This window comes from Littorina saxatilis, linkage group LG17 (genome assembly GCF_037325665.1).
Source record: "Littorina saxatilis isolate snail1 linkage group LG17, US_GU_Lsax_2.0, whole genome shotgun sequence".
NCBI lineage: Eukaryota > Metazoa > Mollusca > Gastropoda > Littorinimorpha > Littorinidae > Littorina > Littorina saxatilis.
In genome coordinates, this window is record NC_090261.1 from 4,711,018 (window position 1) to 4,771,965 (window position 60,948).

Sequence of the window (60,948 nt, forward strand, 5' to 3'; positions counted from 1 at the left end):
CAAAAGAAGAAACAGAATCCGTTAGTTGCCTCTTACGACATGCTGGGGAGCATCGGGTAAATTGTTCCCCCTAACCCGCGGGGGGTGGAGGAAGTCTTACATTGGGGAGTCTTAAAGGGGGTTTCACTGTATTAAAACACACAACCTTTGCCCACAGACAGTAACAACTAACCAGGAAACAACACTTACACTGTGATCCTCCACATTATCAAAGGCAACTTTTATCTGCTGGTGAAGTTGAGGGCAAAAGTCTCGAACCCGCTCGTTTTCTGACAGAAGCCGCAGGGTTGAACGATCAAGCCGCTTGAGAAGTCTGCAAAGAAACCAAACATGTATACACAAATGTGTAATTCACTTAAAATAAAAGTTCATCTTAATTAAACAGAAGAGAAAATCACTCTGCCAGATGTTACTTTCAGTTTCACTTCATTCAACCTTAAAAACAAGCAATTGTCAAACACTAAACTTGTTAAAGGACCTCAAGCCCAAAATGTCTGTGCATTAATCACTCTGCACAACAATCAAGATTTATCCTGTGCTATTAGGTACTTATGACTATTCCAAATACATGTACAACCCATTGGCATACGCTCCCTCCACTTTGACTGCATGTTAGGGTTTTTTTTTACATGAGCAAGTTGCCTTCGTTTCCCCACTGTGCACTTGACGTGGTAGCGGAGAAATGTGGCCACTACTAATATTGTTGAAACCGAATTTTGCAGCAAGCACAAGTTTATTACACATATCAATGAGATATTTATGTCTTGATAAATGGTCACTCCATCAATGTGCAAACATGATTTGACCGAGTTGGGTTTGTCAGTCAATCAATTGATATAACAATTAACATTAAAAGATCACCATGATACTTACTCTGTCTGTTTCTCCAACACACAGACAGCAAAGTAGACAACATTGTGTACTGTCTGGAAGAAGTTTCTGTCCTCAATATCTGAAACATCAAAACAGCATTTGTAAACAGTGATACAGACACATGTGTTTTTAAATCTATGACAACGGATACAATTATATATATGTATAATGTGTGAGGTGAAAATAAAAACGGTACATGTCCATCTTTTTTCATCAGCAGTACTCTCAAAACTTTGTATCCCCGCGTACTGTATGCACTAGAAGCCCAAAAAATGTACTAGAAATGCATGGCTCCCCACAGAGCGCTGATCACCTGCTATTACTGTTAGGATACATTTATGGGTAAAATAAAGTGTGAAGAAAAACAAGAGAGAAAGAATACTGAAAATAGGCACAGACAGTTGTCAACTACATGATGATCATAAAAATCATGACCTAAACAAACAATTGTTACAGATATAAATACAGCCAGTTCAACATTTACATGTGCTACAGTGGAACCCCCCTGTAAAGACCTCGAACATTCTGAGAAAATCAGGTCTTAAAAAGGAGGAAGTCTTAATTAAAATGGCGGTAAATTTACAGAGGTTGTGAACAAAAAGTTTGAGAAAACAGGGTCTTACAAGGGAGGAAGTCTTAAATTGGGGGGGGGGGGGGGGTCTTAAAAGGGGGGTTCCACTATACTTCTGAGCAAACACTGCTTACCATCAGCGAGGTTTTCCTGCTCCAGGGGCAGGTCATCCTCACTGGTCTGTGCTATCAGCAGCTGTGCCAAGAAGTACAACTCCATGGACAGGTTGGGGAAAAGGTGAGCTGGAAACAAAATATAAGTGGTACTTTGGTAAACACAAGAATCAGAAAATAATGCAAGAACAATTAACCACTTACTGTCATCTACATAAACAGATGGGACTAGAACAGTAGAAGTAGTACTACTACTAGTGGTGGTACTGGTACCAGTCGATGGTACAAGAATTAATAGAAGTAAGAACATCAAAAATGAACAATCCTAGCATATATAACCACGTCATGTCCCAAATAGACACAAGTTCTGGCGACAGAAAAACCAAGTTAGCATAGCGAAAATAAAGCTGTTTTATGGCAACACCACAACTCACTAGCAATGGTGTTGACACTCAGTTTATACACTTAAAGCCAATAGCCTTAGCAGGCAACCTCGTTCTTTTTCATGGGCATAATTTTGTTTACTTAAACTTTCCATCTTTTCAGTTGTTAGTTCAGAACAGCGACTACGAGAAGAAGAAACAAGAACACTACCAGTACCACAACCAGCCCAAACTTACCATCAATACATGCAGAGTAGAGGCGAACAAAGAGGTGGAGGACTGGCTTGTGGGTGACTTCCAGTAGACTGGCTTTCACCAGTTTAATGACGCTCATGGAACCGTCCAATGCTGGTTTTTCAGGGGTGCAGGGGGACATGAGATTCCCAGCAGACAGCGGCCATGCTGTTCCCCCCTTAGAGGGAGTTTTGAACTGGTCCCCGCAGTCTGGAAGCCTGATTCTGTGCAAAGTCACAACTGAAGTTAAAGCCATATGTACTCGATGACTATACACGCTAATTGCTTTACCAACAGCTGGAGACATGCTAAATTAAGTTCCCTGCAAAATATTGTGGTCTAGGACCCCTTCAATGTTGAGATATGTTAATTTTCATTTTGATCTGGATCGTCCTATTTATAGATTTGCCAACAGAGGTAGCGTTGACGCAAGGGAAATAACTCCGCGTCTTTGTTTACATCCAAAGTTTTTGAGACTCTAAAACAAGCTGTAATGCATGTATATGGTCCGCGCATGGCGACATATCGTCATTACATGGTCTTATGGTGCGTTTGACATCGATTATGGGCAAACTACACTTTGTAAACACGGGAGCGCGTACATATGCCTTTAAGCTTTAATTCAATGAGATGATACTGGCTTATCCTTCCAGTCGTTTATATTTCGCTTAAATAGTGGATTGAAATCTCAACCCTAAAATCAGACTGCATACTCTATGACACAAAATGGCAAATGTGATCACCGAGAGCGAGACGAGAGATTACCCACAAAAGTCAATCTGCGTTAAAATTACTATTCCTGCTTGATAGAAACTAATTTTACGAATAACAATGCAACTAAATTTATGTAAATTGTAATACAGTGGACGCCGCTTAACCCCTTCACTGCCCAGCACATACTAGATACGTGGTCATGTTTGGTTTGTCATACGCCCATACACGTACTAGGTACGTGGCATTTACATCAGCATTTTTCAGGACATTTGTGAAAACTAAATGGGAGGTAACCACTGTCCCACTTCTTGTAGGTGTTTAAACACAGTTCTTTCCCATGGACCGTTCAGATAAGTTAGTACCACATGTTAAAAACATTTTTAGAAGTTTTTTCCGATCTAGAAGATTCAAAATGGCGACCGAAAGTCAGACATCAACTCGTAGACATGTTTTCAAATAATACAGTGTTCTGGAAGCTCCACAAGAAGTGATTTATGGATTACCACACAGAAGAATACTGTTAAAGTGTTATGGGCTGTAATGTGACTGCCTAATGTTTGACACCAGTTTTAGCTGTGTTTTCTGCGGTTTTACGTGCTGCAGTGTGTGTGTGAAAGTTTGGAAACTGTAATTTTTGCCAAAATGGTCATTACATCAATTTTTACTATAACAATCACAAACAAAGTCCAATGATCATGTTAATATTGTTATCAGCTGTACGGGCCAGTGGCTGCGCTGCAGAAGACCACTAATTATATCTCAAGATCTGGACTCCAAGTGTGATCGGCGATCGAAAAGAAGAAGAAGATCATGTTATCAGATAATAACCAAGGGTGTAAGCAAACCACACGCCAAAGATCTAAGAGATATCTCAATAAATGATTGAGCAGTGAACAGATGAGTGAACCTACCGAAGAAAGCAAAATTTGCCCTCGGGCACAGCAATACCAAAATGCTGTTATACTGTGGCAGTGAAGGGGTTAAAACACTGCGGTTAATAGAGCCAGCCGCTTATAAAAGCCGATTTCAGAAGGTCCGGATTTATCACTATATCTTATGTATTAGAAAAAGCTGGTTAATAAAACCAACCCGCCGCTCATTAAAGCCAGTTTTCTCAGAGAAATCACATAGTTTGTGACCAAAACTCACATTATCTTGTTCTTGTAATCGCTCAAGTCATAGGCCTATTTATGTCCACGCTCACGCGTATCACGAAGTAACCGAGTTCAGAAAAGAATGTCAGTCAATAAAAACCGCACGTGTTGAGTTCATAAATTGTGTAGCTTTGATCGCGTGTTGTGTTCATGACTAAATTAAATCAGTTTACTGTTTTTTATCGGATTGGCAACAAGAGGGATTGAATCAACCATGCCGAAAAGAAAACGCCAGGATTTGACAACAGACGAGAATCTGGAAATTTACAAGAAATTTAAAGATCTTCCTGCATGCAGCTTGAGGGAAGGTGCAGCAAACCTGGGGGTGTCCAGGACTTTGCTAACGAACATTTTGAAGAACGAAGAAAGGCTAAAACATGAAAGCGCCGAAAAAGATTCTCCAATGAGAAAACGACAGCGGTTTGGTAAAGACAGAAGTTGAGGAGGGTCTTCTCAGATGGTTTCGGCAAATGAGAGCCAAAGGAGCCCCTCTTCATGGACCGCTGCTCTGTGATAAAGCTGAAGAATTGGCAAAAGCGTTGGATCATCATGAATTTAAAGCGACAGATGGATGGTTCACTAGATGGAAGCAGAGGAATGGATTGCTTTTCCACAAAGTGCATGGAGAGGCTAAGGACCCGCCTTCGATCTGGTCTGGAAAGTCGTGGTTACTGCATGGAAGAATTTAAACCATTCGCAGACTCAGTGAGAGAACTGATGTGGAAGACGACCAACAAACAAACACTCATAAAATCGTTCTTCTCTGCCGAGTAATGATTCGTGACGGTGACAGTGAAATTATTGATGTACCGAAGTGATCAAAGTACACGTACATGTACATAATTAAAACAAAAGTTCAACATCCTTCGTGAAGTTTTGTTTACATTCAAACAAGTGTAAATGACGAAAGTGACTGAGTGACGTAAACAAAAGAGAAGATTTTTTTCTTTCTTTCGAAAATGACGTATTCCTGGACCGCCGGTTAATAAATCCGCCGCTTATTAAAGCCATTTTTTGTCGGTCCAGAAGTGGCTTTATTAAGCGGCGACCACTGTACTGAAAAAAACACAAGGCAACACCCACTTCAAATATATTGCTGTCAAATCATTCCTAACCATAGTAAATTTCACAAGAACTATAAATGTCAGTTTTAGACTATCAAACCATACAGATAATACAGAATGTAGTACAGTGGAACCCCCTTTTTAAATTTAAGACCTCCAAAAGTCTGACAAAATCAGGTCTTTAAAAGGAGGGAGTTTTAACCCCTTGACTGCCTTAGGACGGGTATACCTGTCCTGCACTTGTGCATTATTTCCATGATTAGATACTAAAAACAGATTCTTGGTTGAATTTCTTTTAAAAATAACATAGGTTTTACTTTTCTACCTACTGCCAGTTTGGAGCTAGAATTTTTTGTGAATTATTACACCCCGAACTCCAATATTCCCTGGCAGTCAGGAAGTTTTGATTGGCAATGAAAGGGTTAATATGGGGGTAAGTGTATGTACAGCTCTAGGTAATGAATATGAATAGAAAGTCGTAAGTTAAAATGGGGGGTTCCACTGTTAATAGTGTTATACAAACCTTTTAATTGGAGACACAGTTCTTTCCGGTACTTCAGCATTAGACATGGATGTTGCATTAGCACTGCTCTCTTGTTCTTCATGGTTTCTGCCTCCGTTCATATACCCATGAGGTAATGATGACAGCTCCACACCGCTTGAAACCCTAGTAGTAGTAGTAGTAGCCCATACACTGGTAGTGGTATTCCACACAGTGTCAACAGGTTTTGGAGAGAACACCAGATCCGCTTCCAACTTGTGCACAGAATTCAAACTAAGCTTGCGAATGGTTAGGTTTGAGCTTGGCCCAGTGGAATCCCGTTTGCCACTAGGCAGTGGGGCAGTGTCCAAACGAGTGTTGATGACATTGTCCAAAGTTTTTTGTTCATTTTTACTGTAAGAATTACCAGCTGACTGCTTTTCATGGCTGACAGCTGTGTCAATGTTCTCCTTCTCTGAGTCTGTGTTCCCACCCTTGTTATGAAATGCGGGAAAGTCTTGTGGGGAAGAATTGTTGAGCGCCGGGCCAGCTTTCTTCCCCCATGCGTGGACAGTGTCTCCAGGCGAGTCATCGCCTTGTTGCTCAGCAACTACGTTTACCATCTCTGTCTGAGCCACAGCGGTATTCCTATCAGATGTGAAGTCAAGTGCAGCGATGGAATTTCCCGTAGCCCCTGGTCGTCTGGAAGCCTGTCCAGCAGATGAAGAGTTGGGGATGCCTACCCTTGCCCTGATCTCATTGTAGACAGGAGAAACTAGTGTGTTCTGTGACATGATTGATGAGGGTTTTCTCAGGTCTGCTACTGCAACCGGGCTAGAATGAGAAAAAGATCAAAGAAGAGATTCAACATTCAATGTGTGATAATAATAACAGAAAACAAATTGCTCTCAGTCTCATACTCACAGGTACAAGAATATTTTATGCTTGAACTGAGTGATACCTGGTTCATTCTACGTGAAAGAGTTATTTGTTTACCATACAAATAAAGTTTAAAAAAAGAAATATTTTCAAAAACAAATTAAATTTTAAATAATGAGGCAGAGTGCTGAGAAACAAAGGGAAGTAAACCTTCTAAATGCATACATGTGTAATACTAATAGAGTAATTGAGAGTTATGCGTAACCAATCTCCTGGCAGTGGCATCTGAGAGAACAAAAAACATTGAAATGAACAAGCAACATTCATCCTCAAATAAATGAAAGACTAACAAACAAACAAAATATGATGTGTACACAAAACCACATCTGGTAAGTCCTACGAGTATGCTAAAGTAGGTGTGAATACATATCTTCCAAGTTCAATAAAACTATATGTCTTTGCCCAGATATAGATGTACCCAAACAGACGTTAATGAAACATGTGGGACAAGTGTGTGAGCAGTTTTACCTGACAGGAGGAAAGTCGTCAAAACTGGCAACACTGTAGCTCTGAGAACTTTCACTGGCGTCATTCTGCAACCAACTCCTCTGCTTCTTTTTCTTCTTCTTGCTTCCCTTGCAGTTTCCTGCTGGTGCTCCTTGAACTGCGGAGAAGTCTGAGGATGTGTCCGTGGTACTGTCATGTCTGCGCCCCTGCAGAAAGTCGCCCAAGTGGAGAGCTTGACTGGGAGTTGGGCGGCCGCTGCTCCTGCGCCTGTCTGGTGTAGAATGGGCGTTTGGAGACAGAAAGTGCTTTGGGTTCTTGGCGCCCCCTCTGCTGTCATTTCCAGAATGATGCCTAGGGTGATAACTGTTTGAATCATGGTGTGATGCCGATGACAGACTACTACCTGAGACGGAGTCAGCATAGGTGGAATCTCTAGGTCTAAGCTCTGAGCCATTGCCATGATTGCAGCTGTAGAAACTGGAATCTGAACTACCTGCTACAACTGAATCATCCATTGACGAGGGGTAAGACAAAAGTGCTGCACTCTGCTGTTTAACATTTTCTGGGTCATGGGAAAAATGTCTACTGTGTGAATTGTGCACCTCACTGCTGTCCAGTTCCCTCACACTGGAATCAGCACACTGTGTCAGTAGTGATCTATGCAGCTCTGGGCTGTTATCAACAGTGCTGAAGCTAGCATTGTCACTGGCACTCTTTGGCTTAGATGTAGAGTCAGACGCTGTGTCTTGTTCCAGGGAATCCTTGGGTGTAGGTCTGCCTCTATTATCTCCTCTTGAATTTGGTTTCCCAGCAGGGGAGAATAAGTTACTGCGCCTCGCCTTCCGGTTGCCATCCCCAGGTCTGTCTCTAGGCCGGTGCTGTTTTGCAGGCACCATGGACTGAGGCGTTTTGACAGGGGACTGTGCCACGCCATTCTCCAGTATTGGCACGGTGTCTTCACGCAGTTTGTTTAAAAACTCTGGTACAAAGTCATGCTTCAAGCTGGAATATGGATCCAGCTTTTCCTTGACAGATTCCTGAATCAGAAAGAAGGGATCTTTATTGCAATTTTACATGGGTAAACAATGCTATAAAGAGCAGACCTTTCAGTTATTCATTATAATTTACTTATCTGTTTATTTTAGGGTTTGTGGGTATGTGTACGTACCATGATAAACTGCCCATTATTACAGGATATATACAATTATAACAAAAATATGTTTGGGGGTAAAATATTATAAACACATTATTCACAGATCTATATTGAGTGTCAAAATTAGCTCCATTAACAATCAACATCTCGTACTTACCTCCCTTGAGCACAACACTGCAACAGCAGGTTGATTGCTCAAAATTTTATTTTTATAACTCACATTAACCGACAAACCGCACCAGTTTTAAATACAATAGAGGTCGTTTGAATATCTATAACTCATGAAATAATGTACTGTGCAACAACACAACCGCATGTAAAATTGAAAGGATCGCATTCGCAAACAATGACACTGCTGACGAGTCTTACTCTTACTGTCTTAGGTGGAAAAGTTGCTGCACTGAAGTTAACTTGTTAAGTTGCAAAAACAAGTATCACAACTAGCATATTTTTGTTCCGATCATTAATATAAAAAATATACAAGATTATTCTAAGTTTTGCAGAAAGCACATTGCAATGATGATTAGTTTCTGTCCACAGTGTACACCGTGACTGTAACATTTTCATGAAGTTTTGATCCAGCTGTGCCAACGTGAAAGTTCAACCACAATCCAATCAGCTATCAAACCTTATGATTTAAAGTCAAGGTCCACATTTATACACAAATCTAATACTCACGTCTACGGTCTCTCGGCATAGCCATTTCACCAAATCTTCAGGTGATACGATTTCGGTCAGCGCCAGTGCTCGCAAGGTAGCCATCTTGGTCTGTTTTGAGTGCTCCCGCTTAGTCTCGGTCTCGCAAACCTAAACAGAGGTTGGACCGTGGATGGGCTGGCCGAGACCAACGCCGCGCGTGCAGAAAAACGTGTTTGACTGTTTGTGTGTACGTTTTGCACTTTTGTAGTATTTGAGTCGGTACTGTGCATATTAAACCTAATTTTGGGGGGGTTAAATAACCGCAACGACTATTTATAATATTGTGCATGATTTATAATATTGTGCATGACTGACAGTAAGTCAGTGTTTTGCTCAAGATCAAATCCACAGGCACATGAGTCATGACACGAGTTTGAAAGCAACCCCGGAATAACCGAATGGGGGTTCGACCATCCCTTTACACCTACTGCCCCTGGCCGATCAGTATTGGTGATTTGGGTCCACTAGAACGTCCATGTGTTGTCAAGACTCGGCGAATCCCCTTAATTGAAGTTCGATCTATTTCCAGTCACTGAACTTGGGCCGTGGGCACACCGACTGACACAACTGCCGAACCGCCGTGCACACACACACCACACACACACACACACACACACACACAATGTGACACACACTGACATACCGACAGAGAGAGGGAGACGGGTTGAGGGGAGGGGCTGGTGCTATGACACTACTGGGGCTGATCACATCCTTTTAAGGGGGGGGGGGGGGGGGGGGTCCAAGTTTTTTTTAGGGACAATTCGACGACGTCGGCGAAGCGATTAGTTGAGGGCGTGAAGCGTTCGAACCTCCTAGGGTCTGGGGGCATACCCCCCCCCCCCCCCCCGGTTAATGTTGATAAAAACGAGGAAAATGGAGCAATCTGAGCCAAGAAACGTCCCCAAATACACCTTCCAAAAAGGTAAATTAAGAAGACAAATTTGGATCTAAACAAGGCCAGTTGACCTAGCCAACAAATTGCCAAAGCACTTTCCAAAACCGTCACTTGGAAGGCAAGGCCGGCTCCAAGGGGGGTTCGGGGGCATGCCCCCCCCCCCCCCCCGGAATATGTTGATAAAATCAAGGAAAATGGAGCAATCTGGTGCAATCTGAACCATCAGTTTTTCTTTATTTTAATTTTATTTTTCTCTTTCATTTTTTTGTCTCTTGTTATTTTTTTTAATTATTTTAGACTAGGGGGGGGGGAGAGTCCGAAAACCCCGGACCCCCCCCCCCCCCCCCTGGATCCGCCCCATGCACTAGGTCGAGTCAGGTTTGACAGACACAGTCCATAGATCTATACAGACGTCTTTTATATCTATGCACAGTCACACTCATGCAGGTTCAAAGACAAAACAGAGTCAGCAAAGGCACATGCTATATATATAAGCACACAGTCAAGATTTATCGGCGTACAAGAAAATTGATTTTACAAAACTCAAACAAACAAACGAATTCAGAAGAAAATGCTGTCCTCAGAACCACCAAAAGGGAGTGTCTCGGTTTCAGCGGCTTTTAGTCTCTCAGACTGGCGACACGGCTCTGATCCATGACGTGGAGAACACAGGGCGTTTGCACGCTGCCTCTGTTTCCTGGCTCGAGACCTACACAAGTTCAATCTCCGTTTTACGTCACGTTTTTCTGTGAGTCCCGGTGACGTAGGTGCCCTTGATGACGTCACTGATGACAAAGGAAGGGAAGCTGTGGTGGGCACTGGAGTTGCTGGAACAATCTGTTCAACTCTAGTCGTAGACACTGAAAAATGAAATAAGTATGTGTCCATACTTGAAGTGTTGTGCTAAGCTTACGGGGATGGGGCGAGGGGGAAGGTCCGGCGGCTGGATTCCGGAAGCGCCCCCCCCCCCCCCCCCCTACAATGTAATTGTTCTTTTTCAGTTTCTCAAGGGCAAAACTAAAAACCCATTCGGCAAATGCTACATTGCAACACCATCAGGGGGGGGGGGGGGGGGGCAAGGCCCCCAAGACCAGTGCTGGCCAGTCCTTGTACCACTGCCTAATTGTGGAAGTCCTTCCCGCTCAACCACTAGGTCCAGCCCTGAGTAACAGACACGCAGGCCTACTGACAAGCATTCATAAACACTCCAGAAGAGCGGGAATAGTATGTGTGTCCACTCAGAGCATACCAGTGCGGCAGCCATCTACGAAACTGCTGATGGGATTCATTTCAGTTAGAGAAAACTGGTATCTGAAGCTGACTGCCTCAGAAGGTATTGCATACTGTTAGGCTTTCCAGTGGTATGACAAACACAACAAAGTAAAATAGAATAAATAAAAGGGGAAAATGAACGTAACCTAGCAAATGATGAGCCTACCATTTGCAGGATGAGGGCTCTCCATAACATCATGTAAGATCAATCGTTCCCCAAACATAATTTCTGCTCCGCGACGACGATTATCGACGTAATGGTTTGGTGAAGTGCTGTTTCCTAAACTTCCATCACGTTCAGTGTGTAGAGGACTGGACATCACAAGACCACCATCTGCTGAAGAAAAGATCCTGTTTGAACGTTAAAAAAACTGAAGGCCGTGCTTATCAGCTGGAACTTAGCCCATACCGTTACATTTGGCAGAGAGATAACAAGTCGCGTAAGGCGAAATTACTACATTTAGTCAAGCTGTGGAACACACAGAATGAAACTGAACGTAGTCCGCCGCTAGTGCAAAAGGCAGTGAAAGTGACGAGCCTGTTTGGCGCGGTAGCGGTTGCGCTGTGCTTCATAGCACGCTTTACTGTACCTCTCTTCGTTTTAACTTTCTGGGCGTGTTTTTAATTCAAACATATCATATCTATATGCTTTTGGAATCAGGAACCGACAAGGAATAAGATGAAATAGTTTTTAAAACGATTTCTGAAAATTAATTTTAATCATAATTTGTATATTTTTAATTTTCAGAGCTTCTTTTTAATCTAAATATAACATACTTATATGTTTTTGGAATCAGAAAATGATGAAGAATAAGATTAACGTAAATTTGGATCGTTTTTAAAAACATTTTTAATGACCAGTCATTAATTAATTTTTAAGCCACCAAACTGAAATGCAATACCAAAGTCCGGCCTTCGTCGAAGATTGCTTGGCCAAAATTTCAATCAATTTGATTGAAAAATGAGGGTGTGACAGTGCCGCCTCAACTTTTACAAAAAGCCGGATATGACGTCATCAAAGACATTTATCGAAAAAAAGAAAAAAAGTCCGGGGATATCATTCCCTGGAACTCTCATGTCAAATTTCATAAAGATCGGTCCAGTAGTTTAGTCTGAATCGCTCTACACACACACACAGACAGACAGACAGACAGACAGACAGACAGACAGACAGACAGACAGACACACACACACACACACACACACACACACACACCACGACCCTCGTCTCGATTCCCCCTCTACGTTAAAACATTTAGTCAAAACTTGACTAAATGTAAAAAGCAAGGCAAGACAAGACAACGTCTTTATTATCGAGGGTAAAATTCTTGCAAGAATACATGTTAATACGCTTTTTCACATCCAGCCCTCATACTGCCATAGGGTCAACTGTAACAGAACAAATAATTATGAGAGCAAACTTTACAATTCATAACTGTATGTACAGATATTTAAAACAAGTCGCGCAAGGCGAAATTACAACATTTAGTCAGGCTATCGAACTAACAGAATGAAACTTAACTCACTGCATTGCTTGGCCAAAAGATTGCTTGGCCAAAATTTCAATCAATTTGATTGAAAAATGAGGGTGTGACAGTGCCGCCTCAACTTTTACAAAAAGCCGGATATGACGTCATCAAAGACATTCGAAAAAAAGAAAAAAACGTCCGGGGATATCATTCCCAGGAACTCTCATGTCAAATTTCATAAAGATCGGTCCAGTAGTTTACTCTCAATCGCTCTACACACACACACGCACACACACACACACACATACACCACGACCCTCGTCTCGATTCCCCCCTCTATGTTAAAACATTTAGTCATAACTTGACTAAATGTAAAAAGGCGAAGACTAGATCTACTTCACAGGAACACAACATTTTGATTAAATGGTCAGTACGTGAGAGAGAGAGAGAGAGAGAGAGAGAGAGAGAGAGAGAGAGAGAGAGAGAGAGACAGAGACAGAGACAGAGACAGAGACAGAGAGAGATGATGATCATGATTAGCTTAGTGATGATGACTGATGATTCATGAATCTTATCAGTGATGGTGATGATGGAATTTTATTTTAAAAGGCACTGATGGAGATTTAAGGCTACGCCTTCTCCGTCGAGTCTTCCAACCTGTCCGGCCTTACATTCCATAAACAATTAAGTACAATTAATTAACAGACACTGAAAGAGGCAAACAAACAAAACAAACAACTAGAAAGTTAAAAAGCATCCAGCATCAGTGTAAGCAAAACCTACAAAATGATGCCAGAGAGAGAGAGAGTTTCACGATCTTACAGCGGCTAAACCGGCGTGAAGTCAGGGATAAGGTTAGTGATGATTCTTCAGGGACTTCTGCATCCGGTGATCTGCAAAGCTCTCTGTGACAAGAAGGTGTGCCAGGAACAATGTGGCATGGCGATTCTCCGTAGGACGGGAAAAAGCTGGCCATTTTCTTACAATTTTTTCGATTTTTCTTTGCGCTTTCAAAGTACAGGCGCCCGGAAATACAAGAACCTGCTTCCTCCAAGTTGTCGTCTGCTGAAGTTACTGGGAATAATGATGTCCAATCACGTGCAGCTTTACAGCTGATTTCATCAACAAAAAAGATGGCGGCGCCGTTATCGGGACATGTGTTAGTGAAAGTTAAGTGTTTCTTTGGTCGAATGCAGGCTTTGGTTACGTTTGTTTGTCTCGGTTTCACGTTATATTTAACGATTGCCATAGTTTTGTTGACATTTTCTCACAGTCATAAACAGCAACTTACATTTTACTCACGGTAATCACGGTGGGCGTTATGAGTCAACACAACAGTTCACTCAAAATCACTGATATATAAATACAACTTTTTCAAGTGCAAAGAAGAAAAATGAGAATGATGAATTGACGTCTGCCCGACATGTAACATTTGCCGCCGCCGTGTGTACTCATTTGCGCCATTCCCTCTCTGTTAAAGTCAGTTTTGCTTATTTTTTTAAGTTCATCGCCGAAAGATGTGTCAACACTACTCACTAGCGGAACGGGATAGGGGGTCCGTTATGGAATGGAATGACTTGAGAGTGAGATTGGACCATAACGCTATTCTGATCAGCTGCAACAATTCTTTCATAATCTTCTTCATTTTACAGATCAAAAGTACACAGACGTGATGTCTAATGGATATTCACACAACTCAATCTGTTAAAACGTATGCTCGCCCTTCATGGGCGTACAAGGTAATCCGATCTAACCATGATGATGGTCGTTTTGACAAGATTGCAGAAGAGACAAACAAAGGTAAGTCACATTGTATGCAAGTCTGAAAGTAAGTGAGTTATGTCTTCAAAGGTTATGTGGACATACATTTTAGTTATAACTTATATGTTAATGTGTTCTAAGCAGTTTTCTTGAAAGTGTCTACAAGTACAACAAGAAGAAACAAGAGGAAAGGATTTTTTTTTAAATAATGGATATTTATGTGATCAAGAAAAAAGGCAAAACAAAGAAAGCAGAAAGAATTATGGGAGAAGTAAACACACACACACAGGATTTTAAACTGTCATTTATGTCTGTTAGCTGGTACATGCTAGCTAGCTTGACGAGAAAGAGAACTTATTCAAAGAAATAATTCATTCATTGTGAAAAGAATGTTTCAAATGATTTTCAAACATCAACACTCCTGGAGATTACATTACCTGGTGACATGTTGATTTTTTTATGTGTGATTTAGTCAGCACATTTTTGTTCTCTCTCCTCAGCATTAAATAAAGAAAAGTCCATCAGTGAACACAGACGGTTCTTTACTCACAAAAGGACCTCAGTCAGGTAAGTTTGTGTTTTCCCTGTAGTTCATATGATATCTTTTGTGAGTTAATGGGTTATGGAAGGGTAGGTTTTCCTTTAAAATATTGGGGAACAAACCCGTCTGACAGTGAAGTCAAATAATTGACTGACATCCCAGTGAAAATATGCTCCGAGCTGTTTTCTTCTGCACTGTCTGCTCAATATTATTGTGCATCTTTCATTAAAAAATATGAGCTGACTGTGGATCATGGAGTGCTGATGTTATTGTGTGCCCACACTCGGTAGATCGCTGACCATGTGTGTGTGACACTCCACTCACTACGTTTTTTCCTATTCGTGTGAAAAAAAGGTTGCCAACCACCTGTGTGAGCCAAAATATTTCTGCAATTTGCCTGTTGAGAAAAATTCTAAAATTCATCAGAATTTAATGTAAAAGTAATTGCCAAAGAAAATGCTATTACCAATACTTATAATTGTAGTTTAAACTTAATTTCAATGAGCTTTTGCATTATGAGCATCTATACTTGCAGTTTATCAAACTTTGAACAGTTATCCTATATTTGTTATTCATGTCAAGCCTTTTTGTGTGTGACAGGTCTGCATCAGAACCAAGAAAAACAAGTTCAGCAAGTTTGAGTGGAACAGGAAGTTCTGCTACAAGAAAAAGTCGGAGTCACACTCACAGCCATTCATTTCAACTCTTTGAATCTTCTTCACAAGCTGAAAGTACTTCAGAAGCTGAAATGTCTTCATTCGATTTGGAAAACAGCCCACCCAAGGTTTTACTGGCCTTTATGCATTTACAGAAACAGTTCTTGATTATGGTTTCTGTATCTTGATCATACTTGAGTTCTTTCCAAGAGTGGATACCTTTATGTGTGTGTTTAATTTGTGCAAGTCAAACTTGGTTATTTTGTGGGGTGGTTTACATGATGAAGCACAGCATTACAGTATATAATGATCAAGGTTAAGAGGTTCGGACAGTTTGCTTTACCATCTTGAAAAGTTGTGAACAAGAAGAAGACGAAGGTGAAGATTTAAATCATTCTCTGTGCTTGTTTATTTTGATTTTTCGTGTTTAATTAGATTGCTTGGTCATTGATTGATCAGTGGACTAATTGCTTAAATAATGGATTAGTTAGTTAGTTGAATAATTTGGGGTAGGCTGATTGATTGAGTGGTCCGTGGATGCATGTTCATTGCTTATCTGCTCTTGTTACATTTTCAGCACTCAAGAAAAACTAGCAGGGCTGGAAAGAAAGGGGTGAAGAGGACAGGTTCCAGTACTAGCAGGGCTGGAAAGAAAGGGGTGAAGAGGACAGGTTCCAGTACTAGCAGGGCTGGAAAGAAAGGGGTGAAGAGGACAGGTTCCAGTGCTAGCAGGGCTGGAAAGAAAGGGGTGAAGAGGACAGGTTCCAGTACTAGCAGGGCTGGAAAGAAAGGGGTGAAGAGGACAGGTTCCAGTACTAGCAGGGCTGGAAAGAAAGGGGTGAAGAGGACAGGTTCCAGTACTAGCTTGCACCGTTCTGTGTTGCCGTCAACAAAGAGAGGAATCAAGAGGTTAAAATGTGAGGGCAAGAAAGTGATACGTTTTATTTTACATATATGTTTAGATTTAATTTGTTGTTGGTTGTTTGCAGTATGACCAATGAGATGAGCTATGCAGTTAATGTGAAGTATCTGTAGTGTCGTCTGTCATATGAGCGTTGATGCGTTGAGCTGTCGTTATGCGCCATACATGGCCCAGCTCATCCGGCTTCAGCGTGTTTTTATATCGGAGTGGTCCTTCTCCTAGACTGGTGGCTTTACAGGGCTTTCGAGTCCAGTCTACCCGGCTATTTGGCCATAGCTGGCTGGTTTGTTTATCTGAGGTGACCTTCCCCAGGGCTAGAACTTAAGATGCGGCTCTTGATCGCATGATGCTCCCGTCATTGGAGACCTGGGGTATTTCTTGAGTGTAACAGTGCCACCTGTTACCCCGCCCCATCCTGTTGGAAGCACCGCCAGTTGGTCCGCGACTGCTTATTCGTCCTGGCAAGCCTGGCTTATTTCGCAGCTAACCTCCATATCTGAAGGCCATCACACTATCCGCCACCTGTGAACGCGCCTGGTTGGGGGTGGTCGCCCCTACTGTCCCAGGGTATCTGTAGTGAGAATATGTATATCATTTTGAGTAACAGTGGCTTGCAAACTTCCCGGTTTGTTGTGGTTGTTAGAGTTGGTTGTACAGTTGCTGCCACTATTAGTCTAAGTGTCTGTCTTTCTCTGCCTGTCTATGTCTGTCTGTGAGACTAGATCTGTGTGACAGTACAGGCAGTCTGCAACATTAACAGTTTTAGTGTTATAAATTTTTTTTAAACACAATGTACATTCCCTAGAATGGCGTATGTAATGTTGAAAGTAGTTCATGTTTGTTACAGCTGAGAGGACATCCACACCAAAGTCCATTTCATCAAATTATCCAAGCATAGAAGCCTTCCGAGGTAAGTTTCTCTGCATTTTTTGGAAAATACTCTTTGCTAGCTCTACACTCATTATTTTTCTGTCCTCTAGATTCTTGTACTTGTTTGTATACAATTGTGTGTCTTGTTTTTCTGGTTTTCCATGTGTGCATGCGCACGCGTGCAGGTGTGCGTGCTTGTGTGCGTTTGAGTGTGTGTGTGTGAGTTTCCCTTCTCTTGTCGTTATTCTTTCTTTCCCATTCCTCACCATTTAATTCAGCCAATTTCATGATGACATCGCATCTTCATTCCAAACCTCTACTTCATATCTATATTCCAAAGCTCTACATCACATCCACATTCCAAAGCTCTACATCACCACATTCCAAAGCTCTACATCACATCCACATTCCAAAGCTCTACATCACATCCACATTCCAAAGCTCTACATCACATCCACATTCCAAAGCTCTACATCAAATCCACATTCCAAAGCTCTACATCACCACATTCCAAAGTTCTACATCACATCCACATTCCAAAGCTCTACATCACATCCACATTCCAAAGCTTTACATCACATCCACATTCCAAAGCTCTACATCATATCCACATTCCAAAGCTCTACATCACATCCACATTCCAAAGCTCTACATCACATCCACATTCCAAAGCTCTACATCACATCCACATTCCAAAGCTCTACATCACATCCACATTCCAAAGCTCTACATCACATCCACATTCCAAAGCTCTACATCACATCCACATTCCAAAGCTCTACATCACATCCACATTCCAAAGCTCTTCATCACATCCACATTCCAAACCTCTACATCACATCCACATTCAAAACCTTTACATCACATCCACATTCCAAACCTCTACATCACATCCACATTCCAAAGCTCTACATCGCATCCACATTCCAAACCTCTACATCACATCCACATTCCAAACCTCTACATCACATCTCCATTCCAAACCTCTACATCACATCCACATTCCAAACCTCAACATCGCATCCACATTCCAAAGCTCTACATCACATCCACATTCTAAAGCTCTACATCACATCCACATTCCAAACCTCTACATCACATCTCCATTCCAAAGCTCTACATCACATCCACATTCCAAACCTCTACATCACATCTCCATTCCAAACCTCTACATCACATCTCCATTCCAAACCTCTACATCACATCCACATTCCAAACCTCTACATCACATCCACATTCCAAAGCTCGACATCACATCTCCATTCCAAACCTCTACATCACATCCACATTCCAAACCTCTACATCACATCCACATTCCAAACCTCTATGTCCAGAAATGACATGGCATCTACAATGAAAACCTCTATGTTCAGATGGTAGACACCAGGAGCTGGACTGGAGCTTTGTCCCCCGGCGGCCAGACTCTCCCCACGAGGCTGGGTCCCTGCTGTCGCTGTCCGACATCTGCCCAAAGGCCACGGGGGTCACGCCGGCGCAGGACTCATCAGAGGATGATGACAGGACAGTGCAGCGCTCAGCGTCTTTCCCTCAGACTTGGTCCCCTACTGGCGTGAGGCACAGGTCCTTCGTCAAAATGGCACCTCTTCCTGTGTCTGGTAATGCCTTCGTCTACTTGTACACTATCTCTTGTGTTAGATGTTGACTGTTGTTTGATTTGTAACACTCACCTCTTCCTGTGTCTGGTAATGCCCTCGTCTGCTTGTGCACTATCTCTTGTGTTAGATGTTGACTGTTGTTGGATCTGTTACACTCATGCACCACTTTACACATTTCTGGGCTCTGTTGGACTTTTCTTTTGTGTATGTTTCTGGCTACTCTGTAAATATCCTGTACTATTTTCAGAAATTCATTTTTATTGTACTGTCTGTATTCATTGAGTATGAATGCCTGCAAAGTAACCAAGCAAGCAAGCCGGGATATGGGCCAACTTCACTTACCAGAAACCTGTATCTGCATGGTGTGCTGTTGTAAGACTTATTTTAGTTAGTATTGTGTACATCTTCGTGGTTGAAAACGACGTTAAACTCCAAATAAAGAAAGAAAGAAATTGTGTACAGTAGTCCCTTCCATTTCCGGTCCTTTCGTGGGCGTGAACCTGCCCGGAGCGGCCAGCTTTCCCATGACTAATGAGTTTTCCTTCTATAATTGACTCTTAATGGCCGTTAACCTGTCTGACGCGGTCAACGGTCACTGATTTTTGCCCTAAGGTGCCCCTCTTACTCGACAGGAGCGGCCACTTAACGGCCACTTGTCACTTTCGCGGGCGAGCGCCTGTACATGGTGTGTGTGTGTGTGTGTGTGTGTGTTGTGTGCACAGACGGCACAGCACGAGCAGACGACATGAATACTTACGCATGCGCAAACTGTAAATACAGACATGCGCATACATGTACATTTACGGCAGTCACTTCCGGATCGATCACAGCTGATGTGAGTTTGAAACACTTGTTTATCTGACACTCAAATACATGTGTATATATAATAATCCAAACAACACACATAGAAACATACGAAACAATAGCTTAGCCAGGACGATCGAGTTAAACACGCAAATAATTAAGATGTATAAACGAAAGCAAAACTAACAGAGACAATGAATCGGCGGCTCATGGATGATCGCTTTCTTTTCTTCATGAAAACTTGATCGTGTTTTTGGGGTTTTTTTGGAGGAGGAGGGGGCCTGTAATGAACGGCCACCTGATATTTGCGGTCACCTTTGCAATGACTAATGGGTGACCGGATATGGCAGGTACTACTGTACATACAGATACAATGCATGGCATGGGGAAGGCCTCAGTGTATTGCGAAAATGGTTTTTATTTTTCTTACTTTTTCTTTGTTTTTGTTTGTTTTGTTGTTGTTTTTTCTTCTTTTTTGTGTTTTTATGTGTGGGTTGTTGTTGCTTTTTAAAGAAAAAAATTAAAAGCAACATTTGTCTGGTCTGTTGGTTTGTCCAGGGCTGTATTTCATTAATTAAATTTTCATCCTTCCTGAATTTCTTGTTCTGGTCATTTTTCAGTGGATTGCCCATCAACAGTGACGGCTTCCCAGGCTGTGGCCGATGATGGAGAGGACAGCACTGACAGCAACAGCTACACCTCCATCGGCACCTGGACCACTGCCACTGGAACACACACCGCCACTGGAACGCACACCGCCACAGCACACACAGGTAATATGCATGGCCACTTTGTTATCGGTCCTAATTGGATACACTTGTTAGTGTAGATGTCCCTCCCTCTCAGGTTGGCCACATATTTTGCACAGACAGGTAACATGCATCGTCACTTTGTTATCGCCCCAAAGTGGATACACTTGTTAGTGAGTTAATGAAGATGTCCCTCACGTGTACGTTAGCAACATATTCTGCACGGAACCTTTGTGATAGTGTCCATGACAAGCTTCCTCCCCTCCTTCCTCCCCAAAACATAATTGTCTATAAGCATAGTAATCTTCAGATTTTACAAAATTGGTAGCGGTGTACGATGGCAGCTCAGTTTCCCCATGAAAAAAAGAACTCGAATTTACATAAGAAAACCTGTAAATCAACATGAAGTTACCTTACCTTATCCATTGTTGTTTGCATGGTTAAAGGCCAACATTGGGGGCGCGACAGATGTAGCTCTGTTTTTATGTGCCTGTAATACATCCAGTGTTGCGGACAAATGCTTAATTTATCTCTGTGGCCGTCTACTATAGCAAGGGTTTGTCTCCTGGAGATGGATGTTTGCCTAAGTATGTGAAAGCAGAAATGTCCTGCTCCCCTCCTTCACTGATCCAGATACCCTCCTTCACTGATCCTGATACAGCCATTCTAACATTAGCATTACAGGTAATACGTTGTGTCGGATGTGGAGGTCGTGGGTTCGATCCCCATCCACGGCGAATACAAATACCTGATTTGTCCAAGCGCTCTCTAGTCCACCCAGCTGGAAATTGGTACTTGACCATATTCAGGGCCGGGTAAGACAAAGACAGCAAGGGGAGGAGTGGGCACTGCCCTCATAAAGCTGGCCCCAGAATGTTTGAGATCTCTAACATCTCGCTCCCCTACCACCAACAAATAGTTAAAGGACTACCTTTTTTCTTTACCCCAGATGTGGAGATGAAGCCAAGTGAGGCGACCAAGAGAACAGCTGTGAGGAGGGACAGCAGCTGTGGCTCCCCCACCCTGGTGCTGAGGTCCTACCTGCAGCACAACCTGCACTCCACTGCCATCCGCCCCACACAGGACATCCGCCATCTGCAGACTACGCCACAGCTCTCCCCCATCAAGCTATTGCCAGGTCGGTCCCAACTCGGCACAGTTGTGGCTGTGGACTTTGTCTTTTTGCGATAAAAATTCACTAATCATTAATTGATAGAGAACCAGTTCCATGACATGCAAGCAATATTTAATAGATTTACTAAGGATGTCGCTTTTATGTACTTTCTTCAGCAAATTTGCAGAACTGGCCATAAATGTTTGTCCATTTTCCAAAGTGTTTGATGTTTTTTGGCGTCATCTTTATCCCAATAAGAAAATGGTTTAACAGTTCTGTTGAAGTGACGGCACAGTTTTGTTGTTGACAAAATGAAAGAATTTTTGATGTTTTGCTTACTGCCCACACTAAATGACATCCCTGTTGTACAGACGAGCAGTCAGTCGTTAAGATATGACATAATGAAGATCTAGTTGCATACGTGTATGCAGGCAGGAGAGCAAGTTGATTTGCTTGTTCTAGTGTTCACACACATGTTGTAGACACAGGCTGTCAATCAATCAATCAATATGGCTTATATCGCGCGTATTCCGTGGGTACAGTTCTAAGCGCAGGGATTTTTGTTTTTTTGTTTGTTTATTTTTTTATGCAATTTATATCGCGCACATATTCAAGGCGCAGGGATTTATTTATGCCGTGTGAGATGGAATTTTTTTACACAATACATCACGCATTCACATCGGCCAGCAGATCGCAGCCATTTCGGCGCATATCCTACTTTTCACGGCCTATTATTCCAAGTCACACGGGTATTTTGGTGGACATTTTTATCTATGCCTATACAATTTTGCCAGGAAAGACCCTTTTGTCAATCGTGGGATCTTTAACGTGCACACCCCAATGTAGTGTACACCGAAGGGACCTCGGTTTTTCGTCTCATCCGAAAGACTAGCACTTGAACCCACCACCTAGGTTAGGAAAGGGGGGAGAAAATTGCTAACGCCCTGACCCAGGGTCGAACTCGCTTCCGAGCGCAAGTGCGTTACCACTCGGCCACCCAGTGTCACTGTCACACACCTGATAGCATATGTTGACTCTTTCAGGTGATGCAAGACAGCGCACTCCATCTGTCCCCACGCACAATGTGTCTCCCAGGTAAGTTCTTCTTTCTTCTCCGTTTCACACCTCTGGTAATTATTCTGCTAACTTGGAAAGTTGAACGTTCTGCAGCATCTCTGCTCAAGACAAGCAAAAGAACAAAGCAAACCAAGAAGGTGTAAGGACAGAAGCACAAGGTACAGCACAAGGTACAGCAAGGTACAGCACAAGGTACAGCACAAGGTACAGCACAAGGTACAGCACAAGGTACAGCACAAGGTACAGCACAAGGTACAGCAAGGTAATGCGTGGAATTTGGGAAGTGTTGCCTGTTGTTAATGTGTCCATTGCGGGGTCACACATTATGGGTGGAAGTGGGCCCTTCAAGCTCAGCCCCCTGTAAGTTAAGTGATGAAAAGTATGAGGTGTTTGATTGTGAAGTGCATGAATGTTACGATGCATAGCATGACAGGTGTGTGTGTGTGTGGCAGGGGTCCCCGCAAGAGCCAGAGTTTCCTGAGCATGCCGACCCGCAGCGCTCCAGCCAAGTGTTCCACCATGCTCTTCTCCTCCCCCCTGCCCGACTCTGGCGACGCTCCACTGGACGTGTCCTCCATCAGGATGGCATGTGAGTCCGCGCTGGGTTGATTCAGGCAAATGTTGACTCAGGGCTTGTAGCCATTGGGCAGTGGCCATGATCAAGTCGTAGAGTGATTTTGTTTGGGAAAGTCCAAAACTAAGCATTTCAAGTCTTTACTATAGACAATGTTGAGAAATAATTGTGGCAGGATTTTTAAGCGCAGAATTGCACCCCTGACAGTAAGGCAAACAACCTGCCAACGACACACCTGTTATTGTTTATCACTGAGGTGATTTTCACCCACTGAGCACCGGACGTTGAGGAATACTTAGTCAGAACATAACATTCTTTAAAAATGAATACTTTCAGCTTTCCTTTTATTCTTTATTAACTTCACTCAGTGTGTGTTGTTTGATATTTCAGTGTCAGAGACCTTGAACCTGAGGGAAGCTGCCCACACAGTGAGAGAGAACCAGCCCCATGAAAAAGTGAGTGGGGCATCGGGAGTATTGGGGATGGGGTCGGGAGAGAAGGAGGGGCTGAGACTGGGGAAGAAAGACAATAAGCTATCTCAAAATGAACAAACTTCATCAGGCTGCTGAATGTACAGCTACCAAAAGAGCTCTAAATTGGCGTCTTAGCCGATTCAGTCAAAATTAACGTTGTTACTTCGTGTAATTTAAGCTGCGATTTTGCTTTTGACTAACAGAATCCGATTAAGGATAGGGAAGAAAACTAAGCATGTCAGCATGAGCAGAAAGATATTAACAAGATGAATTAAGAATATGGTTTTGAATGGAAGATGAGTAATAGGATGTCATGGCTGTGCGCAGGTCATACAGGCCAGGCAGGAGGCGGAGAGGAGAGACAGGATGCTGACCAGCACACCACGGGGTGCAGGAGCAAGGAAGTTCATGGTATGTCTGTGGGGCAGGGATGTAGCTCAGTCGGTAGCGCGCTGGATTTGTATCCAGTTGGCCACTGTCAGCGTGAGTTCGTCCTTTACGTTCGGCGAGAGATTTATTTCTCAGAGTCAACTTTGTGTGCAGACTCTCCTCGGTGTCCGAACACCCCCGTGTGTACACGCAAGCACAAGACCAAGTGCGCACGAAAAAGATCCTGTAATCCATGTCAGAGTTCGGTAGATTATAGAAACACGAAAATACCCGGCATGCTTCCTCCGAAAACAGCGTATGGCTGCCTAAATGGCGGGGTAAAAAACGGTCATACACGTAAAATTCCACTCGTGCAAAATAAACAACACACGAGTGTACGTGGGAGTTTCAGCCCACGAACGCAGAAGAAGAAGAAAGGTATGTCTGTCAACTTACAATGTACGCCTTCTCTTCTCACTGTAGTCAATATAACACTTACCTCGACAGTACTATTCTTGCACATTATCTATTATAGGCCGAAAAAATTGGACAAAACGCTGAGTGGGTACAATTATCTCCCATAACCATGCGCCACCGTGGATCCCAAGCACTGTCCGAGTGCTTCCCCCTTACAGGATGTAGGTGGCGCGGCCTCTTTCTTTTTTCGCGCGTGTCAGACCGGCTGTGTTTCTGCTACGCTCCCGGATTATTTTGGACCAAGAGGCTTCTTTTCTGTGTGGACTATCACCTGTTGGATTATTGTGTGTTATTCCACTTCTGGCTTGAGGCTACGTTGTGTTTCCTTCAACTTGTGCCTCCGTTTTTGTGTGGCGGACTCGGCGTGCCTCCCGTCCTACTTCGTGGTGACCGGTCGTCTGCTTCTCGTTTCGCCGCATTCACTTGAGTATTGACCTAAATTTTCTTTGAATTTTGTTAATTCTCGGTCTTTAAGGGTACGTACAGGGCGAGGTAGGATGTCTCGTCCTGTTTTGGGCTCTGGTTCTACGGAACCAGAGTCTGCCGGGGGCAACCCTTCTCCGGGCGCCCAGCGTTATGTTTTACGCACGGAGAAGGGGATCTTTCGGCGCTCCGACTCTCCCTCCCCAAACGCTTTGCGTTTGCGGCGAGGGAGGGCGGAGAAAGCCTGTTTGAGCAAGCTCAATGCGAGCTTGCTCAAACAGGCTGGGCTTGAGCCTGGGACTTCGGGCGGGGCTGCGCCGTCGAAGGTTCGGGGAAGGTCGAGGGGAAAGAAAAAGCTTCTTTCTCCTTCTCCTTCAGTGGAACAGGCTTCCCCCCCTTCGACGCCGTTGTCCGGCCCTCAGTCTCAGGCTTCAGCTCCTCCCGGTTTCAAGCCTGGGGGGAAGGTTTCCTTCTCCTCCCTGGCTCGAATCCGGGGGCAGGTCGATTCCCAACCCTCTTTGGGGGTTGGTGAATCCGATCTAGGGGCTACTGGAGAGACTCAGGTTTTGACAGCCAACGGCCATACCACGTTGAAAACACCGGTTCTCGTCCGACCACCGAAGTTAAGCAACGTCGGGCCCGGTTAGTACTTGGATGGGTGACCGCCTGGGAACACCGGGTGCAGTTGGCATTAAAATCTTCCTTTTCCGGTGCCTCTCCTGTGCCCTCCTCGGTTTCCACCGCTGTGGAAGCCAGGAGGGACATGGGTCCTCTTCTGAACTCCCTCGCTGGGTCGTCTGCTGCTGTTTCGACAGTAGTTTCGGCCTCTTGGGGGGGGGAGATCGGAGGAGATGACGGGGTCTCTGAATTCCCTCCCCGCTGGGGTTGGGATGCGAATTGACCCCGTTCAGGGCGGTCCTGTGGGGGCAGGGGTTTCAGGCTTCGTGCCTACGACCACTGCTACTACGGTTCCCTCTGACGTCCGTGTGACTGGTGGCTGTCCCTCTTGTTAAGACGCTCCGGCCGACTAGTTACTGGACGTGGAGGTGTTCGACAGAACGTGGTACTTCTGTCGAATGGTCAGGGCGACGGGAACATTGTTTCTGTTGCTCAGACCGACACCTCCGACCGGACCGTCTTGACCCCACGCCATTCCTTAGCGTCTGGTGTTCGGGTGACGGATGGTCCGGACCAAGGGTCCGGAACGTTCCAGGCTTACGGGTCGGGATCGAACCGGACCCACGGGTCCCGACTGGACTTGACCTCCGGGTTTGGTCCGGACGGGACCCATGGTACGGGACCGTACCGGACCTTAGGGTCCGGTACGGGACAGTACCTCCGGCCCTTGCCGGACCCCCGGACCTACGGGTCCGGATGGTACGGTACGGGACCAGTGGTTCGGTCGGGACCGGACCACCCGACCACCTCTGTTGGTCTGGGTGGTCTGGCACCGAACCGGAACACACCGGACCACCGGACCTACGGGTCCGGATGGTACGGTACCGGACCAGTGGTCCGGTCGGGGCCGGACCACTCGACCACCTCTGTTGATCCGGGTGGTCTGGCACCGAACCGGACCATGCCGGACCTACGGGTCCGGATGGTACGGTATGTCCACGTCCGACCGAGCCATCCGAACACTTCTGTGGGTACGGATGGTTCGGTACCGAACGGGACCTCCGGATGCTACGGGACCGGACCGAACCTACGGGTTCGGATGGTCCGGTACCGGACCAGTGGTCCGGTCCGAACCGGACCACCCGACCACCTCTGTTGGTCCGGATGGTCTGTCACCGAACCGGACCATACCGGACCACCGGACCTACGGGTCCGGATGGTACGGTAGGTCCACGTCCGGACCGAACCACCCGAACACTTCTGTGGGTACGGATGGTTCGGTGCCGTACGGGACCTCCGGATGGTACGGGACCGGACCACAGGACCGGAACATCGGACCACCCTATCGGATCGGTCCGGACCACCCGACCACCTCTGTTGGTCCGGATGGTCTGGCACCGAACCGGACCTACGGGTCCGGATGGTACGGTATGTCCACGTCCGGACCGAGCCACCCGAACACTTCTGTGGGTACGGGTGGTTCGGTGCCGAACGGGACCTCCGGATGGTACGGGACCGAACCGGACCTACGGGTCTGGATGGTCCGGTGCTGGACCGGTGGTCCGGTCCGGACCGGACCAACCGACCACCTCTGTTGGTCCGGATGGTCTGGCACCGGACCACCGGACTTACGGGTCCGGATGGTGCGGTGTGTCCACGTCCGGACCGAACCACCCGAACACTTCTGTGGGTACGGATGGTTCGGTGCCGAACGGGAACTCCGGATGGTACGGGACCGGACCGGAACACCGGACCGGACCACCCTACCGGACCGGTCCGGACCACCCGACCACCTCTGTTGGTCCGGATGGTCTGGCACCGAACCGGACCTACGGGTCCGGATGGTACGGTACGTCCACGCCCGGACCGAGCCACCCGAACACTTCTGTGCGTACGGATGGTTCGGTGCCGAACAGGACCTCCGGATGGTACCGGACCTACGGGTCCGGACCTACGGGTCCGGATGGCCCGGTGCCGGACCACCCGACCACCTCTGTTGGTCTGGATGGTCTGGCACCGAACCGGACCATACCGGACCACGGGTCCGGATGGTACGGTATGTCCACGTCCGGACCTAACCACCCGAACACTTCTTTGGGTACGATGGTTCGGTGCCGAACGGGACCTCCGGATGGTCCGGCACCGGACCGGAACACCGGACCACCCTATCGGACCGGATCGGCACCCCCGACCGGACCGGACCATTTCTTTTCTGATCAGACCCGATGGGTTCCTGTTCAGTCTATAAATGGCGGGGGTTCGTTGGCTGGGCTGACCCAACAGTCGCAGGGTTGTTGTTTTTCTCCCCCTTCGGCTGCTGGAGACGTTTCGTCTTTGGGGCAGGGGTCTTCGCGGCCTCTTGCTTCTGTGGGCGTTTCTTCACAGCCTGCTTCATCGCTTTCGGCTCTTCCCCCTCAAGCTCCCTACACTCCTGCTTTTGAGGAGTTGTCGGGAAGTGAAGAGGAGAGTGAGTCGGAGGACGATAGGGAGGAGGATCAGGGTCGTCCTGAGGTTAACACTGATCCTCTACCCTTGCCGGTTTCTGATGGAACTTCCGAAGCTATGCTTCGTACTTTCCAACAGTACATGACAGACATCACGCGGCGTCTTGACGTCACGGATGCCTCTCTTAAGCGTCTGTCGTCTAGTGTTGACACACGGGACCTGGACCCGGGGTCTGAGGACGAGAGGCAGGAGGCTCGTCCTCGCACAACTAGAAGGACGTTTGAACAGTTTCAGGACGTCCTTCCCTGAGACGCCCTCTCGTCCTTTGAGTCCGCTTCGGCCCGGGCGCGGGAGGCTCACGCCGCGTCTGCCGGCGGCTCGTTTTATGAGCGATCCGTCCGCCGGCAATTCGCGTTCCACCCTAGTCTTAGTGCCACGGTGGAAGCGGCAGCACATCGCCTGAGGAGTACAGATTCACGTGCTAACGTGACCTATGTTCCTCGGGAGGACGCGGGTTCAGTGCCATGCTTTCCTTCGGGAGGGGCACCTCCACTGTTTCCTCGTGTCCAATCTGTTTCGTCCCTCCCTTTTCCCTTTGACTCTCGAACTCTCCCTTTCCAGACTTCGAGTGTTTAGGGTGGGGCTGACGGTGATGTGTTCGTTGGGGAGGTGCCTTCGGTCAAGAAGGTGGAACTGAGCTCTGCTTCGTTCCACAATCTTGAGGCCACCGTTTCTTCCACAGTCGAGGCCCAATCACAGGCCTTGACATGGATGAGCACGCTGTCCACACTGTTGGACCCTCCCGATCGGGCAGAGTCCGATTCCACTCGGGTCCTTGACACGGTTCGAGTGGATCGGGCTTTGCATGCCGTGCGATCGTGCGTGACGTCTGCGGCAGAATTGGCCATTGGAACACGGGTCCACTTTATTGGCCCTGTTCCGTGATCATTTTCTGCCTACTTCTATAGTGCCTCCGGATATGAGGAAGAGTCTGAGGAACACGTTTCCTCAGCCTTCTTCCCTCTTTCATCCGGACACTGTTCGTTCTGTGGTGGAGTCCACACGCCAGAGGAACACTGATTCTCTGATGGTTGGCCTCGCTGCTTCGGCGACGGCGGCGGGGAGTAAGAGAAGTGCTACAGTCACCTCCAGCTCCCAGCCTCAGAAGAAGAAGAAGAAGCCAGTTTCACTGCCTCCTTCTTCCTCCTCTTAGGCGCCTGTTGCGTTCCCAAGCAAGACGAAGGGTGCTCAGACAGGTAAGGGGAAGCAGCACCACCAGGGGGGGTGGTCGCAAGCCTGCGCCTGCCCGCCAGCAGAATTTTCAGTGAGTCCCGGCCCTACGTTGACGCCCCCTCAAGTTGCCCCTCTTTCGTCCGTCGGTTCCCTTTTTCGGGCCCGCGGCATGTGGGGCAGACTGGTCTCCAACCAGTTTTTCTTGAGGGTGGTGTGGTCGGGGTTTTCTCTACCGCTGTCGTCACAACCTCCATTGTCCGCTCTAACCTGGACGTTCCCCCCTCCTCGAGACCCTGCCAGATGGCAGGCTCTTCAGGACGAGGTGAACTCGTTGGTCGAGAAGAAGGCGGTCTACCCCCTTTCTCAGCCTTCTCCGGGGTTCTGCTCCCGCCTGTTCACCGTCCCCAAAAAGGACGGCCGGTTCAGGCCGGTGTTGGACCTCTCCACCTTGAACTTGTACCTTCACAGGTGCAAGTTCAAGATGGAAACCCCTTCGTCGGTCCGGTTGGCCATCCGGCCAAACGATTGGGCCATGTCTGGGACCTCCAGGATGCTTACTTCCACATCCTGGTGGCCCCGGGGTACCGACATCTGCTCCGGTTCGTTTGGGAGGGCACAGTGTTCGAGTTTCGGGCCCTCCCATTCGGCCTGTCCTTGGCCCCTCTGATTTTCAACGGGGACAACAACACCACATGCTTAGCTTACCTTCGCCACCAGGGGGGCACCAATTCTCGGTCCCTCTCCCTGTTGGCGGAGGAGATTCTGCTCTGGTGCCAGACCAATCAGGTCCGGATGTCAGTCCAGTTCGTTCCGGGGAAACTGAACGCCCTGGCCGACATTCTCAGTCGGGGCGATCAGGTTCTCTCCACAGAATGGACCATCGCTCACAACGTTCTACAGCGTCTGTGGGCAAGGTGGGACCGTCCTCTGATCGATCGGTTCGCAACTCGATTCAGCGCTCGGCTTCCCAGGTACGTCAGCCCCTTTCGAGACATGAATGCGTTCCACTTGGACGCATTCACTCTCTTGTGGAGGCTCCTCGATGCTTACGCCTATCCCCCGACATCTCTGATTCCGAGGGTGCTGGCAAAATATCTGCAGGAACGACCAAGACTGATTTTGGTCGCGCCTTACTGGCCAACAGCTCCGTGGTTTCCAGATCTTCGCGGTCTCACCCACGTAGACCCTCTACCTCTGGATCTGGACGGGGGAGGTCTGCTCCAGCCTCGATCATGCCTCCCTCATCCACGTCCAGAGAGTCTGTGCTTGACCGCGTGGCTCTTGTGCGCTCCAAACTGCTTGCACTAGGATTGCACAAGAGTTCAGTAGAGTTTTCCTTGAACGCTAAGAGGCGATCAACTAATCAGCTCTACGACTTACGCTGGAGAGCTTGGGCCACCTTCGCCTTGTCCAAGGGGATAAAGCCGCTTTATCCCTCAACACAGGACTTGGCCAACTTCCTGGTGGAAGTGTATCAAAAGAAGAGTCTTTCTTCTAAGACTCTTCTTGGATACAGATCTGCCATCGCTTCCACGATTGCGGCCGCTACTGGTCGCAGATCTGAACACTTGATCAGGTCCTCCCTCATCGCTAATGTCCTTTCGGGTATTAGCAATGCAGCGGTGTCTAAACCTCGGGTTTCATTTCCCAAGGGGGATGTCTTTCTGGTCCTCAAACTCCTGCGTAGCAATGAGTTTGAACCCCTGGCAGGCATCAGTATCAAGTTGCTGATTTTTAAGACTAATTGTTCCTCATCGCTTTAGCCACTTGCCGTAGACTCAGTGGTATTCAAGCTTTGAGTGGCCTGGACTTTGACATTGAGTTCACCACACAGCAGTGGTTGCCAGCATGGTCACGTCAGTCTAAGATATGTTTCTTGGGTATATTTTCTTTTACGGTAGTACTGTTCGAAAATTGCCTGGGTATCTTAATCCTTGGATTTAAGTGATTTTGATTAAGGAGTTTAATACTCTACATATCACCCTCACACCACTCTGGTATTCTGTGCAAGAATAGTACTGTCGAGGTAAGTGTTATATTGACTGTAAGGCTTCTTTTTAAGCCTACTGTCTATATGATACTTACCGAGACAGTACTATTAGAGTTTCCCTCCCGCCTCCCCTCTTGATATGTTATGGGCTTTTTGAGGGTCTGCAGCTCATAAAGAAAGAGGACGCGCCACCTACATCCTGTAAGGGGGAAGCACTCGGACAGTGCTTGGGATCCACGGTGGCGCATGGTTATGGGAGATAATTGTACCCACTCAGCGTTTTGTCCAATTTTTTCGGCCTATAATAGATAATGTGCAAGAATAGTACTGTCTCGGTAAGTATCATATAGACAGTAGGCTTAAAAAGAAGCCTTACATTTTGCATCATCTCATTACACCCCCGGTATAGGGGTGTGTATAGGATTCGGTCCATGTGTTTGTTTGTTTGTGTTCGCATATAGATCTCAAGAATGAACGGACCGATCGTCACCAAACTTGGTGAACAGGTTCTATACATTCCTGAGACGGTCCTTACAAAAATTGGGACCAGTCAAACACACGGTTAGGGAGTTATTGGATTCGGTCCATGTGTTTGTTTGTTTGTTTGTGTTCGCATATAGATCTCAAGAATGAACGGACCGATCGTCACCAAACTTGGTGAACAGGTTCTATACATTCCTGAGACGGTCCTTACAAAAATTGGGACCAGTCAAACACACGGTTAGGGAGTTATTGGTGGATTAAAATTATACAAGGACTTATAGAGGGACATCTTAATGGTCAAAGGGAAATAACCATTCTCACTCAGTCACTGCCACCAACTGAGAAGGTTATTTCCCTTTGACGGGGGTGTTTTTCCTACCTCGGAGGAATTTCTTGTTTGAATCTTCTTTGAAATAGCAGGTTCTATGTCACTTTGTCACTTCGGGGGTTAATTTGGGGTCGTGCCTTTGCATGTTGGTTATGAATTTGAATCGGAGTGAAAACGTAGAAATTATTTTACTGTCAACTGAAAGTGCATTCGAACCTGCCCTGGCGACTACCTCTTGACAACAACGACCTGCCCATTACGACCATGAATGTAGATGTAAATGCTTGTATAACTGTGTTTTAATTTTAAATGTGTCAAGCGCAAAGAGCATAATTGTAAAGTTATGATGTTGCGCTATATAGATGCTCATTTATTATTTATTATTATTATTATCTGAAAAGATATCCAACAAATTTGTTTGTATATAATTCACTTTTCCATAGCGACCACCTGTCTATTACAAGCACTTTTGGTCAGTCCCTTAGATGGTCGTTATAGACAGGTTTGACTGTAATGCAAATAAGCTAGGTTCAAACTGATTTAGAACAACTGCTGTGCTGATGGGATATGAACTGATTGTATGTGTACAGTGGAACCTGTCCTCTGTACAAGCCCCCGCTGAGGATGAGGTGGAGTTGGCGCCCCTAGAGACCAGCGGCCACACGGTCAACTCGCAGGAGATTGTGGCCGACAGTTGGAGTGAGAGCTCCATCAACCTGCTGGACGACCAGGTGCTGTTTCAAACCATCCTACAATCAACACCACCAGCTTGCTTATCATATACCCTTGTAGCTGTTCCTTGTAGACTAAAATGGAAGAAAGGTTAATGGCTGTAGCGTTTCATAAAATATAATGAAAACATTCACAAAATCGTCAAGCTACAATCAATCAATCAATATGAAGCTTATATAGCGCGTATTCCGTGGGTACAGTTCTAAGCGCTTGTCGAAGAGTTGTCAACACAGGACTAAGAAAGAAACTAACATCTACAGACGGACACGAACCCTATCACACACTAGCAAACCCTGATAAACATACAACAAACAACTGTTTAACAACAATGTACACATCAATAGCTAGGTCCAAACAAAATAATATTAAACACAAAGAAAACACCTCTCACAGAGCACAGCACAAGAATGTCTTTTGGGGCACAACACATCACATCGAACATGAAAGTCGCAGCCAGCTACGGGAAGAACTGAGTCTTCAACCTACTCTTGAACGCGTCAAGAGAGGGGCTCTGGCGAAGCTCAAGCTGCAGGGAGTTCCAGACGGAGGGGCCCGCGGAGGGAAATGCACGCTGACCAGCAGATGCGAGTTTCGAGCGAGGGATGTGAAGGCAGAGTGGGTCAGCAGCAGAACGAAGGGGACGGTCGGGGGGCTGGGTGTACAGGTCCAGGGAGGATTGAAGGTACTCGGGAGCAGAGTCGTTGAGACACTTGTGGACCAGAGTGGACAGTTTGTAGGAGATTCGGGTGTTGACAGGGAGCCAGTGCAAGGAGCGAAGTTGGGGGGTGATGTGGTCTCGCTTCGTCTTCCTCAACGTCAGCCTGGCAGCAGCGTTCTGGACTCGTTGTAGGCCATGAATGGATGAGGTGGGGAGGCCAGCCAGAAGGGAGTTGCAGTAGTCCAGACGACTGAAGATGAGGGAGACAACCAGCTTGACACAGGCGTCATGGGTGAGGTAGCGACGGATGGAGGCGATGCGTCGTAGGTGGAAAAAGCAGGTCTTGATGATGAAGGAGATGTGTGTCTGCATGGAGAGAGTGGAGTCGAGAAAGACGCCAAGGCTCTTGACAGCAGGGGAGAATGGAACAGTCGCGTCATCCAGCTGGAGGTCGGTCACAGTGAGGGAAGCAATCTTCTGTCGTGTTCCAACGAGAAGGGCCTCCGTCTTCTCACTGTTCAGCTTCAACTTCTACGGGTATTTAAGCAATTACCAGTTAAGGCCATTTGTGTTGAACACTTAAAGTTGTAAACATGTGAAACACTGAAGTTTACATGGTACATTTTTCTTGTGAACAGGACATGGAGGCACCAGAACCTGAGCAGCACACGTTCAGACCTGTAGGCATGGCCCATGCTCCCAGGACAAAGCCAGAGAGTGCAATCCACCGGGACAGCTGTCCTGGCCTTCACAGCAAAGTTCACAGCCATGGAGAACCTAGCGGTCAAGCATTTTCACCCATGGATGTTGAAGAGGTCTCAAGCATCAAGAGAAATAATCCCCCAGCCACTCAACAGCCTGAGGAGGGCGGGCGCTTCAGAGACAGACGGGGGGCTTCAGTACAGGAAGGTGTCCCGGTAGAGGCTGCTCCTGTAGACGGCAGAGGAGACACTTTCAGAAAAGGTCCACAAGAAGAAGATGAAGAATTTGACTCTGAAGCTTCTGGGGGTGAATGTGAAAACTCAGCAGAGAGGGGTCCCACAGATGGGAAGACAGAGACGTCAGACAGCAGCATGTGCTACGAGCTGTCCATCGACGACCACCTTAACATCTACTCCCCCAGCAAGGTGCACAAGAAGAGGAAGGCTCGCTGGCGGCGACGGTTGGTGTCGCAGTTTGACCAGGAAGAAGACGTGTGTCCACTGAGCGCGCTGGTCAGATCCCCCCGGGAGGTGGCCAGTAAGCCGGGCATGCGCATGTGGATAGAGCCACCGGACAGTGGCTTTCTGGACATGGTCAGCGATGCCCCTGATGGTGAGTCCACTCAATTATTGCATGGTGTTCTAGCCTTGTGGTGAAGAATGTCTGATATCTCCCTTTCGCAGCTTTGAGTCCTTGAGATTTGAACACTGGCTGATTGATTCCTTGATTTCTATATTCTGTGATGGATTGATTTTGAAGGTTAATGTGAATTTTGTGCGTACTTTCAGCCGACTTTCAGAAACTTGTGTGGAGAAAAGGTTTGATAAGGAAAATATGAAAACAACTGTAAGGCTTAAGGGATGGGCTAGCAGTGGGCACCACTCTCTCGCCTTCTCTGATTGGTCAATCCTGTCTGGCTTATGAAGTCTCGCGTAAGAAATAGAATATGTCAGATCCGAACGATTTTAATGTTAGCCCACACACAAGGTACTGCACATGAGATTCTTAAGGTGTAACGCAGGTGTGGCTACCTGCATGAGGCAAGTGCGCCCACTTTAAAAAGGAAAACAGTAGGGAGATCTGTGTTTATGCAGAGAACACCAGAACGTGTTGAAAAAATATGAGAAAAGGGTTCACAGAAGGGTTTTTTGCTTGCAGTTAAAAATTAACAAAATGTATTTGACTGCACAATTGCAAATTTACAAGAAATCTTTAAATTTTGCCATAACAAAGTTCTCAATGTGACATCTTTTTTTCAGATATCATAGGACTGGTGTCAAAGAGTGTATCAAAGAGTGCAGCAGAATATGTTACTGCCTCCCCATGAGAGGAGCCACTCAATAGCACAGTCTGTTATGTCTGCAGTCTGGTCGTCTGTGTCAACAGCGTACATCTTCATCACATGGATAGCTTTTGTCATTCCCATAACCATGATGGGGAAATGAACAGGTTTTGAACAAAACTACGAACATGAAGGTAAAAGTCAAAGAAAGAAGAACAAAAGTCAAGAAGAAGAAGGACAAGAACCAAAAGCGCTGTGAAAAGAAAGTGATCCTCCTTGCTTGCAGTTCCTTGTTTCATGTGTAATTAGCTCTGCTATCAGAATTTGCCATCTGATTCTCACTGATTGTTGTCAGCATCATCTGTGTGCACTGAATCAAAGCCTGTTATGATATTATTATTATTATTATGGTGAGCTTATATAGTGCGAACCACAATTAACTGTGCTCTCCGCGCTTTACATACTAATTTCTGCCGTGTGAAATGGAATTTTTTACAGACAGACAGACAAACAAACATTTTTTTTTTTTTTAATTTTTTTACACACATTATATAACGCATTCACATCGACCAGCAAACCTCAAGCCTGTTAGGCGAAACTTTACCTTTCACGGCCTTTATTCCAAGTCACACGGGTATACTGTTTGTTGTCAGCATCATCTGTGTGCATTGAATCAAAGCCTGTAATGACACTGATTGTTGTCAGCATCATCTGTGTGCATTGAATCAAAGCCTGTGATGATAAATTTGCTTTCATTCATGTATTTTTACATTTATCATCTTTTGGATCTTCGTTGTTGTTTCATCGAATGTAATCATCAGTTGCATTATTCTCATCGATCATCATCCATATTCCTGCTGCCTGTGATCATTACATTGTCATTATAATCAGTATCATGATCATCATCTGCCATCAACGTCATACCAGTTCATTATTTGTTGATCACCCTTACTCTTATTGATCAGCAGTGTCTGAACTTAGTAAAATTTGTCAAATGGACGGTGATTGACTTTTGCTGCTATCAGTTGTCAGTGTTGTGTGCCATCTGTGGTTGTAATTATCTCCATTCTCACTTGTTGTTAACTGTCTTTGTTGCGTTAGATCACCAGTGCATTATCATCCCAACTCTAACTGAGCAGCACTCCAGTTCTGATTGTTGTTATAGTCTGTGTGCTGGCATAATTATAGTCCTCGTCATCCCTGTTGGACTTTTGAGTGTCAATGTCATTTCTATTCTGCTTAGCTGTCATTGCACTTATGTTTTGATTTGTCGTCCTCTTGCTAGTCTTCAATGACATTATCATTATGACCATGCCCGTTGCATATTGGTTTCTGTTTTGGTGTGGTTATTGTCTGGCTGCGGCCTTTTCCTTCTTCATCATCCCCTTTACCATTTCTTTTCTCTCTGTACTTTCTGCCACCATTATCATCGTGCTAATACAAAATACCTGTCTCCCATTGTCAGAACTTTCTCACCCTCGCCTTCTCCACATGATCAGTGTCTATCTTTATCACCAACCTCCTCTTTCACATTTTCCTTTTTCTTTCTCATCTTTTTGTTTTGTGTAAATGCCTTTGTCATTTGCTGGTACATGTTAATGACCATTACTGTTGTAAAAAAACTATGCAGTGGATTTTGTGTGTGTAAAGTCATGTGTGTTTTGTGGCCATGATACGTCAAGCAAACATCAAAGACATGGTTTTGTACATTGTTCAGTGATTTTGTTCTTTCAAAATCTTTGCAGTTTAAATTGTTTTTTCGTGCAAACAAGCATTTATTTTCATAAGGCTAGAACAAGTCCTGTTTGTCATATTTAGACACATTTTTCAGTGACAAAGGCTCTCCTATGAGACTTCAATGAAATATTGTTGTGGGTTGTCTTCAATGAAATATTGTTGTGGGTTGTCTTCAATGAAATTTAAAATTTATTTGACATTTTTGTGTCAATTGTTAATGAAGCTGTTTTTGTTCTTCTACCTGCAAATTGGGAGAATATTACCTGAAGCAGTGATTAGACTCTGTGATAAATGACTGCATTCTGTCCGCTGAATGATAGTTCAGGGAACAATTTTTGCTCCCATTATTACTTGATAATGACTGACACTATCAGTCAGTCAGTCCGTGTTTTTGCCTTGTTTGTTTTGTTCTTGTGCATTTTGGCATTTTGCATAATTTGGAATATATTGTCACTTGTCCTGTCTTTGCAAAACTTCAGGCTATGAAGAAGTCTTGAGATGAATAAGAATTAAAAAAAACAAGAAAGGTAGGTTGTTGAAACGTTTGTTATTGACAAAACAATATTCACTATTATGAATAGTTCAGCTGATAAATCTCAGTTTGTTTATTGCAGGTATTATCATCGTAATCAAATGTTTGCGCTTGTATTTGTAATGGACTTGGATGTAAGCAGTTTAGAAATACATGAAATTTGTAAATGGTTGTTTATAATTCATGGAAAAGATGCAAACACACACAGCAGTTTCATAGTGAAAGAAAAGTTTAATGAAAGCAAAAAAGTTTTTTTTTGCTGAACAGTCGTCCAAAAGAACGTCAATATTGATTAACAGAACTGCATCAACTGTTGAATTAAGCTCCATATATCTGAATGTGGTGTTTGTGTTACAGTGGACATGTAGTATCAAATTTTTTTGTCATGTAGGATTCTAGTTACATGTATAATTGAAGAACATAATATTTCTGTGAATTGTATGTATTTTGTATTATATGAAGTGTGATGGAATTTCAAATTTATTTCAATGAAATCAAATTTCAGGCATTTTTTGGTACATGTATGTACTTTCTCTTACTGTTTACCAGGATTTTTGTTTACTGTGTTGAAATTTGATAAAATGCATTTTTTTCATTGATCACACTTGTGTACAGTGGCACAGAAATGTCACGGAAGACAGTTTACCTCTGGGTCTCATTTGACTTTTATTTTTTCTCTCTGCAATGCTTTCTCTGTAAAACATGAACACTTTACATTTTTGGAGGAATATACCTATTTTATGATGGTTAGGTGCCATGATAACAAGTTGCAAATGTTCGGGTTGGATATTTTGTCCTTTTGACACACATGTTACTATAACTTAATTATCTTTATTTTCTGGCTGGAAAAGATGTGCTGGTTGAATAATTCTGTACAAAATCAATTTTCTGACAATTTTCACGTGTTCAGTGGCCATTGAAGCCTGCAGTTACCTGTTTTTCTGTAATATGGCTACATTAATTCTTTTGTTGTTGTTGTTAAATTTGTTTGCCTTTGCATTTTTCCACAGTTCAAATGAAATGAGAAATTAGGTTGAAATCTAATGTTTGTGTATTTTACTGTTAATGGTGTGTGTGTGTGTGTGTGTGTGTGTGTGTGTGTGTGTGTGTGTGTGTGTGTGTGTGTGTGTGTGTGTGTGTGTGTTACGTCATTTACACATTTATGTCATCTACATTGTAGAATGACAGACTTTATTTAGTGGGATGTCGGTAGTTTGTCAGTGTGTGTGTGTTGTGGGATGTCGGTAGTTTGTCAGTGTGTGTGTGTTGTGGGATGTCGGTAGTTTGTCAGTGTGTGTGTTGTGGGATGTCGGTAGTTTGTCAGTGTGTGTGTGTTGTGGGATGTGGGTAGTTTGTCAGTGTGTGTGTTGTGGGATGTGGGTAATTTGTCAGTGTGTGTGTGTTGTGGGATGTGGGTAGTTTGTCAGTGTGTGTGTGTTGTGGGATGTGGGTAGTTTGTCAGTGTGTGTGTTGTGGGATGTGGGTAGTTTGTCAGTGTGTGTGTTGTGGGATGTGGGTAGTTTGTCAGTGTGTGTGTTGTGGGATGTGGGTAGTTTGTCAGTGTGTGTGTGTGGGATGTGGGTAGTTTGTCAGTGTGTGTGTGTGTTGTGGGATGTCGGTAGTTTGTCAGTGTGTGTGTGTTGTGGGATGTGGGTAGTTTGTCAGTGTGTGTGTGTGTGTGGGATGTCGGTAGTTTGTCAGTGTGTGTGTGTTGTCACGGGGTGAGGGGATTAGACTTAACGACTGACTTAAACAGCCGTTCAGTCATGTGTTTTGACAGCTCCCATCCATTCTTATCCGTGATATTTACAGCAATTTGGTGCGAGTAGTTGAAAGTATTACTTTGATAACACTGGATGTACGCTAACCTTTGATTCAAACAATCCTCCCTAATAATGATTAATTCCTGTGTCATTTGCACAGCTTGAACACTGCCTGACCTTTTTGAATGTGCGCCAAGAATGCTGATTGCTGTACTTATAGTGACGTGAGCACTGTGATTCTAAACAATTTGGTTTATCGTAAAATAGTCTGTGATAAACTCCTGAAAGTACAGACACACAGTGTGCGCTGGCCTATATTTTTCCATTAATCGTAAGAGTAGTTGACAAAACACGTTCTGGCCATTTTTCTCTGACAAGAAGAAAAGAAATATATATAGGCATGAAGTCCAGAGTGTATTTGATTGCAGTAGTTACTTTTTATGTAACCTGTGCGTACGCCTGGCCACCCATGGGTCGAAGAGTGGGAAGAGAGCCAGGTGAGGAGGCAGGAAAGTGTTTGTACAAGGGGCAGTGGTACCCCGAGGGGGTGTTTGTTCCTGACGCCTGCAAGAAATGCTATTGTGGGCAGGGAGAGCACTTCTGTGCTGTCCTGAGCTGTGACATAGCTCAGTGTTATGACGCTGTCACCGATGACCCCGACCATTGCTGTCCTTTCTGTCCAAACGGTGAGTCTCTTTCATTTTCTTTTCATTACTTTATTATCCCATCGCTGGAAAATTTGGGTCGCTTCCTCCCAGTGGAAAGCTAGCAGCAACAGAGTCGCACTACCCAGGTGTGAGCGTGTTTAGGTGTAATCAGCCACCTGCACTTATGGCAGAATGATGTGCCACAGTGGTGACATGGGGGTGGAACATGGATACCGTCTCTGAGTCGACACATAAAGTTGACCCGTCCTGGCCCAGATTCGAACCTGTGACCCTCGGATCATAGGTCCAGTGCTTCACCAACTGAGCTAACGGGCCCCTCGACACTAATCAACACTATTCTCCTCAATTGATAAAGCTCTTACCGGTAGCAGTTAGCATACTTTGCGAAAGGAATTTTTTCGACTGTTGAACGGTTCCACTTCTAGAGGGGATGTGTAGGATTCCCAGCAAGGCTAGAACTCTTCCACTGGTGTTTATTTGTTTCAGTTTTGTGTGCCTGCGGTAAGGACTTTGATATTGATAAAATGTTCTGAATTCCTTTGGAGTGACTGTGACTGTCTGTTAGCTCTTTTTCCAGATACTGTCTTTGTCCACACATGGGCTAAGTGTTCAATTTCTGTTGTCCGAGGTGGTGTGTATATATGGGGGGGGGGGGGAGGGTTGTGGTGTAGGGGGGAGATAACCTAGAACCGTCACTATCAATGTTTATTGGGGTTTTCCTTGTATGTCCCTCTCTTTTTGGAAGCCAGGAGTGTTGACTAGAGAACGTAATTAAGGTACAATTGTCTGACTCGGCAATTCGTCCTTAAAATGTCGGTTCTCTTGGGTCCATTTGGCTCATGTCGGTGGAACATTGGAAGCATACATGCAGGACTTGCTAAAAGGAAAAGTGCAGTTTTATCAGAGTAGAGTTGATTTAAATTTGTGCCTCGCATGCGTAGGCAAAAAATTCAATATGCATGTTTTGCCATTGTACGCTAATCCTAAAGCGCAGGAAATGTCAACACAGTGTTATTCTGTTGTCCTCCGACTTGACTTTATGATGTTGTTTGCTGCAGGTCCCAACTGCCGGGCCCCTGACGGCACAGTGGTACAGGTGGGACAGGAACATCAGCGGAGTCCTGACGAGTTGTGCACCTGTATCCTGCTTGGCTCCAAGGCAGACTTTAGCTGTCCGGTCTAATGCGCTGACTCACAGGTGAACGATTTCCTGCGCAACTTGTGCTACTCTTTGCTGTGACGTCAATTGAGTGAGGAAAGGCATTCGTGGTTCTAAAGTTATCGGAACTCTGACAGATTTGTTTTGTTGTTGACTGTAGCACTGAAAACGACCCGCCTTGAATGTCCCATTGTGTTGTCATAACGGCACTGACCGACGTTTCAGTGTGTGACTGTATTCTTACCACACTTGACTTGAGGTATCAAAAAGAGCCCACGTAGACTGCAGCATGATTGTGGCAAACCCACATAAAGCGAAATCGTGGCGCCTACTTGCGCCCCTAGCTTCTTAATTTTAGCCTTTATGTTCCTCTCATGTTTATTCAGTCACAAAATACATTTGCGAATTAGCTGGGACATAATTGCTTTGGTAGCAAATAAAGTTGGAATGCGAACACTTGCATCAGTGTCATTTTAGTTTGTCAAATTGTCGCTCCGTCTATCTGTCTGCCTGACTGTCTGTCTGTCTCTCTCTCTTTCTCTTTCTCTCTCTCTCTGTCTCTCTCTCTTTCCCTCTCAGATGCGCGTGTGAGACATTCCCATCCACACAAGCGCGCCTGAGCTTTGACAAGCGCAAAAACAATGTGGGTGGTTAAGTGCTGCTGTGAATTTTATTTAATCAAACCCTTGCTTCAAATGTGTTAACAAAGACCAAAAAAACAATCATTTTCATGTAACAGATATCAAAGTTTTAAGTAGAGCAATTATTTTGTGTGAAAGTATGGATGGAGTGTGCAAAATGAGACAAGAGGACATCAATAAAGGAATTTGCAAATAAAATAAAAATCTTTAAGTGGGATTTAAGGCAATCTGCCTTCATCTTGCTTCAAGTGCATAACATTAGGATACAAAATCGATGTAAGCTTATTTTTGATTCAATAACCATGAATTGACAATCAAACTGCAAAAGGGTACTTTCATAAATATGGTGTATAAGTCATTGCTCATCCAGAGCACAAAAACAACAAAATTGTGTCTAATAGTAAATCAGTTTTATGTGCATGAAATATTATATGTACAGCTGAAAATAACCCGCTCTTTGTACATTCATTGCTTGTAATGTTGTTAGTACAGTGGAACCCCCCTCTAAGACCCCCCAATTTAAGACTTCCTCCCTTTTAAGACCCTGTTATCTTAGACTTTCTATTCATAACTTCTTTTTAATTTACCCCCATTTTGAGACTCCCTCCGTTTTAAGACTTGATTTTGTCAGGTTTGAAAAGGGGGGGTTCCACTGTAGTAAATAGTGATTTACTCAAGATTCCGATTCATTTGAATGCTGACCTCGCTTTGGATGCCGTTTCTGCAGCGGCTATTTTGTTGTAAGTAAGGCCAAAAAAAAAATAATTGTCTGTTTAGGGTAACATGACCAAAAAAAGTAGGGTCGGTAGGTAGGTAGGTTTTTTTTTTTGTTTTTTTTTTTTGTTTTTTTGTTTTTGTAAATGCTATGTTGGCCGAACATTCACTTCTTATATTTGATGAATACATGTGTCAAAACTAACGTATAAATAAAACAGAGAGAAAGGGAGAGAAAGAAATGCCAAATGTCTCTTTTTAGCATTTTTACCTCTTTTTTTTTTCTTTTTTTTTTGTTGAAATCAAAAAAAAGTTTTTGGGTCGGCGCCAAATCGATAGGGTCGGTCGGGTTACCCTAAACAGACAATTTTTTTTTTTGGCCTAACAACCCAAGAAAATAGGAACTTGAATGTATTTTGTTAACTGAAAGTTTCAGTGAAAGCAATCCACTTGGTCATTGCTGAATTCTATTGCACATTTTAAAAAAATGTTCAATGTTTATTGTGTAAAAGCTCAAAATGGATGCAAAAATGTACACAATGGCTTAACAAAAGAAGTATGCAAAATAGCCTGCATGCAAAATAGCCTGGATAGATAATGAATACAATAATATAGGATTTCCCGTATGTAAAAGTCACTACAGTATGCAAAATAGCCTGCATGCAAAATAGCCTGTTCTGGATAGATAATGAATACAACATAGGATTTCCTGTATGTAAAAAAGTCACTACATTTTGTCCATTCTGGTTTTGTTGGTCTATATTTGAATATACAATGTTTAGAAATAACTTTGTCAAGTGTTAATGGGTTGTGAGAGATTTGCCTTTCCTTGCTTTTCATCGGCAACACTGAGGCAAGCTACACGTGACACTGATTGTTGGCCAATGACTAGCGAGCGACTTGTCACTCCGCATGTGGTCGGTGATCTGTGTCGATGAAATCATGTGGACTACTGACATTCCAGTGTGAATTAGCTTTGATCTGTTCTTTGTGGACTGTCCACTCAATTTCACACTCTTTTCTTTCAAAAGTACGCTCATTGGAGCTGACTATCAGCATTGCCGATGTGATCGCATCGCTTTGTGCACAGTGACTGTTCTACAATGCCACGTGTAACTTGCCTCTATGTTTCCAAGGAAGAGTAAGTCTTCCACAACCCCCAAAAGATAAACAAACAAAAAACTTAACAAACAACAACAACAAGACAGTTATTTCTGGAATTTGTCGATTTGAACCTTACGTTTTTGTAGGATCGATTTTGAGGGTACCCTTATTTGAGCGGCTATCATGTGACTTCTATGAAAAATATATCTTCAATCCGAAAATTGTGCCAGATAGCCAAGTATAGTGCCTCTTAGGGATTAGAAACTTTGAATCAAATACATGTAACGCTGGTATGAATGTTTTAGTTAGGATATATGTCGTTTATTTTGTTTTGTTTTTATTGCACAGTTTATAATACAGTATATAAACACAACTAGATGATTACCCGCTTCGCCGGGAAGAAGTAGAGCCAAATACCAGGCTGCGCCTGGGAGCCGAGTGTACGCCGGCTTTGCTGGCGCACGAAGGAAAGGAGATAAACGCGCAAAACACTGGAGACCTTCTAAAAATAGTAACGTGCAGTGACCTTCTAAAAATAGTAACGTATTAACGGGAATATGGATTGACGCCACACGGAGGAAGGGAGATAATCGCGGCTGAAAACACTGGAGAAGATAAGGAAGAGTTACAGGTAGTGGATCCCGACAACAACAACAAAACAAAACAAAAAATCGGTTCAGCGCGCACAGCGCTGCGCGCTGAGAGCACGTGTTGAAATATCTCATCGATGAGGTTGTGTCCGGGGTGTAGCTGAATACGGTGTCCAAATTTGAAAAAGATCCACCGAGAACTTTGGCCGTGCATCGCGAACAGACAGACAGACAGACACTAGTCGTATATATATATAGATAACAAAACGGAGTGACGTCACTCACTTCGCTCAAAACTGAAAATTTCAGACAACATGATAAGTAATGAGAAAACCATAGTCCTGGAATGAGCCATCTGTACTGAAGTCAGCGACCCACTGGTTTCCTGCCACACTAACACTTTTCGGAACATTTTCTTGCCTGCCGCAATACTTGAATCCGTCATTGTTGACTTCCAGGTAGTCGAAGGGACAATTCCGTTTTTTTTCTATTTGGTAAGAGATGGACATGGTGACGGTCTGTGGGCCTGCCTGGTCAAGCTCGACGACGTAGTGACACGCCAAGTTGTCGTCATATTGACCGGGGTAGCCAGGACTTGCCAGTGTTCCGTTGTTACCCGTCAGTTGGATGGGGCCAGCACTGCACGCTGAATAGAGGAGGACAACACAAGCACCTTTACAACATTTAAGGATGTAGGGCATAGACATAACAACAAAAACAACAGTCAACGGTAGCAGGAGAATACAACTACATACACTCCTGCGACTGCCTCAAGCTTCCGAAAGGATTTTTGTACATGTATGCGAATATCCAATTTTATTTTACTTTTAAATCTATTTAATTGTTTTTCTACTGTTTTACAGAATGCACAGTAAACTCAGCCCTGAGTGAGCAAACAGGAAGTTACCAGCGCAAACGTCAAGCATTGAATGAAGCTGTCAAGGTCATGCAGGTAGTGTAGGTCATGGCACCTTCGCTGAACAAAATTATGTACATGATTCTTACCCCACACAAACACAAACCCTGGATAGTCATAGACATAGAGAGACCTTCACTTTAACCTTCTTTGGTTTGCAATGACTGACCGACAGAATTGGACCTCGTTAATCGGCGCCGTGAACAGCTTGTATAGCCTACTTCATTGTCCTCACTTGAACATACAAGCAGTTATCAAGACCCTGTTGTGAAATAGTGATGAAGAGGATCTTATAATCAAATTCTCTAGTAAGAAAATACGGTCCCTGTCATGTATTGTAAAGTTTGGGGACATAGTTTGACACGTAGACTATATTTTGAAACCGACTTGAAGAAGTGAATCCTCACCGTGGCATGAGAAAGTTGGCACAGGAGCCCACGTGCCATCCGACTGACACGTCACTTCAGCAGAGCCACCAATCAGAACTTCCGTTGAACTGCACATGTAGGTCACTTTGGGTTCCGGTGACACTGACGTCAGGAAGACCTTTGTCCCGGCAACGGTTAGTGGTTTGCTGCACTCTGCAATGGTAGAACACACAGCATTTCTCTTAATTGTTGTCATCTTGCCACAGCCTTCTCGTGCTGTTGCCTGCTATGTGCGTGACTGAATCAAAGAAGGCAAAATTAAACCTCCTCAGCAAGTTACATCGATATCATTTGAATTAAAGTCAACACTCAGTCATGTAAACTCAGACTCACACACACACACACACACACACACACACACACACACACACACACATACCAGTCCCTACGCATACCAAGAACAAGCAACCCAGGTCGTTTAGCCCTTTCGTCATGGTACCCATCAAAATTAACGCAAAACTGACCTCCCGTGTTTGACTGGCCCCTCATAATTATGATCGACACCCGTAGCAGTAGTAGGAATAGCATAGCGGCACAAGCAATACGCAAGCCAGCTAAACAAAACAACATTTTCTTGGTAGATAATTGACTTGACTTTCTCCTCGTATGTAAAAGTTGCCAAGTTGTGCCTATTATATTTTTTCGTCGATTTTTTATTGTTCTCTTCCGTTTTTGTCAAGTCGATTTTTGGGGTACCCTTATTTGAGCGGCGGTCACGTGATCCCTGTTAAAGAAATCATTGATCCGAAAGGTGTGCCAGATAATTAAGTGGACGCAATAAATTTTTTCCCTAAAGTTTAGATCTCTCTGATAAGCTCCGAGACCACGACTTCAATGTTTAAGACCGCAAATATTTGTCTTGAATATGGGCACACAAGGTCGCTAAAAGCTTTCAAGCTAACTTACTTGTTTTGGAGTGTTTGGATTGGGGTGGGGGTGTCCTGGGGCATGTGTTGTTGTGCTGCAAGCTGGCGTGACTAAAGAGTGTTTTCTCAGACAAAACAACTTACGGACACAAGAAAAAGTGGGCGAGGTCCACGTCCCGTCTGTCTGACACGTCACTTCAGCTGGTCCGTTCACCAGGATTGTCATGACGTCACATGTGTACGTCAGGCGTGTGCCCACTGCTCGTGACGTCATTCCGACAGTGGCCCGGGCAATCTCAGGCGGCGCAGCGCATTCTGAAATGACTGTTTACACCCAGGCTGGTTATTTTCACTTCTTTGCCAGCCCCTCATTATAGTGTGTGTGTGTGTGTGTGTGTGTGTGTGTGTGTGTGCGTGCGTGCGTGTGTGTGTGTGTGTGTGTGCGCGTGCGTGTGTGTGTGTGTGTGTGTGTGTGTGTGTGTGTGTGTGTGTGTGTGTGTGCGCGCGCGCTGTCAGCTTGCAAGATTGAAGACTATTTAACAAAATAAGTGTATTTATGACTATACGGCTGTCACAATTCTATTTGCAACAAACAATAACAATAACAGCACTTTATTGTCCATTAAAATATTACATAAAAATGGAAAATGTTCTTCGACACACCCTGCCTGCCTATAAACGATTATAACAACAATTGGTATTGCACAGTAAAAGAGGTGTAATTAAAACAACTACACAACTCCGTGCAGAAACAAACAGCTTCCTAATAAATAGTTATAGTCACTCCTGAGCAGTAGACGGATAAAGCTATAACATAGAGACCGTTTCAAGAATAGCATAAAATAACAAGTCGCGTAAGGCGAAATTACTACATTTAGTCAAGCTGTGGAACTCACAGAATGAAACTGAACGTACTGCATTTTTTCACAATGACCGTAGTCCGCCGCTAGTGCAAAAAGGCAGTGAAAGTGCCGAGCCTGTTCAGCGCTGTAGCGGTTGCGCTGCGCTGCATAGCACGCTTTACTGTACCTCTCTTCGTTTTAACTTTCTGAGCGTGTTTTTAATCCAAACATATCATATCTATGTTTTTGGAATCAGGAGTCGACAAGGAATAAGATGAAATTGTTTTTAAAACGATTTCGGAAATTCAATTTTAATCATAATTTTTATATTTTTAATTTTTAGAGCTTGTTTTTAATTCGAATTAAACATATCTATATGTTTTTGGAATCAGAACATGATAAAGAATAAAATAAAAGTAATTTTGGATCGTTTTAATAAAAAAATAATTTTAATTACAATTTTCAGATCTTTAATGACAAAGTCATTAATTAATTTTTAAGCCTTCATGCTGAAATGCAATACCGAAGTCCGGCCTTCGTCGAAGATTGCTTGGCCAAAATTTCAATCAATTTGATTGAAAAATGAAGGTGTGACAGTGCCGCCTCAACTTTTACAAAAAGCCGGATATGACGTCATAAAAGACATTTATCGAAAAAATGAAAAAAAGGTCTGGGGATATCATACCCAGGAACTCTCATGTAAAATTTCATAAAGATCGGTCCAGTAGTTTGGTCTGAATCGCTCTACACATACACACACGCACAGACAGACAAACAGACACACACACACACACACACACACACACACACACACACACACACACACACACACACACACACACACACACATACACCACGATCCTCGTCTCGATTCCCCCTCTATGTTAAAAACGGATAGGGCCTATATATAATTTTTCAAATTTTCAAAACTTGTGCAGTAGCCTCGAACGTCGGCCCGGAAATCTCGAGGTCATGTGTCGAATGTCTGTCGAGATCTTTATTTTTTCCCCTCGATCCCTCTTGAAAATAAAGCTTGCTCAGACGTGAACAACAAACGGGAAGCTACAAGCACAACGTTCAGGCTTGGAATGACGCCGTCAAGGTCATGCAGGCCGTGTAGGTCGGGTTTCAGGCCGCCTTAGCTGTACAAAATGCGGTACATACAGGCTTCTCAGTCCTGACGTTATGTCTTATGAGCACGTAGCCCCTGTATAGCCGTAAATACTCTTGATCTTTCAAGCAGGCAAACTGACAACTTACGGTCACAGGAAAAGGTGGGCGTGGTCCACGTCCCGTCTGTCTGACACGTCACTTCAGCTGGTCCGTTCACCAGGACTGCCGTGACGTCACATGTGTACGTCAGTCGTGTGCCCACTGATCGTGACGTCATTTCGACAGTAGCCCGGGCAACGTCAGGCGGCGGCGCAGCGCATTCTGAAATGACTGTTTACACCTGAGCTAATTACTTTCTCGGAATAGACGATGTTCGGAAATAACTTTCCAAGTTTCCAAGCGTTTGGGAAGAGTTGCGGCCCACCTTAGTGAGTCACAGACACCATAACAAGTGGTCGATCAGTTAAAACAGGGACCTATATTCTGATATAGGTCTATGGTTAAAACCAGCAATCGCAGCGAATAACTGACTTCTATGTGTATCATAATGTGTTACAGCGTCGGCTCGATATGATACCATTTTCTTTTGAAAAATCTACACACGGAGCCACGATTCACTTGTTAGACCTGTAGAGATAGCTGAGTACACGTGTTTCCCGAACTCACGTGACCTCGGGCAAAACACGTTTTCGGCGATCACTCGGGGCAAGCTTTAATTGCCGCAATAAATCGTAAATTGCTAAGTTTATATTGTGCACCGAAATCGGGTCATAACTTCTTCTTCTTCTTCGTTCGTGGGCTGAAACTCCCACGTACACTCGTGTTTTTTGCACGAGTGGAATTTTACGTGTATGACCGTTTTTTACCCCGCCATTTAGGCAGCCATACGCCGTTTTCGGAGGAAGCATGCTGGGTATTTTCGTGTTTCTATAACCCACCGAACTCTGACATGGATTACAGGATCTTTTTCGTGCGCACTTGGTCTTGTGCTTGCGTGTACACACGGGGGTGTTCGGACCGAGGAGAGTGCACACAAAGTTGACTCTGAGAAATAAATCTCTCGCCGAACGTGGGGACGAACTCACGCTGACAGCGGCCAACTGGATACAAATCCAGCGCGCTACCGACTGAGCTACGTCCCCGCCCATCGGGTCATAACAAGAAGGCACTCGGCATAAAGCCTGTCCTTAATTGTGCCGCGAAGTCGACTACGCGAAGTGTGCTTCGCGAAGCTGGCCGCACGGAGCTTCGGCACTTGTTTTCGCTAAAAACACTTCGCGTAGTCTTCGCGAAGTCGACTTCGGGCTCGATTAAGGACGGGCTATACATACACATCGTCATCGGAGTCAGTTATTCGCTGTGACTGCTAGTTTTAACTGGTTGCTTGACTCACTAAACTGGGGCGCAACTCTCACACAACGCTTGAAAATCCTAATAGAGTTATTTCCGGAAAATGTCTATTGCCAAAACCTCATTATGATGTGTGTGTGTGTGTGTGTGTGTGTGTGTGTGTGTGTGTGTGTGTGTGCGTGTGTGTGTGTGCGTGTGTGTGTGTGCGCGCTACAAGCTGGTGTGTCTGAAGAGTGGTACAGTATAGCAGGCGAAACAACTTACGGTCACAGACAAAAGTGGGCGTGGTCCACGTCCCGTCTGTCTGACACGTCACTTCAGCAGGTCCGTTCTCCAAGACTGTATTGATGTCACATGTGTACGTCAGGCGTGTGCCCACTGCTCGTGACGTCATTCCGACAGTGGCCCGGGCAATCTCAGGCGGCGCAGCGCATTCTGAAAAGACTGTTTACACCTAGGCTGGTTACTTTCACTTCTTTGCCAGACCCTCATTATAGTGTGTGTGTGCGTGTGTGTGTGTGTGTGTGTGTGTGTGTGTGTGTGTGTGTGTGTGTGTGTGTGTGTGTGTGTGTGTGTGTGTGTGTGTGTGTGCGTGCGTGTTTACCAATTTGGTTATTTCCTTTTTTTTTTACTTTTATATTTGTAACAGGCTGACAGTGTTACTGTAAGTTTGTTTTTTTGCGGACCGCTATTGTTTATGACAGGTGTTATTCTTCAGACAGGTAACATTTTTAGTTGTTGACATTGACTCCAGGTCATCCGCATTCTAAACCAATGGGAATCCTGCCCTTGATTACCTTCCTTCTACAACAGTATGCAATGTGAAGCAGGTCATAACTCAGGTCGGTTAGAAAGAATAAGTATACAAGACAATAAAAAGAGGGGAATGGGGGAATCACTCATACCCGCCAGCTTCTCCACGAGCGTGAAAGTCTTGCTTTCCACAGAGGGCGCTGTAGGTCGTCCAGAGGTCATCGGTGAAACGTGACCCCGACATGACCCTCGCGGTGACCCTTTGGTGAAGGTGAAGGTCAAACAACCCAGGTGGTTGGAACACTGAGTGCTGCAGTCCAGATGGGACCTTGCCGATGACTCAAACATGACGTCACCCGTGAAAATGACGTCATTTATGTTGAGATTAGTGAACTTGATATTTTCTTGGGCAAGGTCCGATCCTATGGCGACGGTAACGGCAGTTATCAAGATCGCTGCCATTTGCTCGAGCAAAAACATCTTGACTCTCGCCTGCAAAAGCCAAAACTGCAATAAATGCGAAGTAGCCTAAGATGCGCCCGTGGAATAAAAAAAAACAAAAAAACAGTTGAAATAAAAGTGAGAGATGAAAATAAAATGGACGGTTGGGGTGGCGGCGTATCTTTCCTTTATTTTTTCTGGTTTATTATTTTTTTTTATTTTTTTTTAGGTTTCTTTCTTTCTTTCGTTCTTTCTTTTTTTCTTTTTCTATTCAGACTCGTATACTTCAAACTTCCCAGAGTATACCTCACTTGGAAAGAAGAACGACAAACATGCACGGTTATGACAAGTCAATAATCACAAGCGCATCCGGTGTTTTTTCTCTCACTGTCATCGAAGGAAAATTGACAAGGTAACAGATGCGTGAGATTGTAGAATACTGCAGTACGGTCAGGAAGCTTGTGCCAAAGGGCAGAGATGGCACAGAAATTAATATTTGGTTCTTTGACAAGCTTTTCAATTTTTATTGTAAGGTTCTTGATAAAAATCCTTAAAAAAGTTGTGTGTTTTTTCCTATAAAGTCATATTTCAATTAATTACAAGTCAAAATGGGTGATTTTTGTGTGGATAAAATATGTCGTTTTGGCGAAACATTCACCTTCCAGAAAATAAAGATTGAACTTTGAAGTATGTTTTCTTCTTCTCTAAACAGATTCCTCTATGCAACAAAAGAGCAATTTCTTCATATTTATGAACTGATTTTGTTTCCTGCATGAATAGAAGACGTAGAAATATCAGAGGCACAAAATAAATTTCCCCCAAAAGGCAAGTTTTTGTACTTTGACAGAATTTATAACATGGGGGTAATTGACCAGAATTTATAACATGGGGGTAATTGACCAGAATTTATAACATGGGGGTAATTGACCAGAATTTATAACATGGGGATAATTGACCAAAGAGTCTCCATGTTACTGCATAAAGACACCCTTTCTGGTTAGAGAAAAAGAGCATGAAGATTGTACAGTTAGTCTAGAAGATGAATATTTTCCAATGACGGCACTGACGCTCAACAAATTATTCAGAGAAAACAGCGTCAAAGGTTTTCGAAATAGTGTCAAATGTCAATAAAAAAAAAACTTTGAAAATCATCATTTTGTTGCAAGAAACAGGTTGACAATGCCAACATTACATCGCACACCGATTCTTTGGTGTTCAAAGTACAATACCTAAACCCAAAACATGTTTTTGGACCAACATTCCGTGCCATCTCTCGTCTGAAGTGTACTACATCTATTGTTTTTAAAAAGTGTCCTTGTTTAGGTTCATTAATTGATATTATACTAATTGCCAAAGACACACAGCTTTTTTAACGATAGTTCTTTCAGTTGAAGATTACATTCAGATAAGAGGAGAGAAAAAGAGTAAGAGAATTAACAAAGTATCAGAAAACAAACAAACAAGTACATGTATAAAAATCCATCCATCAATCAATCAATCAAACCAAAAAACAATCAATCAATCAATCAATAAACATTATTACAATTATCTAAGATCTTTACCACGAGTCAAAACCTAATCCTTCAGTTCGAAAACGGTGTCAACTTGAGGATGCTCTTGCGAAGAAAACAGTTGGGATGCGGCGGCCTGCAGGGTAGCAACAATTAAGCTGCAAGACAACGGGAAACACAGGCAGTCAAACACCTCTGCAAATGAAAGTGCGTCTGGCACACAGCGACACTCAACGTGTGAACATGTGCAGGAATGCAGGTAAGGGAGGGGGTCCTATATTTGATATGTTCCTTGACGGGCGAAGTGGCGCAGTGGTAAGACGTCGGCCTCCTGATGGGCCTGTCACACGACCGTTTTAAAGCCAGCGTATGCCGACGTATGAACATACGCTGGCGTACGCTGAACTATCGATGTTTTTTTCAATCTTTGGCGTATACATAGCGTATTCATAACGAGTTGGACGTATACATAACGTATTAGTAACGTATGCAGAACGTTTCAATAACTTACAGATAGCGTACACCAACGTATGCTTGGCGTGTTGCCAGCGTTCACAACTTATGCCCAACGAATGCTTAGCGTGTTGCCGGCGTTCACAACGTATGCCTAACGATAGTCTTGCGCGCAACAGCTTATCGCTGACGATCACATGTCGTCGCCGCTGCTAATGGATAGAACGTATTTCGGAAGTATTGTTTTATTAGATATATTTCGGAAGTTTTGTTTTATTAGACATGACGCCATGCGATCACGTCATTTGTTCTATAAATCGCGGGAAATCGGCAAGTAATTCTGCAAATTTGGTGAGTAGAAACTGTATTAGTTCTTCCTTGTTATGTAACGGTAAATCAAGTGGTAAGTTCTGTACTCTCTGTGCAGAATGTCGTGTCCATGAAGAACTGTTTATACGGCAGAAGTGTTGCTTGCGTTCGGAATGTCTCAGCACTATCTACAGATACAGATATTTATCGACGTATGAGTAACGTACAAGTAACGTGTGTGAACGTGTGCCAACGTATGCAGTGCGTATGAACCATACGTCGAGAATTGTTGTGCATGCACAAAACTTTGCTGCGTGCTCAGCGTACTACGTCGTATGCCAGCGTGCTTCAGCGTCCTCTTAACGTATACAAAACGTACCCATAACGTATTCGACGTACGCCAGCGTACTTATTCAAATGTCCCATACGTCGGCATACGCAGGCTTTAAAACGGTCGTGTGACAGGGCCATAATCGGAAGGTCGTGAGTTTGAATCCCGGTCGCGGCCGCCTGGTGGGTTAAGGGTGGAGATTTTTCCGATCTCCCAGGTCAACTTATGTGCAGACCTGCTAGTGCCTTACCCCCCTTCGTGTGTACACGCAAGCACAAGACCAAGTGCGCACGGAAAAGATCCTGTAATCCATGTCAGAGTTCGGTGGGTTATAGAAACACGAAAATATATGCTTCCCCCGAAATCGGCGTATGCTGCCTGAATGGCGGGGTAAAAACGGCCATACACGTAAAAACCCACTCATGCAAAAACATGAGTGAACGTGGGAGTTTCAGCCCATGAACTCTCTTCTCAGAAAAATAACAAGTCGCGTAAGGCGAAAATACAATATTTAGTCAAGTAGCTGTCGAACTCACAGAATGAAACTGAACGCAATGCCATTTTACTCGTAGCATCGTCAGGCCACCGCTCATGGCAAAGGCAGTGAAATTGACAAGAAGAGCGGGGTAGTAGTTGCGCTAAGAAGGATAGCACGCTTTTCTGTACCTCTCTTTGTTTTAACTTTCTGAGCGTGTTTTTAATCCAAACATATCATATCTATATGTTTTTGGAATCAGGAACCGACAAGGAATAAGATGAAAGTATTTTTAAATTGATTTCGACAATTTAATTTTGATAATAATTTTTATATATTTAATTTTCAGAGCTTGTTTTTAATCCAAATATAACATATTTATATGCTTTTGGAATCAGCAAATGATGGAGAATAAGATAAACGTAAATTTGGATCGTTTTATAAATTTTTATTTTTTTTTACAATTTTCCGATTTTTAATGACCAAAGTCATTAATTAATTTTTAAGCCACCAAGCTGAAATGCAATACCGAATCCCGGGCTTCGTCGAAGATTACTTGACCAAAATTTGAACCAATTTGGTTGAAAAATGAGGGCGTGACAGTGCCGCCTCAACTTTCACGAAAAGCCGGATATGACGTCATCAAAGACATTTATCAAAAAAATGAAAAAAAACGTTCGGGGATTTCATACCCAGGAACTCTCATGTCAAATTTCATAAAGATCGGTCCAGTAGTTTAGTCTGAATCGCTCTACACACACACACACACACAGACACACACACACACACACACACACACACACACACACGCACATACACCACGACCCTCGTTTCGATTCCCCCTCGATGTTAAAATATTTAGTCAAAACTTGACTAAATATAAAAATGACATTCTTGGTTTCATGCTGATGAAGGATACAGGCTGGGTCAACGGACAGCATTGTAAGAACAATGATCTTTTTGTTCTGTGTTGCCTGTACATCACGTTGCAAGGGCGGATCAATTCACTTTGGAGGGGGGGGGGGGGTTACAAAATGACTGCGAAGATACAAGTTGACGGCGCCGAAGGCGCCTAAGCCTCTAGGGGGGTCCGGGGGCATGCCCCCCCCCCCCCCCCCGGAAATGTTTTTTTTATCCAAAGAAGCAAAATAGAGCTATCTGGTGCATCCTGAGCCAATAAATTACCTCTTTTTTTTGGGGGGGTGGGGGTTACGTAACCCGTGTAACCCCCCCCCCCCCCCCCCAGATCCGCCCTTGCGTTGCATTAGGGATACCGAGTCTTCTTCTTCTTCTTCTTCTTCTTCTTCTTCTTCTTCTTCTTCTTCGTCTTCTTCTTCTTTGTTCATTGGCTGAAACTCCCACGTTCACTTATGTTTTTGCACGTGTATGACCGTTTTGACCCCGCCATTCAGGCATCATTCGCTGAAGTTTCGGGGGAGCACTATGGATACAGCAAACAGACTCTCACTCCTGAGAAACCATAAAAACAACTTGTTTTTTAAGCAAGAAAGAAGTCAATTTGCCAGTGTTGTACAACTTCTCAACCTGTTTTGCTCCACTTGTCATTTTACAGTTAAAGGTTTCTTTTCCTGTCCTGGGACATCCCGGGCGTAGCCGGTCCCTAAATTGGGCAGTATATGTTACCACAATAGTTATTTACGGTCAGATTTTCTTTAATCTGGCTGTTATCATATAATATAATAATAATATAATTATTACAGCTTATATAACACGAACCACAGTAAACTATGCTCTCCGCGCTGTACATATTAACTATGTATAAAACCACACTATTTAAACATCAAATACATATACATTCGAACGAAGTAACGTAACAATAAGCTTACAGCAACTCATTATCCACTCAGTATGGACAATACCTTGCAATAGATGCACAACTCACAATGGACAGAACTTAGAATCACTGATCGTACTTGGTATGCCAATGGATCTTCTTAGATATATTCTTGGTAATGATCCAACTCCTGACACCTCACAGCGCGTGACTTCTCCACTTCCTCTCAGTGCCTGTGCAATACGATCGTTCCATCAAATCATTTGAACTTTTTCTTCGATTTGAGCTGCAATGGTTGGTGTTTACCAGATGATTTCGGTAAATGAGTGTCTTGGTATTGTGTTCATGTGTTGAAATACGGTAATTTTTGTTTCACGAAGGTCTCGATATTGGAACCCTGTGCATTCTGATAATAGGCATCGATCCACGCTCTCGACCCGAAGGAACTCATTTTACCTGAGTTCAGGATGAACCCTGTGCCGTTACGGGAGCATGATTGAAAAGTCCAATTCTATTCAACAAAAAATGAACCAACACTGGTTGGTATACCTACATGATCATAGTTGCTGCCACGATCTCATAATGAGTTCTTATCGTCGTATTACTTTGACAGTGCAGTGCGGAAGGAATACGTGGAACTACAGGCCTTCACAATAACCGGGGAGTCCAATATAGTGCCCCGTCCCTTACTCCAGTTTAAAGGCGCCGTCCTCCCCGTAGTGTTTGCCTTGTCAACCGCCACACATCTGTCCAGGCTTTGAAACACGGAGAGAGCATCATCTCACTTGGACACATACCCACAATCTACAGTAGCTTCATCTCACTTGGACACATACCCACAATCTACAGTAGCATCATCTCACTTGGACACATACCCACAATCTACTGTAGCATCATCTCACTTGGACACATGCCCACAATCTACAGTAGCATCATCTCACTTGGACACATACCCACAATCTACAGTAGCATCATCTCACTTGGACACATACCCACAATCTACAGTAGCATCATCTCACTTGGACACATACCCACAATCTACAGTAGCATCATCTCACTTGGACACATACCCACAATCTACAGTAGCTTCATCTCACTTGGACACATACCCACGATCTACAGTAGCATCACCTCACTTGGACACATACCCACAATCTACAGTAGCATCACCTCACTTGGACACATACCCACAATCTACAGTAGCATCATCTCACTTGGACACATACCCACAATCTACAGTAGCATCATCTCACTTGGACACATACCCACAATCTACAGTAGCATCACCTCACTTGGACACATACCCACAATCTACAGTAGCATCATCTCACTTGGACACATACCCACAATCTACAGTAGCATCACCTCACTTGGACACATATACCCACAATCTACAGTAGCATCACCTCACTTGGACACATACCCACAATCTACAGTAGCATCACCTCACTTGGACACATACCCACAATCTACAGTAGCATCATCTCACTTGGACACATACCCACAATCTACAGTAGCATCATCTCACTTGGACACATACCCACAATCTACAGTAGCATCATCTCACTTGGACACATACCCACAATCTACAGTAGCATCATCTCACTTGGACACATGCCCACAATCTACAGTAGCATCATCTCACTTGGACACATACCCACAATCTACAGTAGCATCATCTCACTTGGACACATACCCACAATCTACAGTAGCATCATCTCACTTGGACACATACCCACAATCTACAGTAGCTTCATCTCACTTGGACACATACCCACAATCTACAGTAGCATCATCTCACTTGGACACATACCCACAATCTACAGTAGCATCACCTCACTTGGACACATACCCACAATCTACAGTAGCATCATCTCACTTGGACACATACCCACAATCTACAGTAGCATCATCTCACTTGGACACATACCCACAATCTACAGAAGCATCACCTCACTTGGACACATACCCACTATCTACAGTAGCATCATCTCACTGGGACACATACCCACAATCTACAGTAGCTTCATCTCACTTGGACACATACCCACAATCTACAGTAGCATCACCTCACTTGGACACATACCCACAATCTACACAAGCATCACCTCACTTGGACACATACCCACAATCTACAGTAGCATCATCTCACTTGTACACATACCCACAATCTACAGTAGCATCATCTCACTTGTACACATACCCACAATCTACAGTAGCATCACCTCACTTGGACACATACCCACAATCTACAGTAGCATCACCTCACTTGGACACATACCCACAATCTACAGTAGCATCACATCACTTGGACACATACCCACAATCTACAGTAGCATCATCTCACTTGGACATATACCCACAATCTACAGTAGCTTCATCTCACTTGTACACATACCCACAATCTACAGTAGCATCACCTCACTTGGACACATACCCACAATCTACAGTAGCATCACATCACTTGGACACATACCTACAATCTACAGTAGCATCATCTCACTTGGACACACACCCACAATCTACAGTAGCATCATCTCACTTGGACACACACCCACAATCTACAGTAGCATCATCTCACTTGGACACATACCCACAATCTACAGTAGCATCATCTCACTTGGACACACACCCACAATCTACAGTAGCATCATCTCACTTGGACACATACCCACAATCTACAGTAGCTTTCTGGGCCCAGGGGGAATATTTGGCTCAATTCATTTCGTCATTGTGTAACTTACACACACACACACACACACACACATACACACACACACACACACACACGCACGCACGCACACACACACACACACACACACACACACACGCACACACACACACACACACACATACGCACACACACACATACACACACACAAGTACACATACACACACACGCACACACACCCACACATACACACACACACGCACGCACGCACGCAACACATACACACACACATACGCACGCACACACATACACACACACACACACACACACACACAGACACACACACACACACACACACATTTTGCATATGAAAACAAGTGTCTTCCGGACGAAAAAGTTGTAAAAAAAAGAAACAGAAAAAACCCAGTCATTCCCCGTTTTCCTCGCGAGGGACTGACCTAAATCATTCACTGTCAGACCCTCCAAGTTGCAAAACAGCTTGGGGGACAAGCAAAGGCACAAGACACCGGTTTGAAGACTTACAAATCACCAGTGTCTTTACCCCCCATATATGTTCAATAAAAGTTTCTATGAAGACAACCAAACATGTATTACGTTATATCTTGCTGAAAAAGAAACAAGTCGCGTAAGGCGAAAATACAACATTTAGTCAAGTAGCTGTCGAACTCACAGAATGAAACTGAACGCAATGCAACGCAGCAAGACCGTATACCCGTAGCATCGTCAGTCCACCGCTCATGGCAAAGGCAGTGAAATTGACAAGAAGAGCGGGGTAGTAGTTGCGCTGAGAAGGATAGCACGCTTTTCTGTACCTCTCTTCGTTTTAACTTTCTGAGCGTGTTTTCAATCCAAACATATCATATCTATATGTTTTTGGAATCAGGAACCGACAAGGAATAAGATGAAAGTGTTTTTAAATTGAGTTGGAAAATTTAATTTTGATAATAATTTTTATATTTTTAATTTTTAGAGCTTGTTTTTAATCCAAATATAACATATTTATATGTTTTTGGAATCAGAAAATGATGGAAAATAAGATGAACGTAAATTTGGATCGTTTTATAAAAAAAATAATTTTTGTACAATTTTCAGATTTTTAATGACCAAAGTCATTAATTAATTTTTAAGCCACCAAGCTGAAATGCAATACCGAAGTCCGGGCTTCGTCGGAGATTACTTGACCAAAATTTCAACCAATTTGGTTGAAAAATGAGAGCGTGACAGTGCCGCCTCGACTTTCACGAAAAGCCGGATATGACGTCATCAAAGACATTTATCAAAAAAATGAAAAAAAGTCTGAGGATATCATACCCAGGAACTCTCATGTCAAATTTCATAAAGATCGGTCCAGTAGTTTAGTCTGAATCGCTCTACACACACACACACACACAGACAGACACACACACATACACCACGACCCTCGTCTCGATTCCCCCCTCTATGTTAAAACATTTAGTCAAAACTTGACTAAATGTAAAAAAAACTCTGGAAAGAAACACGAAAAAAAGTTCCTCTTCTGTAATGTACCGAGTTCAATATCGGGTGTCTATGCCTCTGACCTCTTTTCGATTACTATTTTATTATTTCCCCAAACGCAAGAATGTCTCTGTAGCGCAACGGTTAGCGTACTGCGTTTTGAGTCGGCAGGTCGTGGGTTCGAACCCTGTCAGCGCGGTATTCTTTTAATTTTATTTGATTGTTTCTTTACTCTCCTTTGTTTTGTTTTATTTTACTCTATTCATTTCTATTCCAAAGCATTATTGGTGATCAATTGCAATACTGACCAACGCTCGCCAGGTACTGATTTGGTATTGATCACTGCGCCAACCACTGAAGCAACCCCCTCAGTGTAAATGTTTTGAGGTATAAAACATACCTTGGTATTATGTTAATTCTTTTTGCATTTTAATCAGATATGATAAAACAAAAATGTCAATTTAGATCAGGCTTAGACGCAGAACGACTTGTATTTAGGCAACATGACTGATGAGCGACTCAGTGACTCGTAGCGAGAGATGCCGTTCTTAGACCTGTGTAACGAGATTCTGTCGAAGTAATTCGATGCTAACCCTGCAGACTTTTGTATTGCCGCAATTAAAACATTTATTTTTGTTGGTAGCTGTTTGTTTCCTTGTGGATGTGTTATGTGCAATTAAACGGGTACGGACATACGTTTTACACATGGGTTACACGAGTTGCAAAGTATTTGAAACGACGGTATTACTGTATATACAGTGGTGCCTGTGTTGAAAGGCGAATACCATTTGGACCAGCATTAGTGATGGAACATTGTACGCGGGGTATCTTGACAGGCACGTTTTAGAAGAAATAATCATAAAAGGGACAATAAAAGGTGTTTTTTCCAAGCGAGGTGTCCGCAATCTGCATGACAAAATATAGCTCTTAA

At 44.1% G+C, this 60,948-nt stretch overlaps 3 protein-coding genes, 1 long non-coding RNA gene and 1 other non-coding gene across 6 annotated transcripts in view; 2 read left to right on the forward strand and 3 right to left on the reverse strand.

The window, feature by feature from the left end:
* The window catches only part of LOC138952645 (uncharacterized), a 13,374-nt gene extending 4,476 nt beyond the window's left edge, over nucleotides 1-8,898 (reverse strand). The window contains exons 1-7 of the mRNA XM_070324346.1: nucleotides 8,805-8,898; nucleotides 6,995-8,010; nucleotides 6,023-6,421; nucleotides 2,178-2,398; nucleotides 1,579-1,686; nucleotides 874-952; nucleotides 190-313 (exon numbers count right to left, since the gene is read on the reverse strand). Coding sequence (XP_070180447.1) covers nucleotides 190-313; nucleotides 874-952; nucleotides 1,579-1,686; nucleotides 2,178-2,398; nucleotides 6,023-6,421; nucleotides 6,995-8,010; nucleotides 8,805-8,888 — 2,031 coding nt within the window. The 5' untranslated portion in view covers nucleotides 8,889-8,898. The remainder of the gene's footprint in view (nucleotides 1-189; nucleotides 314-873; nucleotides 953-1,578; nucleotides 1,687-2,177; nucleotides 2,399-6,022; nucleotides 6,422-6,994; nucleotides 8,011-8,804) is intronic.
* Nucleotides 8,899-10,209: 1,311 nt separating this feature from the next.
* On the reverse strand, nucleotides 10,210-13,524 carry LOC138952921 (uncharacterized). 2 transcript variants are annotated; one of them, XR_011451458.1, is made up of 3 exons: nucleotides 13,284-13,524; nucleotides 11,159-11,329; nucleotides 10,210-10,580 (listed from the first exon to the last, which is right to left on the reverse strand). It is a non-coding gene; the product is annotated as an uncharacterized lncRNA (long non-coding RNA). The 2 variants fall into 2 exon arrangements; XR_011451457.1 differs by having other exon boundaries at nucleotides 11,159-11,326; nucleotides 13,284-13,523.
* A 378-nt stretch (nucleotides 13,525-13,902) lies between these two features.
* Nucleotides 13,903-38,671, forward strand: LOC138952920 (serine-rich adhesin for platelets-like). The gene is made up of 15 exons (XM_070324674.1): nucleotides 13,903-14,261; nucleotides 14,723-14,789; nucleotides 15,364-15,547; nucleotides 15,997-16,336; nucleotides 17,189-17,251; nucleotides 18,585-18,827; nucleotides 20,252-20,404; nucleotides 21,330-21,518; nucleotides 22,538-22,589; nucleotides 23,024-23,160; nucleotides 23,536-23,600; nucleotides 23,946-24,029; nucleotides 32,575-32,715; nucleotides 34,013-34,688; nucleotides 35,336-38,671. The coding sequence occupies exons 1-15, from the start codon at nucleotides 14,141-14,143 to the stop codon at nucleotides 35,401-35,403; spliced, it is 2,583 nt and encodes an 860-aa protein (XP_070180775.1). The 5' UTR covers nucleotides 13,903-14,140; the 3' UTR covers nucleotides 35,404-38,671.
* On the forward strand, nucleotides 25,460-25,578 carry LOC138954016 (5S ribosomal RNA). The gene has a single exon (XR_011451684.1). It is a non-coding gene; the product is annotated as a 5S ribosomal RNA (ribosomal RNA).
* A 3,197-nt stretch (nucleotides 38,672-41,868) lies between the features above and the next one.
* On the reverse strand, nucleotides 41,869-52,690 carry LOC138952478 (C4b-binding protein alpha chain-like). Its single transcript, XM_070324155.1, has 7 exons — nucleotides 52,538-52,690; nucleotides 50,687-51,026; nucleotides 50,046-50,225; nucleotides 48,579-48,761; nucleotides 46,621-46,800; nucleotides 45,590-45,763; nucleotides 41,869-44,912 (listed from the first exon to the last, which is right to left on the reverse strand). Exons 2-7 carry the CDS (start codon nucleotides 51,012-51,014, stop codon nucleotides 44,572-44,574), a joined length of 1,386 nt encoding a protein of 461 aa, XP_070180256.1. The 5' UTR covers nucleotides 51,015-51,026; nucleotides 52,538-52,690; the 3' UTR covers nucleotides 41,869-44,571.
* Nucleotides 52,691-60,948: the final 8,258 nt, after the last annotated feature.

What these genes read in the sequence shown, in the direction of transcription:
- LOC138952920 (XM_070324674.1), top strand. Translation starts at nt 14,141, where the DNA reads ATGGATATTCACACAACTCAATCTGTTAAAACGTATGCTCGCCCTTCA. An exon ending in CCCCATCAAGCTATTGCCAG is followed by an intron (nt 21,519 to 22,537) that starts GTCGGTCCCAAC and finishes TGACTCTTTCAG; the next exon opens with GTGATGCAAGACAGCGCACT. An exon ending in AGAACCAGCCCCATGAAAAA is followed by an intron (nt 23,601 to 23,945) that starts GTGAGTGGGGCA and finishes GGCTGTGCGCAG; the next exon opens with GTCATACAGGCCAGGCAGGA.
- LOC138952478 (XM_070324155.1), bottom strand. Translation starts at nt 51,014, where the DNA reads ATGTTTTTGCTCGAGCAAATGGCAGCGATCTTGATAACTGCCGTTACC. An exon ending in GCCCACTTTTTCTTGTGTCC is followed by an intron (nt 45,764 to 46,620) that starts GTAAGTTGTTTT and finishes CTACCATTGCAG; the next exon opens with AGTGCAGCAAACCACTAACC. An exon ending in GCCAACTTTCTCATGCCACG is followed by an intron (nt 44,913 to 45,589) that starts GTGAGGATTCAC and finishes TCCTCTATTCAG; the next exon opens with CGTGCAGTGCTGGCCCCATC.